We start from the raw sequence: 54,418 nt of genomic DNA on the forward strand, positions 1-54,418 counted from the left end.
GAGAACTGCACAAACATACTGAGTCAACTACACTGTTCGGGTGTCAGGCCCATAGGCCAATCATGGGATTGACATCCATGGCAGAGAAAGGGACCCAAATTCCTCCATTTCCAGTAGAGAATTGAGATCATATAAAACAGAATAACAGTCGCTGATAATATCTCCACAGTTCCTGCAACTCTTGTACTTCTCAATAACCATTTTGAATTATGCCCTCTGTGTCTGATGTTCTTGTCAAGATCTGTCTGCGTGTCAAGTAGCAAACATCCACGATGCTTTTTTTTCTTCAACAATATCAGTCCTCATGCCAAGCCTTTGTAGCTTCATATTTTACAATTCCTTTCCATCAACTTAATTTCCACATTTAAGTTGTACTATTTGAATCCTTACCCTTCTGCTCCTCAAATGCCCCTCTCTTACTCAGTTGTTTTTATGGTAGTCACTCAAGTTCAATTGTGCACGGAGCATGTCTTCATGCTCACAATGCTCTTTCAAATGCTGCAGATCTTTAGTGCTCCATCATAGTCTCAACAGATTCTTTTTCAGTCTGATTTCCTCCACGGTTCCACCTCCTTTTGAACATAATCATGTGTCACCATCTTCTCGTCTTCAATCCCTCCTCTAGGGTGTGTTTCAATTTTTTTTCTCTAGATTTTCCTTCCCAAAGCTCACTTGTTTTTAAACTTCTGTCATCTCCACTCTTTTCTCGTCCAACACTACCCACATTTTCCAAAATTCTCACTATCCTGCTTCAAATCGTCACACTCTTTCAGGAGCAACTCTTCTCGGCAATTTTATTTAATCCATAGATCCTGCTTCAAGTGAAATTTCAACGGATATGTGGCTTTCTCTGTTCTTCAGTTACTCTTAAATTTTCTTCATCTTCATGCTTCAAGTGAAATATTCTTCTCTAAGTACATCTCTAATGTCCATGCCATATAAGCCATTAACCCAATATAAAATAAACAGATTTCTCAAATTTCTCTGACTTTGTTTCTCAAATGATTAGAATAAGTGAAATAAATCAAATAAGTGAGACTTTGGTGCATCACAAAACCTGTCATTGATTTGTGCTCGATGTTTGCAACGAATTTGGTTTTATCTTCTTCAGCTAAAATCCCAATATCTATCAAATTGCCACTCATTTTCTCCAATTCCTGACTTAAAAAATCATTTCATAACAATTAATTATCGTAAAGAAACCAGAGCGAATAAAAGAAAAAAAGAGATGAAAAATTTACCATGTCAATGAAACATCTATGAGTAACATCGAGTTGGCATTTTCCCATGTAGGTTCAAGTTTCTAGCCATTATAGCCTCCCTCCTCAATCTAATAATTAAGTACCTGAAAAGTGAAAATATAATACCAAAATTAAGATTGACATAATTGTATGTTTAGCAATCGTGGTTTTAAGCATGATTCTCAAGGCATTTTAGGAGCCCATTTAGACCTTTGAGGAGTTCCATCCACACTAAGTACCAGATAAATTTCCAATGTATCCCTCTAATCCTTCTTTGCTTGGTAGCTATTCATTCTTATAAGATATGATAAGTGGCCCCCTAATCACTTTCATTATTTCATATGACCATTACCCATTAGCAAACCAAGGACACACATCTTAGAACATGTAAAAGAAACTCAAACTTAAAATATAATCTAATTTTAATTCAGATTCACAAAATCACATAAGCAGTACAAAACAATTAAATTGAGATAATAAAAACTTAAGAAAAACAAATATATCAGAATCGATAATGTAAATGAGGAATGATTACCATTGCTCAAAGATCACATCCTCTCGTAGAAGATGTCTCTAAAGTCAGCGAGTAAATTGAGTTTTAATTAGGTCGAAAGATGAGAAACCCCATTTTTAATGTTTATATAGTTGTTTTTTAGAACCACTATAAATGTATAGTAACTCCTCCTATGGGTGCTCTTGTTGGACCTTAGCTAATCTTGTTCCTCCTCATATTTATCTATCAATCAATGACCCTAAACTTTTAAGATCTTAAATACATATTATAGGCTCAAGGGTGGTGTTTTATCACAAAAGACAAAAATGGAATGCAATTAATACACAATCTATGCTATTTCAAAGAGAATCAGAAAGCAAACACCAACCTCTCAACTCTATGCTTCTGCTCTGCTTACTTTCAATTTGAAATGGGTTATTATCTGCTTACTTTCAATTTTGTTATGTTATATTGGCTTTTGGGTTTTTTTCTTTTCTTACACTTGTAACTTGTGTATGTAAAACTACAAACAAAACAAACTGGTTGTGTAACTTGTGTATGTAAAACTACAAACAAAACAAAGGAGCAATCAAAAGAGATGGAATTTAATTAATAAACATTATTAGGACGTTAATAACAAAATTCAATGCGTAAACTAAGAACATAAATATTAAGAATGACATTGTTTTCCTAACACTTGCTCTTCCAATCGGTTGTGAATATTTACTCGGAAATTCTGAGGTCGTCAATTTCCATATTTGGTGCGCCTATAAGCAAGTATTCGTTTATTCCCTTTAAATAAGCATTATCTTTTTTCAATGCTTTAATCTGCATATGAAGTTCTTCTACTTGAATATTTGCTTTGTAGAGCTCTTCACGTCTAGTCATGAGTTCGTTGTAGTTCACATCTAGTATTTCAAACTTGTATATCTGTTGTAGATAGCGTATGGCATTTCCTGCAGCAACATTTTCTGAGTCGACTTTCTTGGTTTGATATGTTCCAAATGATGTTTGTATGATAGGATAATTTAGATCTTTATGGTATTCTCTTAGTATAGGCACATTGATTGCGACATCCGCTGCGTACTGATAGTTCTCAAATATTGAACTGTAAACTGGTTCTTCATAAATCTTTTCTTTTTTGAGAATTTCTCTAATTGCATTCTTCAGTGAAACATTGTGTTTTGTTTCGTACTCCACGATCTTCTTGTTGTATGTTTGATTCTCCATGACCTGCAGTTTTTAATTATAGTAGTTTAATAAAAAAAAAACATATATTAAATGAGTGTAACAAAAGAAAATGAAAGTAAGTTTACCAAAGAATTTAATCTTTGAAGGGAGAAATAGTGTACCTGGCAATTGGTGTGGAATAAATAGGGTTGAGAACGTATGTGGTTGGTATATATATATTTCATAGGGTGAAGAGTCCATTTTGTTTTGTAATTTGACTGTAATTAGAAGTCTTTTTAATTACATATATCCATATTTTTATGGGCTTTTGGAAAGTATGGTTATATTTGATACGTGCAAATCATTTTCGAGAGAATAGGTGTAAATTGGAGGATCTTCTATATTGAGTTTGAGAATAAAGTCTTCAAGAATATCCTTGAATGAGATTGATATTTTCTTCTCATAGACCATTTTTGAGAATAAAAATTGTCTTTGAAGCTAATTGTTTTTCAATGAAAAGTATTAGTATAGGGTTAAGACTTTTTTTTCCAGTTATTTGAGTGTAATTAGAAGTCTTCGTATTTTACATTACTTTTTCCAGGCTTATTATTTTGGGTCCATATACTATTTTAAGCCCCTATGTGTTGTTTAAACCCATACATTGATATTGAATCTATTTCAAAAAAGTATTTTGCTTTGCATAATGATTAATTGAATTCAAATATACGAAGTATAATTATTGGTCCTTTTGTGTTGACATTCTATCATTCTAGGATCCATTGCTAGGTTCCAATTGTTTTCAACAATATTTAAAAGTCATAGCTTCTGACGGATTAATAGGCCCAAGCAAATCAAGACAGTAATGTACAATTCTATTGACCCATGTGCATCTTCTTTCTCCCTCATGCATGTTTTTGCAGCAGAGCACCTGATCTTGATTAAAGAACGTAACCTTTCCACATTTCCAACAATAAACTTCAGGAAGCTTGTCGACTAATTGATTATATTCTTTGCTTGCTCTTGCCATTTCAAACTCAGCTCGAAAGTTCAACTCAATCACTGCCCTCACCTCTCCTTTCTTCGTGTTTTTGTCCACCACAACTATATAGGTGTGTTCCCCTACAGATACCATACCATATACTCTTAGCAAATGACTCCAACAACTCTCATTTTAATTACCACACAAATCCAAATATATATGCTATTTTACCTGATGGAATATCTGGCAAGCTTCTCCATTTGGACTTGCAAATGACACTATTGTAACCGGCTTTACAAAGACCGTCAGAAATGTCACTATTCAAACATTTGCGGCATCACTGTGCCATCGTTCTCTAGCAAATGCAGATTGTTCCAGCTAATTTTGTTGTCTTGAGTGCTTCTTTGGTGGCTTTCCTGATCCTAGACTCCAAAGAATTAGTCCTACTTAAGGTCTCCTGTAAGAATTATCACCAAGTAGAATAGGAGTCAGTCATGTCGCCTTATTAAATTTCTGGTCCTAGACCATGGGCAATGTGCCCATTATATATATAGTAATGAAGCGTGAACGAATGTTCTTTATAGAAGACATGAAACTTACATGGTATGGTGTCAATTTTAATTTCTTGGAACACCTACCACATATCATATACAAACTACCATTTTAGGACATGGCAAGCGTTCTCAAGAGCAAAGCAATGATACCATCCAAGGTACATTGTTTCCAAGAACAATGACCCCGTCCAATGGTAAGCTTCCAAAGAAAATACTTTATACCTTCAATGTTAATGGACATTGCAAATTTGCAACATAGGATTAGAATAATCAACATATTTGTCCCACAGTGGCTTATACCTTTCCATCCCAATCTTCAACCACAGCTTTGAGTTCCCATTGAAATGCAAAACAGCTCCCTTTTCTATCATTTGGGGGTCGACATTAGTGTATCCCAGCCCCAAAACGTGCCACTTAGGATCCAATGGTTCAATCAGCCCAGAAAGTCAAGAGTCCCGGTGGCAGTGTACCAAGCTTCCACAAAGTCCTATCAACATTCCTTTCTTGCCAATAGTGATAGATGCCAGTAACATTCCTTTCCTCCATTGAACCAAATCAAATATATTCATTCCAAAAGCCCAACCACATGCATCAGGATCAAAATGCGAGCGTATGAGGGGGTGTGAGTAGCTCAAGTATTTGTGGTATCTATGAAATGTCTCCATACATGTCTCAACAGCTCCATTTTCATTGCCATTCAGATCAATTGAAAATAGAGGCGCGAGATCCTTCTGATCCACAACATCATCATCAAGAAATGCCACCTTCTTCAGGGCGGGGAAAACTTCTGGAATATAAAACCTCAAGCGGTTAAGCATAGACAGGTACTTTGGGTTGCGGAACTTAATTGGAGTTCGACCTCCATCACTACTTCCAGAGAAGTAGTTTTCTTAGTGTCAGAATCTTGGAGTTGCTTCAGGACATGAACATATGAAGCATTTAGCCAACTAAAATTTTCAAACATCTAAACCTCAACCGACACTCCTCGGAAACTGTTCATGGCGAACCAGGCCCTCATTGGAGCATAGTTGACTTCATCAGTCACCAGGTGGAACACAATCCTATCCGGATGATTGGAATTTAACGCAATTGAGTTGACAACTACTAAGTAGCAAGAATGTTGTCAGAGAAAACACAGAAATGGTAGCGAGTGTTATCTCTCGGTTTTCTACAACACGATTGTCTTCGGTGAGTTTCCTCTGAATATTTGAGTTGTTAAACCATTCCACCGTCAGCCTGACACCAAGGCAGTATAGGCTTTTCGGGACTTCTTCAGCTGCTATTGCCACATGTCAGGATCTTAAAATTCGATCCTATGGCTACTGATTGCTCTAAAATCAACTCTTCATCTTCTTCCTCGAGCAAACTACCCCTATTAGAGTCAAAAGGTTTGCAAAAATCTTAATACTGTGACTAAAAGGAAATTAATTAACATGCGGGTTTTAGAACATGAGTACCAAAGGTTCATTAAGCTATGGCATTATGATTGATCTATTAGTTTTTGTCTTCAATGCATTACGTGTTCCTTAGCAAACAAAAGAGTATTCAGTAAAGCATGTATCATCATAACAACAGTTCTCAATTACATGACCTCTAAATTGTTGAAACTTTAATTTCTGAAAATGGGGTTGCTTATTTGTTAAAGAAAACATCCATTTCTTTAGATGAACTTTGGTAACTCGCAGATTCCGTGGGAGATTAGACCAAGATGAGAAAGATGCAAGAGGCAATTTACTTGACAATAGCTTGGAGGGAAGCCAACTTTGCTGCTGACCAAGCAGCAAAGCATACAATAATTTTAGATACTCAGGCACCAATTTTGTACATAGGGAGACCTTAATGGCTTTCAAGTTGGGAATCTCCTCACGTCACTTATTTTAGATTTTCATGAGATTGACTGTGAATTTTATGATTAAGACAGTCTCTTGTAATTCTACAGTCTTCTTAATACAAATTACTACATTGGAAAAAGAAAAAAAAAATCAAATAAATAATAAAATAAAAAATAAAAAATGCCAAGTTGATTTCGAGCCACAGTACACCAATAAGTTGGTCTTTTGGACAATTCAACCAGAAAAGGCAAAGCCAAATAACCTAAAATTACTAAACCACAGATAAAATTTGATTTTAGATAAGCTTAATCTATGATTATGGACAATGCATAAAATCATGATTTGTTAATAATCTGTAATGTCATTTACCTTTCCAGAAGCACTTCGTAAATATATTCATATCCAATGAAGAAGGAAGCATACCTGATTCTGCTAAAGCAACCTCCAATGCCACGGCAACAATTATACAAAGCCCCAAGCTATTAGCAATATCTAACACTTTCTTCCGTGCTCCAATTGGATCAACTTCAATTCATAGAATATGATGGACAAAGCATAACAAAAGAGGAACATAAGTCTCAAGTGAGGCATTACTTTCATAAGAAAAATTAAAAAACATATCTCAAGAAAAGATAGAAGCCATTTGGGGAATTCATCAAAGTTAGTTACCTTCCCACATTTTCAACAAACAGACAACAGCTCCAATATCGAAGAGCTAATCCAAAGACAGGAAGCAAGTGCCATAAGCACCTCAAATATGAATATTCAACTAAATAAATCCACCAAGACCCCTCACAAATTTATGCACAACCAAGTTACGGGGAACAAATAACTTAAATAGAAATGAGTTTACAAATACATGGATGCTTAATCAACCCCTAGCCTCATCTGAAATCACTACTTCACATTGATGTCTTCGACTCAAAGCAAAAGAGATAATAGAAGACAGGCTTCAAACTTAGGTTAAGAGCTGGTATGTAAAAGTTTTTTTATCCCGTCATCATAATCTCTCAAGTTCTATAGAGTGGATGAAAGTGGTAGACGTCATAATGATACTAAATCAAAAAGTGCTGGTTTATTAATCATTAAATAAAAATCCAAATTGAGACTGGTGATTTTAAACCAAAAGGTGCTGAAAATCCAATTGAAGAACACTTAAAGTGTAATTGGAGGACAAAATATCAACAATAGAGTAAAAGTTAAAATATTCGACAGATTAGAGTGGATTCTAGCATTTGTATTCAAAGAAGAAGAAATAGGTTTCAAAACTCTCGAAATAAATAAATTGCTTAAAAAAAACTTACAAATCGATGGAAGGCAAACTGCGTAAATAAATTTCTCAATTGCAGTTGTTGCTGATAGTAATTTTAACTAAATCATAAAAAAAAAAATTATAACTTAAGCAAATACACCAATATGACCAAAGGGGTATTATCATTATGCAAACAAAAAAAAATGATTTGAAAGACATACCTGGTTGAAAGGGGAAGAAGAAGAAGAAGAGTTTTGTGCAAATCAAAAACTCATAAAAGACATACTGTTGAAAAAATAAAGCATTGCAGTTTGGTAGTGAGAGAGAGTTTGGGACTTTAGGGAGGATAGGCTTTCTTTTCTTTCTTGAGTTTTTTGTTTGTTCATTTTTTATGCGTACAAAAGGGCGTGAGTTTGTTTTTTGTTTACCTTATTGAATATCTGGTGAGCTTCTCCATTTGGACTTACAAATGGCACTATTGTAACCGGCTTTACAAAGACCGTCAGAAATGTCGCTCATCAAACATTTGTGGCATCCCTGTGCCATCGGTCTCTGGCAAATGCAGATTGTTCCAGCTAATTTTGTTGTCTTGAGTGCTTCTTTGGTGGCTTTCCTGATCCTAGACTCCAGAGAATTAGTCTTACTTAAGGTCTCCTATAAGAATTATCATCAAGTAGAAGAGGAGTCAGTCATGTCGCCTTATTAAATTCTTGGTCCTAGACCATGGGTGATGTGCCCATTATATATATAGTAATGAACCGTGAACGAATGTTCTGTATAGAAGACATGAAACTTACATGGAGAACTTCTTGTTGTCTCCCAGAAAACTTTTCTTTCTTCCACACTACTCGAATCTAGACTCTTTTCATCGTCGACTTGGTCATAGTCATAATCCTCTATGCTATTTGTGCTACAACTTTCCATTTACACCTCTCCATCCTCATAAAATTCAAACATCATATCCATAAGTCTTGCAGCATCACCTGTAAATTCAACGCCTTCAAAGGAACATATCCCAACACTTCATTAATCCACACTTCCTACAATATCCTAACAACTCAAAACCAAAGTGGAATTAAATTACAATCAAGTCAGAACACTAAATTAGTAGCTCTTGATCAGAATCAAGGCTTACAGAGATGATATCACACTTAGGGAAGTGAAGATATTTCATTGTAAGCGGGTACTGGAGGTTCCCATTGCGTCTTGTTCCATTAATCCTGGAACTTCTCCATGTATGTATCACTGTGTCCTGATTCAAACCCACATCATATGGCTTGATTTGACCTATCATACATACTTTTGTCCACTCAACACAAAGGCGCCGGCCCTGTTTTCCAAATTCCGCCCTGTCAAGTCCTCGAATTGCATCCTCGGCATCTCGCTCATCATCCATATAGACAGAAGCAAATCCTATAACATAAACAAAAGGAAATAAAATCTGGTAGATACCACAGAACTACCAAAACGGAATAATAAAAAATCCAGGATCTCTATGTAAGGATCCCATTATCAGAATATATTGGCTGCAAACTGTACCAATAAATGAGTCACAACTTACCCACATGTAACTCTTTTAAAAAAAAACAATTTAAGCCTCGCTATGTACCAATCATTACTTGTTGTAGAACTGTAGGTTTTATAGTTTTTTTTTAAAGAAAAACAAAAATTTCTTTTTTCACTCCTACTTTTTCGTAATTAGCTTTAGAGCTCTATAAACGCTCTAACAAAAGAAAGTCCTGCACTCACAGTATGGAGTAAATCAACAAAAACAAATGAAATTGTTTCGTAAACATCTTGAAGCGCCCAAGGCTTTTAGTGTAATAAAGACTTTTTTACCATTCAAGTTTTTGATACCGTAGATGGAATTGAGATCCCATTCAAAGAGAAAGATACCTTCGATCACCAAGAACAGCTTAGAAATTCTTTCATACTGCAGATAGTCTATTTGAATCCATTTAATTAATTATGTACTATCTTATTACCATTACTTCGGAAAAAAATTATGCACCACGTTATCATACACCATAATGGCCACTCTATTTTCTTAGCTTTTTCCGGCCCTAGAAGGTATAGGAAGTTATTTTTATGATAGATGGCATTTGCCATAGCTCCGCCATTAGCAATAAGCCCTTATAACGAACTCATGATTTAAGTTGGAGTCTCTTCAAATTGGAAACTGCTCCATAAATAACTTCATGGTATATAAGAAATAATATTAAACCTATCATACATTTTACATATAACATATTCTTAAGCCAAACATTAGCTAATAAGTGTTAAAAGGTTAAGCATATTCTTATGTTTTAAAAAGTTTTTGACATGATTTTGAATTAGCTCAACATTAGCAATGCATTTTAGTTTAATAAGCCGATATGAGATGTTAAGTAATTCAATTAAGCGCACGCCATGACATAGCATATAGTTCAAATTTCATGTATTAATTATCATACAATCAAGACACTAAACAACAAATGAGATGTGTACCTTATTGAGTGGTGTTTTGATGAAGCAACTCTCACAATTAGACTCGTGCCCCTGTAATAGAGATTTGAAATAGATCCATACAAATTTAGACTTATGCAATATAAACACTTGGAAAGCAAATTCGAACACCATTTGAATTAAGTCATGAGATTTTTTTTTGTGTGTAAGCGACACCGAGACATGTAGCTCGTTCTCTCATTGCCAATGTGTCACAAACTCTTGTTTCCAAAGATAAAGAAATGCGTCAAGGAAGTGACAGAATTCTGGTATATATGTAATTTTTTTAATGTGGTTCTCTATGAATCAAGCATTGAGAAGAGTTGGTGATGGTGGATCAAATTATGCAGCATTAGCAACATGAGTTCATTGTTGTAATGAGAAAAACATGGCCCATTAGCAAATCAAGACTTGCTATCACTACCTGATGATCAATCGCCCGCATCACAAATTTTTCCAGTGCGTTGTTCACGATTATGATTATCCATCCACCAGAATATTAACATAATATTAACAGGAGTAGAGTATATCATATCAGAATAGATTATTGATGTACTACCACCTGATGCTATGGGAATACTTAATCGAATCCTTAAGTAAGTCTTTAAGAAATAAAAATCATCAAAAGATGAATAGGAAGAAATCCATGGCATTAAAAAAATTAATGTATCTATCAATGAGGTTGGCAGAGTCATAATAATCTAAGATTTCTTGAAACTCAAACCCCGATATCCCCATCCAAAACCCATCTTAGAACTCTAAAACCCCCAACCCCTGTTCTTGTAGGTTTATCAAGAAACAACAAAAAGATATCATAATTAAGTTTCCCAAAAAAATAAGGAAAAAAAAGAAAAAACCATTTGCCAACCTAGTTATTTTTAACTAATAGGATCGGTCAGGAAGTGCATATCTATTAATTGCTTACCTATTAATCATAGATCGAATACCTCCAAATTGATTAACATATTGAAATGTTAGTGAGTAGCGCAACTAACCAAAGAACTTGCCTTGCGGATGTATCTGAAACCACATCAAGCGACATTGTTATGCCCGTTAAATTTCACTGCCAACAGATCATCTAGAGGTGGCTCACATGCAATTTCAGTGATGACCTTATAGTTAAGAGTCAAACCCTTTAACAAAAAAAATATAGTCGAGCGATTGTAAGTTATACTTAGGTCGAGTTTTCAAACACCATAACTGAGTAATAACTATAGTTCTATATAAAAAAAAAATGTGCACAATAACTATATTTCATAAACAACGATAACCCCATAGTCGAGTGATTGTAATAAATGTTTTTTTTTTTTATAAGAAAGTGTAAATAATCTTCATTATTCGAATTGAAGTTACCTTATATGATGCATGTTTATTGTATCTTAGTTGAACATAAATGAAACTATACACTATTCATAGTTGAAAAGATGATGCTCATATACACCTGAGCATATACCATTATGCTAACACTAAAAGAATTCCAAAAAAAGAATGATGTACACAAACAAAATAAAAATAAACTCTTAACATTTATCCATGACCTACATAGGCATCGGTTTTGACTACAACATTTATCAAGGAATTCAAGGTAAGACTACAACTTAGACAGAGAAGTAGTATAAAAGGAGTGATCCAAAACCCCTCTAATTGGAATCCCAACTCATTTAATGCTTGCTTGAAGGTTGCACAAAAAAGAACTTAATCACACTATTGCCAAATTGCTTAACCATAAGCCTTGTGGAAGCTACTATTAGTGAGTGAAACCAAAGATAAATTATTGTGCATACAAAAATATACCTTTTGCATTTTTTGCTTATTGTGCATCACGGGTTCACAAATCAAAATTTCAACAACGTGCATTCCACTTCATTATGATCAAATGGGAATGTAGGTACGTGCCTTGCATAAGCAAAACAACTACAATCAAAAGTATATAAAGTAACATGGTTTAGAAATACTTGAAGTTAGGAAATTATTAAGTGTTTAACAAAGCCCAATCTGGAGCATAAGTTTCTTCAACAACAACAATTTAGAGTATTAATATGACGTTCTTTATAATAAAAGGAGTGAACAACAATTTAGAGTGTCACTCACCTAAGTGCAACAGCCATGACGAAAGTTAAGGCTGTAACTGAGTTCTGTATGGCTGAAGCAAAAGTTGGTGAAGTGTTGTCCAATACCAGCAAGTAGAATCCTTGATTTGCAGTTATTCTATAATCAAACAACTCAATTCATGAAATTGTAATACCACCGATAAAGAACATTAGAAACCTTTATCAATAGACAACACTTACTATATTATTACAATTGTACCCGTCTTTGATCGCTTCTTAATGACTTACACACTCTAGTTTAACACCAACAATTGATGCACCACCATAGCATAAGCCCGTCGACATTGCCCCACTACAACTCGCCTCACTTCAAATTGTTGAAGATGAATATCATGACTCACTTGAAACATCTAATAGATGCATCTTCTATTAGTACTAAATAACATGAATCAAATCACAATTTTTTTGTGAAAATAACTAATAGTTCAAGTAAAATTTGCAAAAAAGACTATTACCTGCTGGTAGGTTTAAAAGCATTATAGGAGGAAAACACCAAAATTTGTAACTTGAAAATGTAAAGTATTAAAAAAAATGTAAACCGACTTTGGTCGTAACTTGTAAGAGAGAATGGATACCTAAGACTTTTAATAGAAAACTCCATTAAATAATATTCATCCTTTGCAAATCCAGTTTGTAACGCCTCTTTCGGTCGGTACTTGGATCAACCACCTAATGTTCAATTGAATTAAACAATTAATATACTCGTTCATAACATATAACAAACTGCAAGGAGGACAAAAATAAGATATGTTAATAAAATTATCGATGTCATGACACTCTTGATTAGCATCATATTATTAAGTTGAAGTCATAATGCACATTCTCTATACACAGGTCAATCAAGCTTTTTAGTCATTATTGTCATATAAAATCCAAAAAAAAGGCATCAAAACTCAATGATCCAAACCAAGTGACCTACATGAAATTGTATCCGTTCTTTTCACTTTCTACTACACATGTTAACTTTAAGAAAGACAATTGTCAGTAAAAAGAAAAAGCAAGGCTATTAAAAGAAAAAGGGTGAAAAATGACTAATAAATTAAAATAAGAAGAATGCAATAGGCAAATTGATTTTTCTAAGGTACATATGTATCGGACTTGAACAAAGGATCTTCTCCGATAGTTTATGGGACTCATAATAGATATATCTAAACCCCATGTCTTGGATCGGATATGTTATAGTCTTCCCTAGCCACTCATACAAATTTCATAGACAAATTGATAGTCCAATACCTACTAAGTTTTATGCTCAGAAGAGTACAAATGTCAGCAAGAAGCAAGAAAGAAAGCACGAATAGATAGTGTTTCAATGAATGTGATAAACAAACTATTGCTTATCGCGATACAATAATACAAATATGCTTTATTTATCGCAGTATCGGGTAGCATGTTGACGTGTACATTCTTATTTGTACACGTGATCTTATATTCTCTCATTCTGCATAAAGGAAACAAAACAAATTGGCCACTTATATTTTTTGTAGAATGAAGGAGATAAATTTGGCATCAACTCATACTAAGAACCCATGAAAAGAGATCTGGTAATCAGTATATGACGCATTTCTTAAACTAAAATTTCATGCAAAATAATATACATAAACAGATAACAATACAATCTCAGGCAAGAGAGTATGAGTTACCCTTCTCGGAGGGGCATGTCTGTTAGGAATGTCGAGGACAACACCAGTTTCATGTAAGTTATGGTGGTTCAACATGAGAAAATGGTTAGTATAAAAGGCTCCCGCAGATACATGGTTGTTGTTGTAGTTAGTGAGGGAAGGAGGAACAAATTCTTCAGCCATGGGGTTCAATTTGGAGAGGAGCTCTTCCAGTTCCTTCATATCCCATTTAAAATCCTACAATAGATGTATAATTGGAATTAGTAATCAAGAAAAGATAGAATATTTTGGCACATCAATGTCCAAAGATTGCATATATAACATGGAAATTGGGCAGCCACAAAGGAGAAGGTTCAAGATGGCATCTAAGTGTTACAAAAGGTGTGATACTAATTATGCTCTTAAACATATTTTGTGGGACTGTTAATGCTAGATGCCAATGGGAATGACTGGAGGACAATTTGGCTTCAATGCTAAATGGTGATCAAAGTGAGAATTAATGTTTAGTGCTTCTATAATGGAATGGAATGCAAGTACTTTATACACAATTCCTTTTTCTTTCATTAGAACAAATTTTGAAAAAAAAAATAATAAAAAAAAAATAAATAAATAATAATAATAATAATACCTTCTGGAAAAGGACCACTTGCGGAAGATGCGTCTCCCGCTATGGTTGGCACATGCTTCAAATGAGCAAAAAAAAAAGGAAATAAAATTACCAAAAAAATCAAGTGTTTGTCAACAAACACAAATCAACTTCTAATTCTAACACAAAATATTGGTGATTATAAAAAATTTGTCCAACAAAAGAGAACAACAATAAATGCTCCGAAATATAAAAAAAAAATGATTAGTATAGGTAATGTCAACACGGTTATGATAAATCAGTAGTCTGTACAGTCACGTTGATTCATTAGAGAATCCCAGTAAACTTTGAAAAATAAAAATTGGGGAATAAAATATTAAATGCAAACTTTAATCACAAATGAAAACCGAAGTAGATATAACATCTCCTCACACAAATGAACAGACACAAAAAGAGAATAAAGAATAAATATTACTAAACAAAAGGCATGAGTTCCGAAAGTACATCAACACAATTTCTATGACCTTAACGCGTTGTAGGAGTTGAACACTGCTGAGGCTTAATTTTTGAATGCAATACCATCACGGTTTGAAACCCGCACTTTGAAAACCTGAAATTTGACATATTAACATCTACAAACATTACATGATTATAATAGTTAAATGATTAGAATTTTCTATCATGAACACTGGCATAGAGCGGCACTGGATATATATACTCAATATTGTAGTAATAGTTGTTGGAAATGAAGAAAATAGTGATGAGTAAAACAACACCAAGCACTCATATATTGTATAGTAAACACCAAATTGTGTGCTAGCAAATTAAATGCGGTTTATTTCTGTTCGTTGCCATCAAATGCAAAACATTATAAACAACTACACCCGGGAATTATGTCGAATAAGCCCTAATGATCGAGTCAATATTGTAACTAAAAATATTGAGCATATGAAAGAAACTAATACTGAAATTGGAATAATGTCAAAGAGTTGACACGTTAATATTTGTGGAAGTGTGATTCAATTATTTGATTTTTTTTTTTTTTTAAATAAAACAGAAATCCTCAGTTCTCCATGTAATTTTTTGCTAGAGAAGACAACACTATAGGCTAAAAACACAACTTAACACTACACCTTTAATTTTATCATACATCATCTCATATTGTTTTGTGACTTGGTAACCATTGGATGTCTCTTTAGCCAAATTATCAGGCAGGGTTTATTATCGTTTGAACATGGTAGCTTCAATCCAAGTGACCTCTATTTCTTTTAACGATCAACTGGAAGTAGGTATGCCTGGCTCGTCCACCTAATGCCTTCTGAAGATTTGTTGTCCCGTTATCACAAAAATCATCACAACCTCTAATTTCATGCTTTGAGATTGCACATCTCAAACAACGTGTATTTTGATGCAAACCTTACCAAAATTGAATAAAACGTTACAAAGCACATTGCCATTGATATTAGGTACATACCATTAGTAAAAGGCATATATAGAAAATCATACCTTTCTTCTTCTTCCAAAAAGTAACTCGCTTTTATCATGGCTATGAAAACTCTTCGTCAACAACTCCACGCCGAAGTTTGAATGAGATTGAATTTGAAGTTTTAATAAGAAAATAGATTTCTTCTTCTGGTTCGTGAAGAATGGAGGCGAAAATTTCTTTGGTAAAGTCGGTGTTTTGATCTTTTGACATGGGAGATGAGAGAGAGAGATAGGTAGGGAGGCGGCAATGATTTTTTTTTGGGTATTTGGGTTTTGGGGTTTTTTGGTTTTGACGAACAATTGAAAAGAGGCGTGGAATTCATTTTTTTTATGCCGAACTTGCGCAAAAGCTGAGGTGTCCACATAAGAGAAAAAAGGGGGCTGAGGCCTCAACTGTTGAGTATTAATGGTCTTTGATACTTTCTTCTTGTGCCTCTATGGTTCTTTTTCTCCACTTCATCTTTTTAACCTAACCAGCTAACCACTATATATGAATCTCATAGCATAATTTAACAATTCAAAAACCTATTTCTATGATCAAACTCTTGACCGGAGAGTAACCTAACCTTCCGCCAAAAGTATGTACTGATCTCAAAGTTTTGGGGTGGACCCAGCTCCCCAATTTTAGTATTTTTTGAAGGTGAAACGCTATGAATGTTAGAAATCGTATTTGCTATGTTACGTAAGTATTCATTGAGGTATATCCTCTAATTCTCTCTATTTGTAAACTTGCTATGTTACGTAAGTATTCGAGTACCTGTATCCCCAAAAGAAAAGAAGCAGTAATGTTGCTTAGAACGGTGCTTCAATGTCAGTTGCGTTCTTTCCTGTGAAAATTATTGGTCGATTATTTAGTCACGCATTGTCTAAGTGAAGGCAGCTGCTGGACAACTCCCTAATAGTCTACAAACTGTTTTAGTTTTAAGTTTTAACTTGTAAAATCTTCCACATATTCCTAATAGATATGCTAAAAGCTAACATTCCCAAGAATAAAATTAGCATCGATACTACTGGGACTGGATGCCTTTTGGGTCTGCAGATGAAGCTTTGCGGAATGCTAGCACTCTCGATTACTAGAACGGTGAACAAGCTCTTGCTGACTATTCATAGGCGTTTTTTGACTGAGAACAGTCCCACCATAGTGGATGGTGGCTCGTGCGCAGGAAGTAAGTTTTTCACTACTTGTTTAATACTGTGTTCACAAATATTATGAGCTTCTATGGTTTTTCTAACTTACCATTTCTTCTGAAATTTTAGTGCTTGCTTCTTGGTTCCGTCTGATTTGAAATACCCCCACATTGCTTTGGAGGCTTGGGCATCTTCTGCTCCTGTTTTATACTACCATGTAGGAAACAAGTGTTAACTGTTATGAAACCATAAAGAGAAGCTGGGACTTGATTGATGATATTGGATCCAGCAGCAGTGGTTTGAAGGAACTTAGCCAGAAGTTCAAATCTTGCAGGTAATCTTATAATTACACAGGTATTATACATCAAATAATGTTCTTATTCTTTTGTATCTATTCTACTTCGTATGCTAATTGCTTTCAATCTGCTGATTTTAGTTCTTTTCTTCCTAGCCTTTTGAACTCATCCAAAGAGTTGAAAGATTATCTTCAAAGAAAATATCAAGATGCTGCACAGTATGATTCACCGGAGGACACCCCAGTGGAAAAGATATGCAGTGCTATAGATGCAATGTCCGCGGATTCTGATGTTCTTAGCAGAATATTTGAGGTGTTATGTTTTAGATTTTTTAAGTTAAATATAAATATGTGTTTTCTAAGACAATCACTATATATACACTGATTTCTCAGCTTATTATTCTTCGTCATTGCAGCATAAAGTTTGGTTTACACTAACAAGTAACAACTCTCTATGTAGGAATTGAAGAGATTGAAGGAAATGAACCACCTAAATGTTACCCAATATCAATACTTACAACTTATGCGAGCATATATCAATGGACATATCAATGGACGTGGCAGGTATCTCAAGTATACTATCATCTCAACCATAACATTTTCAGATGGATTTGCTTACTTATTGTTTGTTGTGATACTTCAGATATGCACGGAGCTGATAGAACCAAGTACACTGAGCACTAATGACACGATGTTCCAGATTCCCAGTGCATGTTACAGTCAGAAAGAGTATTGTGTATTCAAGCTCTTTGGTTCTTTTTTGCCATTTCAAACTCTCTGCTTGGCCGTGTTATTGGTTAATCCTGTATAAGTATATATAATGCCTATGTAAAACTTCTAATTTTTCAGAAATTCATATTAATAACCAAATTTGATAAACCCCAAAGGCTAAACGAAACTCACTGTTAGATAAGAACCAATAAATCAATAGCAAGAGTATATATCGGTTCTGGCTATTCGAAGCTACAGTAACACTTTTCGGTTCTGGCTATTGAAAGCTATTGCAGTTTTTTTTTTTTTTTTTTTTGAAATATTTAGAGGGTTAGGCAGACCCATACCGGTTACATTGATGGACCTTAGCCCCAACCGTCTCCACCTTGTCCATGAAAACTTGTTTTCGCTCTTCGGTCCCCATCGTAGCAACACTTTGTCTCTAGCCAGAAGGCTCACCTAGTCCAAAGGCCCATCACATAATTACACAATAAAAAAATCACAACCAACACTTGGTACGAATTAAATTTACAACCTCTCCCATGAAGAGAGGGGTACACAACCAATTGAACTAAAAACTATTATAGTTTAGCTTAGCTTAGTTTAGCTGTTTAGTTAGGGCACTAAATTTCCACTAACATCTTCAAGAAGTAAGAAGTAAGAACTCATGAACTTTGCAGGATATGAAGTTGGTTTTAAAGCGATTTGCAAGCAACATCATACACACAAATGGGATGAGAGACCCATTCAGTATTGGAGGGTAAATTGATTTATGCTAGAATTTGTTTTTCAAACTTGTTTACGGCTGGATGTCGGGGGCGTTGAATTAACCAAAATCCAACCTTTTCCGGCCAATGCCAATGAAGAAGATTGGCCGGTAAGAAAGCAATTCGACGGGCTCCCAATTGAACAATTGAAGGTCTTACTAATAGTTTGTGTTTATGCTGCAGCGTTTTGCAAAATATTTCTGAGACCATAGTAGCTCTCAACACAGCTAATGGTGGGTAGCTACTGATCACATTTGATTTTATATGATTAAAAAGTGCAAATGTCACGGTTATATTGCTTACGTGTTTAACAAAAACATATCCTAGGTTCTCATTGTCTGGATTTCGGGGAAACGTTAGCTTCTGACCCACAGTGGCTGTTACAACAGAAAGCTGCTATAGTTGTGATAATTGAAGGATGGCTCCAGAAGTTGCGTTCTGGTATAGGTATGTGTATCGTATTTTATACTCACGACTCAGATGAAAAATTAAATTATACCGTTGATGTTTAAAAGGAGCACGCTAAAACTCAATTGTATCTGGAACAGGTCTGCTTACAAATTAAAAGATTTGCAGTGGACTGAATTCATTTTGGAAGTGGTCAAAGCTTGTAGCAGCCATTCCATCAAAAAAAAAAAAAAGGCTTGTCGCAGACAGGTGGATGCTCCTGATTGGCATTGGACTTCTTTTATGTGTAGTATTGTCTAAAACTAGTTTGTTTGGGTCTGTACTATTAGGTTCACCCCTGAAGGTGGTAATACTCTGGCATGCAAACTGGCCAAGTGTGCTTGGAGAAGAGGGTCTGAGTGTTTGACTACTTAAAAAATTAAGCTCTGTCATCTTTTATCCTCCAAGACTACAAAATCTATCACCTAAAGCAGATATATTAACATATGGTGGTGTTAATACCTGATCACCATAGCAGATATACCAGTCTACTTTTGCAAGATATTGGCAAGCAGTTGATACTCCTAATGCATCCATCTTTTGAGATGGCCATCAGTCATGTGTGGTTCCACAAATCCTATGAACTAAAGCACCATCATGAGAAAAACGTTCTTAAGTAAGAGGGTGAGATTCAGGAGAGTTAATGGCACCTACAGTTCTCAAGCCAGCATGACAATTTAACAATCCAGACTTGTAAGTTAAAAGACACGCACTGAAACTAATAAATAAAACTAACATACTAAAACATTAGTATCCATGAAAAAATATTTAGCGACAGGCGACAGCCTCCATGAAAACTAAAACATTCTGTATAAATGCATCAAGAGATGTACATGCAAAACATATATATACCTTTGAACCATCCTTAGACCACCGTGCACCATAACCTTCAGCAACCCGTATCTCAAGTATACAACCATCTGGTTGAATATAATGAATGTTGATCCAAGAAGAATGAGTTACTAGATGACTAATCACTCCCAGTGCAAGTCTGTTTTTATTGGAATCTGAAGATAACATGAGCAAACAGTTATGAACATTGTAATTAGGACCAAGATGCAGACAAATCAGGTGTATTCTATTCCCTAAAAATTCTTAACCATTTCATACACTGTTAAGGAAGCTTTTCAACGGACGAGCACTGCCATTGTTTAAGGTGGTCAGTAGGAATATACCGAATAGATAGTTGTTGATTATGCAGATCATATAAACCAAATTCAGACTAAACGATGTTCTTATAAAAAAAGCAAACAAACAAATAACCTAGATTATCTATATCTGTCTTGACACAAAGAAATCATAATTTTATGAAGGAGAAGAATAGGTTACCCGAAGCACTTGATTAAAGATTTATTGAGTAAAGTTTGAACTGCATACCCAGAAAAACACTTACCATTCCCGTCAAAACTACCCCACCATCCATTGCTCGCCCTGTTTACATGTTTAGCCAGGGCCCTTGCTCCCTCCGACAAGGCACTACTTCCTCTGACCTCAAGTGAAACAAGCATGCAACATAAAATCAAGAAACTTAAATATTCTAGAGCATTGATCATACAGAATTCTCGCCTAACATATGGATATATGTCATGAATATATTCCTATATTAGAAAAAGGGGGGAAAACATAAACTAAAACTAAAAATAAAATATAACAAAACGAAACAAACAAACAAACAAACAAACAAACAAACAAACAAACAAAGGAGCATGTCGAGATAAGTGATGTGCATAGCAATCAAGTATGAAAAAACAGATAGCAAAAAACTCCAAACTAACAGAATATCCTTAGGAGACCAACAAAAACAAAGCAGAAGAAATGTGTGCCACATATGACCAGAGAGGAAGGACAGGTACATCCCTCATTATGAGTAATTATATCATTCTAAATTTCTTGACGACTTTATTCTGAATCTTCGTTATCCAGAAATAGCAATTAACACATAGATGTCAGTGCATAAGCTAAGTTAGCACCCTCAAGCCTAAGGTTTTCAGGAAAGATTCATGACATCAAATAAGCATTCCATGATTTACAATAGTAAGAGCTAGGAAACAGAACTGTATTTTTTCTGTGCACATCAAAATGATAACATACTAGAAGTTATGTCATACAGTTGCTTTATGAGGTATCAAAAATGACGACAGAAGAGCTGATATTGGCGGAGGAAGTGCATCTCCAACTGTTCCCACAGTATGCACCAAACCCAAAAGGTTGGCAATTCCCTCATAGCTCAATCCCTGTGGAAACAAAGCAAGACTTCAGACATGCTGGTGAAACCACAAAAGGAAAGATAAACAATGTTATCAACGTGCAAAATATAAGCAAGTATATCTTTGACCAAACGTGCAAAATATAAGCAAGTTGCTGGGAACAGCATTAATCTGAATGCCTGTTTCTCTTTTTGTGTTATGTTTTTTACTCCCCACGCAACACGAATTTCAAGTTGGGCCACAACCAGCAGGATAATTTGGCTCAAAGAGCAAAATTACACTCCTCATCCATCAGCAGATTTACTAAAAGTTTAGTTCAGAAGTCTGAAAGAAAATATGATAGGTGTGTATCCTTTTTAGCTTAGGTCTTTTGTTGGACAACTGTCCTCCAAAGGATCATCAAAGATGATCAACAAAGGCAAAGAGGTATGATAATTTCCAACGATGTGTCTTGTACAAGAGGGAAGAAGAAGAGATCCATCTAATTTTAGGGGGATGGACTTTGGTGGATACGTGTGATAATACATGTGACTCCTTTCTCTATACTTGAATAGCCACAACTCCATCAAGAGGTGCACAAGCGCATTTTATAAGTTCTAATCATGCTCCTTTACTCCAGGAAATGGCTTTGTGAGTATGTCTCTAGGAATCCCTTGGCTCATCTTGAAGGAATGAGTTCCTTAATTTAAGGAATTGATAGTTTTGTCTTAATGTTAAGGAAGTAGTGATCAGCAGCCAAGAGTTTGTACCGCACTTCGAGACTTTAGATTTGGGGGTTATGCCATGGCATTATAGCCACATAGGCCTGCCGTGTAAGTGCTACTGGTGCACTATCATTAACAGCTTGCTCAAAGGACCTCAGATAACTTCACAGTGAGGGACAATGGCACGTGATAAATGGGTTAAAGGGTGCAATCTAGATGTCCCTAGTTCCATTTAGCTGCCTGTACACCCCATATTCAAGTTCTAAAATACTCTATGAAATTGCTTAACTTATCATGATAATGCTTTTTTTGTCAAATACCAACAAATCAAAGTGTAACAAACAAACAACCAAATCTTAGCAAGGTAGCTTTTGCTGCCAAATTCGTAACACATTGTGAATAACAATTGACATATAAGAGGAAAAAAAAAGGGTTATAAGAAATTGAAAAAGTGACAGTTTAAGCGCTCTTTGCCCATATGAAATTTGTTAAGTTATATAAGCTCCACAAAGAATTATATAAAAGAAAATGTGACTAACTTACAGAAACAATGTTGGCTACAGTAATGTATGGTTGAGAAACTAGTTTCGTAACACAAATGGCAACGACGCCATTTAACTTTTCCTTCTCTTCAGCATAGAAGTTGTGGTAGATCTGTGCACCTGAAAAAAGGTACACGCTCATGGGTATCTGAGATGCTTGAATAAGAAGTTACTAAAAATATCTAAAGTTTAAGATAGAAAAGATTGTCCTGTAGTTTCTTTTTCAATAACAGCAAGCAACACATCTGAATACAAGTGGCTACAGATCAAAAATTTGCTAACAAACAGAGCAGTATATATTATGTAAACATACGATACGAAGAGCAAGGTTTAGGGGTGCGACCTTGTTCAATTGTTTTTATGCCAGGAAGAACCCTCTCAAGGCTCTTTGCTTCCAACATTGCAGAAAACGAAGTATACCTTTCAACATCCTGCAAATCACAAAGCACTAATATAAGCAATTATTTGATTGAACAAAACTTGGTTACTCTCCAGGGGTTCCCTCATGGAATATTACCTGAACTTCAAGCAACAAACACTTGTTAAAGAGAAGCAAATCACCAGATTGAATTCTGAAGAAAAGAAAAGAAAAAAATGAAATGAATATCACAAACAGACTGAGCACATAACCACCTACACATAGCACTGGATTCGCATGATGCTAATTTGAATTCCACATTTTATAAGTTAAAGAATTTCGGGAGTCATTTATTATTAGGACGGTCTACCTATAAAAGTGATAACCATCACTAATAATGAACTCTACGTGGATCCACAAGGAGTTTCAAAAAGAACATGAAAAGGGGTATGAGCGAATACAAATTAGACTCACATCCGTCCACCAGAGCATCGTACCTAATAAAAAATTCAGACTGCTATTGTTTTCACAACAAAGACATTTTGGCCATGTCTATAATAAATTCAGAGATAAAAGAACAAGTTATATATATACACTGCAAAGTTTATATACCTCTCATAATCACCAACAGCACACCTTCCTTCAATTGTCTTCACGCCAGCTATTAACAGTTTCATATTCCCAGATGAAACATTAGTATAAGTATGCCACTTAATAAAAATTCATTTTCAAACGAAAACAAAAGAAACGATAGCCATTATATGGGAATGGAATGGATAAGGTTGTAGGGCACAACAGACAGAAGAACACCTTTTAACTGAGAGAAAAATGGCTCCTGGACATGAAGTTGAAACTTCACAGCTTTTAACATCTGTCAATTTCAATTTAAATTTTAGTAAAATACAAGCTTAATATTCCAAGAAGAAAATTTCTGACAATATATCATGTAACTTACATTCACCAATTCATTTCCCTTATCTAGAATAAGCTTATTCCAACCATCTTTTCTTTCTTCTAACAAACCATCTTCTTCAAACGGCACCACGGCATGAGATGTTCTTACAAACGTTCCAGAACTAATGCAATGATGTAAAGCAGATGCCAGACGCGTGTATAACGGATATGGCGGGACTCCTACTAAACCATCTGGAACAATTCATAATACAAGTCTTGTTTAAATGAATTACTAGCTAACTGAAATTTGAGAGTATGAATATGGACATACCTGAAACGTTGAAATTAGTTGAGTGAGCTGGATCGGGTATTAAGAGGTTGGAGCAGTAGGATTTTGATAACCCGAGATCAATTTCGAGGGTATCGTTGAGTGAAGAGGAAAGGATCAAGTGCAATAGGTGTTCCATGCAGTCTGAGAGTTTGACTGGAGATACACCTGGCGACGATGGTTGTGAAGCTTCTTCCATTTTTTTGTTTTTTTAAAATTTGTGTTGGAGCAAATGATCACCCACTCTACTTACTTTGATCGTTTTTAAGTCAGGCGCAGCTGATTATATGAGCTTATTAATATCCTTTTTCGAGTAAAATCCATGCACTCCTGTGAACTTGTGAAGCAGCAATAAAGATAAAATTTTACCAGCGGTCATAAGACGTACACATGAAATTGTGTTTAGAACCACCAATAAGTACATCATGATGCCTAGGAATTGGAAAGACAGATTGCGTATTTGCTAAAAAATACATCAATCCATAGAACGTCAAGCAGAAGAAATAAATTCTAGTTCAAATCAGAACGTCACTAAGAATTAAAAGTTAGAACAGAAACAAATAGCCTAAAAATCTACTGAGCACCTAAACATACAACCAAGGCACATGCCTGTGAAACAACAATTAAGAGACTGATGGAAAGCTCAGCAAAGAACTAAGGTTTATTCTTTGGTTGACTTGTTGATGAGTGACTTGTGGATGTGAGGAATCACACCACCACCTGCAATTGTTCCCTTGATCAACGTGTCAAGCTCCTCATCCCCTCTGATAGCTAGCTGCAGATGCCTTGGGGTGATACGCTTCACTTTGAGATCTTTGCTTGCATTGCCTGCCAACTCCAGTACTTCTGCTGTAAGGTACTCTAGTATAGCTGCGGAGTAAACTGCAGCAGTGGCCCCAACTCGCCCATTTGCAGCAATCCTTGATTTCAAATGACGGTGGATACGACCTACTGGAAACTACAAACCAAACAAGAGAACAAAAAGACTGTTAATAGAAAGTAATAAACACTCGGTACAAAATAGAAAATACAGAATAATAGAGAAAACTGTCTAATCAGTTTACAATGGTGAGTCAGCATAACTAAAAAAATCAACAGTCAAGTTGAGCGAGCTGCTTGCACATCTAATGCAACTCCCTTGAGCATATGTGACACAGACGGTCCAACACCTAAAAGGATGTCATGATACAACATGACTTCTCACACTGAAGTTAAACAATGATTGTCTCCGACAAGGAAGCATGGACACTTTGCGATCATGTCAAACACCATTACACATCCTTAAACATGACAACAGAATATTGATTCAAATCATAATGCATCGGACTGTGAGTTTGAAAATTCCAACATGTCAAATGCCAAACAGGACAGGATAGATACTGCAATCATTTTACACATACACAAAAAAGGGCCTTATGGATATTGATTGCATTTGACAAATTAAGTGTGACTCAGGTTAACAACATCTAATCGTTCCATCAGCAGCATCACAAAATATGAGCCTAGGGCAGAGGAAAGGTTACCAAAATATCCTCAGAAAGTTCACTCTAATAAGAACGCTTCAGGTAGCATGCAATTTTTAAATTTTTTTGCTTGCTGAGCATCTAAAGTTCTCTTAGATACAATAACAGACAACACCAGCCCCAATTCCCTCAACAAACCAGCTGGCACAATGTTGACCTAAGTAAACTTGTTTACTCTTACTTATAATGGAAAGCTCCAGACAGGTAAAACTACTCCATACATACTCACCCTCTTTATCGTACACAGCTACGACAAAGGTGATCTGATCTCACCATTGTTAGCAAACTATACAAAACCGGAAAAAAAATTGTGCTAGAATATTATATAGTTCACTCGGGCAATAATACATTATAGAGACAACCACTGCCGCACTTCTAACACTAGAATCCCACGTCTTCAACCGCATTAAGCTCATAAACTTCTCTTTACATGTTTATGCAACTCCATTTGATAAGTTGCCTAGATGTATGCCTTCAAATAAGTGTTAAAGTTGCATCAACATACCTTTAAAGCAGTACACTACTTGGCAAACTACCAACTTCCTCGATTCCTTCACAAAAGGAGTACAGTGCATCAATCCTAAAACTTTTCACATTGTTTCTTGATCATGAACCCTATTTTCATCTACTACTATTTCATCAAACACCCTATGTGCAGAATCTAAACATCCAGCCAAAACACTTGAAAAAAACCAATGTCACCTAAAATTCCCCTATACCACCTTCACTAAAAACCAATACTTGAAGGTTAACACAACAAATTGACAACAATCTCAACACCTAGCTTCTCTCCAACGAAATTCACCCATAAAAAACCAATCTTTATAGCATATACCACAATAAACTCACTAACAACTCAATCCCCAACTCCCAATTCCCAATTCCTTCAAAAAAAACATCTTTCTCCCTAAATTTCTCACTCTATACACAAAAAAACAAAATCGAAGAAAATAAGATGTACCTGAAGTCCAGCTCGTGAAGAACGAGAAACAGGCTTCTTCTTATCCTTATCCTTATTTGCAGCAGTTGTTTTTCCCGCTAATAATCCTTTTCCTCCTTTACCCGCCATGCTTACCTACAAGAAGAAGAAGAAGAAGAAAAACAAAAATCAACGGTCAAGATTTAGATCTTGATCTGGAAACAAAATCAACGGTCCAGATCTTACCTGATTTGGTGTGAATAGAGAAAGAGTTGAGAGTGGGTTGCTTAGGAATAAGGAGTCTCCTTTTATTGGCGTGATTAAAATAGTTATTAGTTATCAGAATTTAAAGGCGGTAGATCTATGGCTTTGGTGGGAAGCCTTTTGTCTTTCAAAAAAAATCATTTTTACTTTAATACCCTTGGGTTTTGAGTTTATTCTTTCGGGTTAGTTAGTGTGGAGATTGGTATTTGTGGTTTTGATCAAGGGTAGAGGGGAGTTGTGTGGTGAAAGTTTTTAAGGAATTTGAATTTGGAATTATGTTGGGCCGGATTTTGATTTGTGAATGTCGTATTGGATAACTATCAAGTTAGGTACAATATATATATATGAGTGATGAAAGGTCCAAATTTTTTGATTGTGAAAGATCCAAGAGAGGGGGGCAAATTTCAAGTTATGTTGGCTTGTTGGGTCATGCACATCGTACACTTGCAACAGTTTATCATTTTAGCCGGACAAGTTTTGGATGAAAGAAAAAACATGAAGTGAACCTGTGAATGTGATCAGTTTGAGTCCTGACTCCTGACTCTTGAGTACGATATTATAGTGGGCCAATGGCCCTGGGTTGCAGACTAGATGTTCCATTACTTTATGTCTTGATCAAGGTGGAGCTATGCCCTTATAAGTTTGTTGCTCCAAAGTCCAAAGAGTGGAAATGAAGTCCTAGGCCTAGTTCATCGAAAGAGGGCCCAAATACCTACTTGCAAGTTGCAACCCATAGGTTGAGAAAATTGATACGCGTCTTTTGTAACCGGTTTTAGTATTCATGTCTTTCTTCTCTCTTCGACCACTCTCTAACCACATTCACCAAATTAGGATATAGAAATCGAAATATAATAGAATAACTTAAGAGTTAAATTTGCTTATAATAGAGGAGTAGTTCGGGTCAAAATTATGGCTGTCAATGGGTCAGGCTAGGCCCGAAGCCTGATTGGATCCGAACCGATAATATAGAGACTTAGACTTCAAATTATGGCTGATAGCATTAATGGGCCAATTCTGGATATACCTATGTCCGGTCCGTTAGTAGCCCGACCAACATTTTGATACTTGTAGTTGTGTTTTTATTTGTTTTTAAGCTTGATCAGTATTAGTTTAAGTTTAACACAGTTAGAATGAAAAGAAATTGTGCTCTAGTGGATAAGGTTGTGGTTGCCATAGATGAGACCGAGGTTCCATTCCCATGAACAATCAATTGTTATGTTTCGGACTTGGGCTAGGCCCAATCAGTCTTGATGAGTCTAGAAGGACTTAGGTCGAGTCGGGCTTGGACTTAACAAAAATTTTATTGAACCAGACTTGGACACACCTAGGTCCAGCTCGAATCCGACCCATTAATAGCCCTAATCAAAATAGAGGAAGTTAAGGGGAACAAACATGTTGGCATGTAAAAGGGATATTCTTGTTCTAAAAATTAAGTTAGGGTCTTCCATTTTATTGTTTTGATTGTGTTTGATTAAATTTATTAGGACTTAGGGTATAGTTTTTAGGGATTAGGGTTTATGACTGGTTTAGTTAGGACTTGTGAGTTTTAAATGTGGAGAATAAAATTGGGAGGAGAATGGCTATAAAAGATTGCCAACAAGTTAACTTGATGTATTTGGAAGGTGCCCAACACAAAACATGTTTTTTAGGTCAAATGGTCAATGACAAAGTTGTAATGAATCTTTTTTTGCAAATTGGAAGGTGCACGTAGCGTAGCGAAAACCTATGTTAAAGTTGAGACCATCTCAGGTGGTTTGGCAGTCATGGCACCATTCTTGAGAAAGTGATATGCCACGTGTACACACCTAAATTATCTTAAGTTTCCTAATACAATAATACAAGTACAATTTGAACTCTACATTAATAGAATTCTTCTTTCAAAAAAATCTAATTTGAGTAATCAGTGAAGTCTAATTTTAGTAAAAAAATTTAAATAAGAAAATTTACTGCCAAATTATCGAAAAGAGCGTGTCAATTTATGTGGGTGTACTTATCAATCTATTTTGACTCCAAATTGACAAATTCAACCTCACAGGACAACCCTAAAAATGACAGTGTACATGAAAGTATGAAATTAAAATCCCTTAGATTTGGGTACATCTTATTTTTGGGTAAAGTCTCCAATCGGCCATGATAATGTCATTTTGTTCCCAATTGAGCCATTGTCATCAACTCAGTACATAAAATTGCTGGCATTACCCCCACGAGTTGCTGATAAAATGTGTTGTGTTGCTATTTGTGGCCGAATTAAGAACAAATTGACATCAACATAGTCAATTGGAGAATTTACCCCTTATTCTTTTTGGGTCTGAAACTCGTAATGCGTTCTCTCTTAAATATTAATGTAGTTAACATAATCTTTTGCTTACTTCTTATACATAAGTATGGATATCAAAAAAATATCTTTACCAAAAAACTATATGGATTTCACATCTGGGATATCCTATGGTGACTCCAAACTTGAGAAATTGGTTAATCCAGAAGATCACAGCACTTGGAAATGTTGGAATTATGGGAGCATCAATAGTTAGAGATACTCAGATACATGAAACTGTTTTTAATCGTTGGACTTGGCTCCATCTTATATCTATACATTGGATCACGTTCGCGGTGCGTGCACTACACTCGGGATTTATTTTTGGATGTGATAACTGAGTACCCATTGAACAACCATTTTCTTCTTGTTGGGTCTGAATGCAGTCTCGCTTAAAATTATCGCACGTAGGGCTGGAAATGGTGAGGGTTTTGACCCGAATCCGACCTAATCTAAACCCATTTCAACGGCTTTGGACCTTAATAATGAGTCCGAATAAGAAAATGGTTCAGATATGGATTATCCATTTTTTATTCGGATTCAAATATGGTTCTATTCTAAACGGTTTGGATCCTCCTAGATCCGAATCCAAAATGTAAAGTTTTGTTTAATATATTTTCCAAATAAATATCTTCTCTAGTCTCTACGGTCTGGAGTCTAGACTCTTGTGAATCGTTCAAATTCGGGTCGGGTCCGATTATACCATTTAAAGAAATGGTTCGAATATAGTATGACATTTTGAATCCATTCGGATCATGAATCCGATCTGGTTATGTGTTGAAAAAATAGATTTGGACATGGATATAGTCTGTTCTAACCAGAACCCGCTCCATTTCCAACACTAATCGCATGTCATTAACCAGGAAGAATCTCTTGCTCACAACCAAAATTATTTTTAAATATACTACCTTTACCAAAAAAAAATATATTATTTTTAAATCATGATTATAAGCAACATATAGATTGCATATATGTAATATCCAATTATCTATCATAACTGGCCAATGGAATCATCAATTTTGACCCAACCAAACCTGGTCCACCACATGAATTATACAAATGCCAATAGTTTAATATCATCATATCAGTCAATATAATCAAGTACTATATTTAAATTACAACCTAAACCTCGTCGATATTAAATACCATAAAATGGTATCTTCATTTTGATAATTCTACATATACAAATATCAGTGTGTCCTATATGCCTTAGATTACTAAGATAAAACCCTAATAAGAATCCTATACAATAATAATTTGAAAAGGATGCCTAATGTAGGGACAAACCCATCTTAATTAGCTTTCCTTTTCCACTATCTTTATGTCCTCATCAAATCATTATTCCATTTAATAATTTCACTAACATAAAGTCTCAGGCCCATTTATTTGCATCAAAATGATGGGTACTATTATCAGTGAATACATTTGGATGATCATTGAGATGCGTTCGGTGTCGTACCAAGGAACATCAATTTGTTTGAATTATTGGATGACCTAACTATAATACTATCAAAGGGAGGACTTATAAGAAAGTTGAGACCTCAACTTTGTTCCAAACAAAAGGGTACAGAACGCGTCCAGCTTCCATATTCTAACAAAAAGATTAGAAAGACTTTCCCTTATCGAAGTGTCTGGAAATGCGAAGCTAGGAAAGAAAAAGTTATAGTTCATGTGGGCCAAGATTAATCAAATCCCAAAAACGAATATGAGGTCCATGAATTTCTGTAAGGCACTAAGGCCGTGTTGCAATTTCTAGCAGTCAGCAGATCAACACGGGTCCACTATCTGATAAAAAAACACTCGGGTCCACAGTCTACTGACTCTTCAAGTTGTGGGGTCTCTAACAAACAGAAACAGTCCGGTTAAACATTGATTTTATACATTCAGGATTTCAGGGTGCGTTTGGAAACCTTGTTCTCACCTTAACTATACTAAGCATTCCGGCACGGCGTGATCTGCCTGTTACATTTTTATTTGGTGCTCACTTTAAAAAAAAAAAAAAAAATCGTAACTTACAGTATAGGAGTATATTCATAATTTAGACAAAATATAAATATTGCTATATAGTTTATACTTTAGGGTTTTTTAGGTCTTAGTCCTAACAATAGTTGGTTTATTAGGATTTGGTCCAGAAAAATATGAATATCAGGGTTTAGTCCTACTTTTGATTGCAAGTCAACTCAGTTGACTGTGGTAAATCTGCTTGTATTTTTAAAATAGCAATACTATCCTTTCGTGTGCAACATCACGTGAATTTATTTTTAATAATTTAAATGAACATGTGTTGGTTTTTGAGTTATGTAAAATGTGGGACCATCAAATTTGAAATATCGCATTTTGCGCATCTCGAGAATGTCGGGAGAAATAAGGAGGGAAAATTCCCACTACATATTCATTGCGTTGTTCTCTCTCTCTCGCTCCAAAACCCTAGCACTGGACTTCTCTCTCACACTCATCCTCTTTCATTCGTGAAAACACTAACTTTAACGATGGCCTAACTCCTCGTCTTCTCTCATTACGAAATTCAATATAATTATAAAGTTTGAGTTGGTAATCGTCGTCGTTTATGAAGTTTCATGAAGTGTTGTTGTAGATCATTGTAGAATTGAGGTTATAAATTGATCGTTGTTGATTTGAGATCAACTTTAGTTGTTGTTAGCCGAAAAAGGAAGGTTGTTACTTAAAGATTAGGTTTTTATACGTTTATAGTAAAAATATCGTTTTTCATGAGTATGAATATTTTTCATGATAGTAGTTGATCGTTCTATTGAAAATATGGTGGCTTTTTCATGAGTTTAAATATCCTTTTGGAATCTCTTTGGTAAAATTTCAAACTGAAAGTAATTTTTCATGAGTTTGTTCGGTTGCAACTTTATCATTACATGGTTTGGTGTATTAAAATCATGGACTAAAAATCTAAAGTGAAACATGGACTAAAAACTAATTTTTTATTTTCTAGTAGGACTAATTTTTTTTTGTTTGAAGTATTAGTGATGGATTTGCTTATATTGTTTCAATGTAATTGTTTTTTGTTTTATTTTGTTGTCTGATATTCTATTTGTTTGAAGACATATGGTAGCTAATTGAAATTGGAATATAAATTTGATATGCTATTTGTATAAAGTTGTGCATGCGAATTTGTGTGCATTCACCTGAAATTGGTTTGAATTTTGTTTGAATGTAATTGTACTGTGAATCAAATTTGTTTCTCATTATCTGATTTACTCTATATGTTGTTTGTATGTAGGTAGCCTTGTTAGTTGAGTACTATGGCCAGTCCTTTACTAGGTGTAAAAAAATTTGTCATTCATTATGGTGGTAAGTGGGGGAGAACTATCCCTGGGAAGATTAAGACTAGTAAATACAAGGAGGGTAAGCAAGAGTCTGGGAAGTATGATGGAGATGAGATTTGTTGGCTAGATTTGGAAAAGGATGTGCAAAAACTGATTGGTGAAGGAGTTGAGTTTCAGATTGCAAGTTTGATTGAAGGGAACTTATGTAGGATAACAGAAGACAAGCATTGGATGGATATGTGGGGTAAATTTAAACAAAAAAAAAACCTTTATTTGTTTTCTCACCTCCACCAACTGCAACAGCTAACATTACTGCTGATAACTCTCCACCACCACTTAAATCCACACCTAGAACACCAAAGAAACCTATACAAGTATGTGAAAGTGTTAGAATATCACCTAGATTATGTAATAGTAATCCAGTTCCCATATAGTTTCCACTTAAGAACAACCTAACCCAGTTCAATCTCAAAATCCTAAACCATTTGCCACTCAAAAACAAAAATCAGATTCCACTCAAGAACAACCTAACCCAGTTCAATCTCAAAAATCTAAACCACTAGCCACTCAAAAACAAAAACCAGATTCCACTCAAGAACAACCTAACCCAGTTCAATCTCAAAAATCTAAACCATTTGCCACTCAAAAACAAAAACCAGTTTCCACTAAAAAACCAATCACACCTTTAAGAAAGTTCAACAAGCTTAACATACTGAAAACTAAACCACTTTTAAGTCCTAATGGAAAGCCAATGATCTTCGACATTTCTGATGATTAAGAAACTGCTGAGCCAGAAGCAAGGGATGAGTTGACTGAGAATGTGGTTGAGGAGCACATTGGTGTTCAACCATCTAAGAATGATGTGCACTTGTCTCAACTAGATTCTATTGAGCCTGATGTGCACTTGTGTCAACTAGATCCTATTGAGCCTGATTTTTGTACTCAAAATATTAATGACTTTCTAGATGAATTGAATGAGTTTAATAATGATCATGGTGATGCTGTAAGGGTTGATATAGATGAGGAATTTAATCATGGTGGAAGTAATACTGAAAGTATGAGTATGGTCAAACATTTGAACCAGTTTTTGGTACTTGGATGGATGCAGGGTATGATAGTAGTTCACAAGAGAGTGATGATGAAGACTATTGTCATATAGATAGTGAGTACTCTGATAATGAGTTAGGCAATGATATTGATACAATGGTGGTTGATGATGAAGTCAAGAATTAAGAAGAAGAATTGCAAGGCACGGTGTTGGGGAACTTTATGTAGGGAACAACTAATGTTTTTGAGGATGAGGAGATAGCTAAGGTTGTTGACCCAATTGAAGCTTCTAAAAGGTTTGGCACATGTGAGTTAAAGCCTAAAATAACATGGGCTACTATAGAGGAATTAGAGAGTTCTTCTAGACAATGGCAATTTAGAACAAGTTTAGTAATGACAGAGAGAGATACATTTTGGTAAATGTATGTAAAGATCCTAGCTGTGAGTGGACAATAACTGCTACCCTTACTAGAAAAGACATGCACACTTTTATTCTGAGAAAGTATAATGATGCACATACATGTGAAGCTGATGAGAAGAACAAGTATACTCAGGCTAGAGCTCCATGGGTGGCTCAAGCACTTGAAAATAAGATAAGAGATCATCCAAAATACAAACTAAGGGATATACAGAGAGAGATGTTTTATGACTATGGAGTTGACATATCCTATTGGACTGCTTGGAATGCTAGGACATCGATGCTTGAAGTGATCAATGGAAATTATGAGGAAGGTTCACTTTGGTCATATCTTCCTACCATTCGCACCATTTCTCTTTAGCACGGTTTAGAGAGTAACAAGTTAGTTCTCCTCCATTTTCTATCTTTGTCGTTGTTTAGATAGCATTCGTTGGTAGATAGATCGTTGTTGGCCTTGTAAAGCTTGTGTTTTTAGAAAGAATGTTTGATTCTGAGGATACCCGTTCTGATGACCTAGAGAGATCGCTAGGGTCAGAAGGGGTAGAGGTTTTTGGATCCGTTGTTGCTATTTCAAGTAATGACGACGCGGAGGACGGTTCTTCCTCTAGTAGTTGGCCCTGTAGGTCTGTAAATAGAAGTGCACTAAGGAGTTTTGGAGATTTTAGGGAGAGGTTTAGCATAAACATACCCGAATTGGAAATACACAATCTAGGGGATGTAGATAATGTGTTTAGTAGAAGTTGTGTCCCTATAAATAGAGGGGTTGTTGTTTGCGTAGGGTAACTGAGAGTGTGAATGCTCTTGCCGTTCTCGAAGTTGACTTGTGATGTCTTAAACTTCTGTAGGAAGGCTCCATGTCAGTTCGTTGGAAACAGTTGGAGACTTTTTAAGGTTTTTGATATGTTAAATAAGTTAGGTGAGTACGGCATTAGGTTGAATGATATGTTAGAACACTTCACTGTGAAGGGATCTAGGTCGAACAACTTTAGTCTGCAAACTATGACTGGTAAGTAGTCTGTTTTGGATAGAGTGAGTAACGAGTCTTTGGAGCAAAGACCGTTGTTGCTGAGGGGGAAGTATTGTGTGCCTGGAAGTAGTTTGAGGCGTAGGAATTATAATTTTGATGGTGCATTTGTATTGTTATCTATGTTTGGGATGATTTGTTTCTCTTTTTCTTGCTGATCTTGATATGTGTTTGTTTGTTGAATCTGCAGACGTGGTGATTACGAACAGGAGTAGTCGGGGAGAAATTGATAGGTTTGCGAGGCTTAGGCGATCTGAGAAGAGGGAGATTCTTGAGGACGTTACGTGCTATTTCATTGAGTGTGGTGGTGAAGGGATAAGGTCAAAGAGGAGGCAACAAAAGAAAAGAGCGCGAGCTGTGGTTGTTGCTAGTTCAGAAACATAAGTTGTTATGGACAGAGAGAGGATAATGACTTAATTACCCGGGAGGCTCGTCGAAGGAACCGCTCTGGGCCTGTGAAGGCTGGAGGTGACGCGAGTACGTCGGGGAGTGGAGCTGGTGTGATGAAGCAAATTGTGCCTCGTACTGGTGGGAACTCCGAGGTCACTCCTGTGGAGCTGGGAAGGCAGCAAAGGGAAAACTCCCCACTTGAGATGGAGGAGCTGGCCTTCTCAGGGAGTGACTCTCTACTGAAGGGGAAGGTTGGTCCCTCGAATGGTAGACCTGTGAAGAGTGCCAGGGTGGATGGTGGTAACAGGCGCTTTGTTCCTGTTGTAGAGCATACTGGGGGGCGACCTAGTTCAGGTCCTAGGTCGAGGACTGAGCTTGATATGAACGGTCTGGACCTGGAGACTTTCAAGGCTGGGTTGTCTCAGATTGCTACCCCGGGCTCGCGTGCTCCTGCTATGAAGGTAAGAATCCCTAGTAAGTCCACTGGGAAGTTTGTTATGAACCAGGATTATCTGGATCGGAACCTGGTGTATGTTGATGAGCATGGTAAGAAACGAACTGTTAAGCGAGGTGATTGTAGTCACAAGTTGGCCAAGTTGGCGAGTTGCTTATTGGAAAGCATCGCACTTGATGGGGACCGGAGTGATCATGACGCCAAGGACTTGGCTGAGAACTTGAGGCTGATGGACCTGGCGCAATGTTTGGTAAGTATGTTTACACTTTTGGTTTCTTTACTTAATTGATTTCTGAATCTTGACTGGTACTATTGTTGCATGTCTCCTAGCTTATTAGTGGTTATCAAAAGCTAAAGGAGGTTGCCCAGATTGCTGACTCTGAGAAAGGTGTGGTTGAGCATCTGAAGGAAGAGTTAGCTAATGTCCAGGATGTTCAGGTAGCAGAGAGGAAAGAATTTGATGATATGAAGTCGCAATATCAGGATGTGTGCTTAGCCAAGATCGTGCTTGGGAGTGAAGTGATGGGATTGAAGATTGAACTGGAGACTGTGACTGCCTATGCCAAAAATTATAAGGAGATTGCTCAGAAAGCGAAGGACGCTTATGAGTTTTTAGACAAAGACTACATTGAACTGGAGAGGGTGTATTATGCTTTGAGGGAGGAGCATGAACGCGGGGCTTTGGGTACACCAGAGCAAGACGTACCAAAAGATGCATGTGATGCTCCTGTCTTGGCGACTACCTCTCTAGAGCTGGCTGAGAAGCATCCTGACGAAAATGCTACGAGTTCTTCTATGGCGATTGTGGACGGTGGAGCTATTGTGGGGGATGAATTGGAGCCCCTGCGTACTGAAAACTTGTCCAATGTTGTTTGATAATTTCTTATTTGTTTAGAGTGTGTTTACATGTTTCACTTGGTAGTATGTGTTTCTCTCTGAGAGTTGTTTTGATACAATAGAGCTAGTTTCCCGGGCTTGCCTGGGCAGTTCACCTTATTTATTGTTGGTATGTGGCATTGGCCAGATACATTAAGAGATGATAATCTGGGGCGACCTAGGCAGTTCGCCTTAATTAGTAGCTTTCATTTTGTTATTTCACTGAACTGGTTTCCTGGATTGTTCTGGGCAGTTCGGGATGATGACGTTATAGAACTGATTTCCTGAGTATGTTTAGGCAGTTCGTATTTTGCTCCTATGAAATGCATGTTTGTTTGAATGCTTGTTGCATGTTGATTTAACATCTCAATAAGAATTTTGACCTAGGGATGTATGTTCCGTTGTCTACAAAGACTTAGAATGCCATGAAGCATTGGAGCTCGAGTGAGCGTATTGCTTAGGAGAGCGTTCTGAATGTTCTAGGGAACGTTCTGTGCTAAGTTGATCCTAGAGTTGTAGGTCTTCAACTAGTGAGAAGTGTTGGAGCTACGAAGCCCTAGAGCTCAAGTGGGCATTTTATCTTAAGTGAGCGTGTTGCTCTTAGAGAGTGTTCTATACTTAGTTGGCCCTAGAAGTATAGGTCTCCAACTATTGAGGATTGTTAGCTATGTAGCCCTTAGCTCGAGTGAGCATTTGATTGTAGATAACGTTTTAGCTCTAAAGAGCATTTTAGTTTTTCACTAACGTTCTACACTGAGTTGACCCTAGAATTGTAGGTTTCCAACTAGTGAGAAGTGTCAAGGCTAAGTAGCATATGAGCTATGTAGCCCTGAGCTTGAGTGAGCGTTTTATTGTGTTGAACGTTTAAGCTCTGGAAAGCGTTTAAGTTCAAATAATCGTTTGGTTCTTAGAGAGCGTTTTGCACTGAGTTGGCCCCTAGAAATGTAGATATCCAACTAGTGAGAAGTAGGTGAGCTATGTAGCTCTGAGCTCGAGTGAGCATTTTCGCATGGAGAATGTTTGTGCTCATGAGAGCATTTTAGTTCAAGTTAGCGTTTTGCTCTTAAAGAGCGAGATGTGCGTCTATTTAATAACATTGAGATATTGCAGTGCATTGATGCTAAATAAAAACTATGTGTACAGTGTTAAGAGTAAGAACTCAATGGAAACGGAATTTTTTATTAATAAAACTTTTTTAACAAGAAAGTATTACAAGGACGTGGTAATGCCTTTCCGTCTTGGGTTTTGATCCAATATGCTCCATTGCCAACGACTCGTTCTACTATGTAAGGGCCTTCCCATGTTGGTGCCAGTTTCGAGTCATCCTTAGTCTTTTTCAAGACTAGGTCGCCAGGTTCAAAACTTCAAGGGTTAACTTGCTTGTTATATGTCTTTCTCAGAGTTTGATGGTAGGATGCCACTCGAATGGCTGCTAGGTCGTGTCGTTCTTCAAGTAAGTCGACCTCACGAACAAGAATGGTTTCATTCTGACTAGATTCGATGATCTCAGATTGAGTCGTTGTAATTGTCAACTCAGTAGGGATGACGGCCTCAGTACCATAGCATAGTGAGAACGGTGACTCGCCTGTACTAGAACGAGTTATCGTTCTATGAGCCCATAGAATATTTTCTAGCTGCATTGGCTACTGACTTTTGTTCTTTTCGATCTTCTTTTTCAAGTTCTCCAGAATTGCTTTCTTACTAGCTTCTGCTTGACCATTGCTCTGAACGTACTGGGAAGTGGAGAATGCGTGAATGATCTTCCACTTGGCCAAGAATTATTTGACTATTTTTTCCTTGAATTGAGAGCCATTATCCATCACCAATATGTGGGGAGGCCAAATCTGGTAATGATGTTGGTCCAAATGAAGTTTCTGACATTATATTTTTTTACATGAGCCAAGAGAATCGCTTCCACCCATTTGGTGAAGTAGTATAGCTGTTGCAGCTAGGACGGAAAGCTTGTGCTTTTCTGTGGAATGAATGGACCCATAATGTCCAAGCCCCACATGTGAAATAGCCAAGGGCTCGCAATGATGATCAGCTCGCGAGCTGGCTAGATGATATTGTGGCCAAATGTTTGGCACTTAATGCATTTGAGTACATACTTCTTGGCATCGATTTGCATTCTTGGCCAAAAGTATCCTTGTGAGATCGCTTTGTGAGCTAGAGAGCGACCTCTTGCGTGGTTTCCGCATTCTCCCTCGTGGATTTTTGCAAAAATCATTTGACCCTGTTATGGGCTTATGCACCTCAAATGGGGTCCTCCAGCAGATTTTCTAAAAAAAAATTAGTTTACAAGGCAGTAGCGACCTGACAGATATTGAACTTGTCTAGCCCTGGTTAATTTGATTGTGCTTTGCCGAGCTAGATATAATCTATGATGGGTTGTATCCATGTTTGACTCATCTGAGTGTCAGAGAGTGGGCATAGGTCGGTAACTTCTAAGACGTGCTCATTTTGTTAAACAGGTCGACCGACTACTTTGATGAGTAGTTTCCTAGGATCACAGTTCGGTGTTTGGGACATGAGGTACGCCAAGCTATCAGCGTGGTGATTCTCTTCCCATAGGAAATGTTGTATGGTGACTTTCTTGAAAGAATGCAGTAATTAATCTACAACTTGAAGGTACTTAAAAAGGTTACCTTCATTGATGGTATACTCATGGGCGACCTAGAGAACAACTAGTTGTGAATCGCTAAAGACCTTGAGCTCCTGAGCTTCGAGCTCTAACGCCATACGGAGTCCCATGATCAGGGCTTCGTACTCCGCTTCATCGTTGGAGGTCGCAAAATCGATGTGAACTGACTTTTCCACCATAGAGCCATCTTGTGACACTATGACTACTCTAACTCTACTGCCCCCTGGATTGCTAGCTCCATCCACGAATAGTGACCATACCGACGGGTCATGTTGTTTAGAAGTCGGGGTGTTGTCCTCTGGTTCCTAGTTCAGGTCGTCAACTGGGAAATCTGCTAAGAAATTAGCAACGACCTGACCCTTCTGAAAGGTTCTTGGGGTGAACTCAATATAGTGTTCGCCGAGTTCTTCTACCAATACTGCCATACGAGTTGTCTTGTTATCTTTAAGAAGGATCTTCTTAAGTGGTAGGTCGATGAGCACTTTGATTGGATGTGCTTGGAAGTAGGGCCTGAACTTTCTTGTTGAATAAAGTAGTGTCAGACTACCTTTTCAATGTGGTAGTAGTTCTTCTCAGCTGGCAGCAATATATTGCTTGTGAAGTAGATCGATTTCTTTGCGTTCTGCTCCTCTTTGAAGAGAACCAAACTGATAGCGAAGTCAGACACTGCTAAGTACAGCCCCAGCATTTCACCATCAATCGGTTTTGCCAGCACAGAAGATGTTGTCAAATAGTCCTTAAGAGTAGAGAACGCTTGGTGGTTGTCACCAAGTACGGTACGAGTTTAAAACGGTGTACTTGAAAAAAACTTAGTTCGTGTTTTAAACGGAACGTCTCGGGAAAAAAACATAATAAATAATAATAAATAAATAAATAAATAACATTAAAAAAAACATAAAAAAGCGTGGGGCTTAAAAAACGGGTTTAAAACGTATAATACATAAAAGAAACGGTAAAAACCGATGATAAAGAATAAAATAGATAAGGAGTTTGATTATTTATAAGAGTGAAAAAAAGAATAGGCACATAAAATAAAAATAATAATAATACAAATTAAAGAAAATTCAAATACATGAAAATATATCAAATTATCATTACTCATCCAAATACTAGAAGTTTTAGATTCAGTACCAAAACACAACTCTAAATAAGATACTACTAATTACCAACCATAATGGCATAATCAAGTACTACAAATAAATTAATAACTTTAAAATTTCCAATTATTAATAGTCCAAAATAAAATAGAACTGTCTCAATAAGTCAATCTAACGCCCACTCTTCAAAAAGGTAAACTCCAAAACCCCTTTTTCTTCTTGCGTTTTCTTTTAGATTATTATTTAAAAAAAAATTAAACGGGAGATTTTCAAAATCTCAGGTTTTAAACGTTTTTTAAGTTTAAAACGCGTTTAAAACGTTTAAAACACATTTTTTTGAAAAACCCGGGTTTTAAACTGGAACAAGACGCCTTGCCAATATCTCGGGTTTTAAACGCGTTTTTTTCAAAAAAAACGCCAAATTTGGTGGCAATGTGACATTGCTCGTTCCATAAGAATTGTTCGCCCTTCTTGAGAATTTGTAAGAACGGTCGACATTTGTCTGATGCTCTCGATATGAATCGGTTTAGAGCTGCCACCATTCCTAACAGTTTCTGTATCAACTTCTTTGTTTTTGGGTCGGGCATGTCCAAGAACACTCAAATCTGATCAGGGTTTGCTTCTATCCCACGTTGTGAGACCTGATACCCAAGAAATTTCTCGAAGGACGATCCAAAGAGGCATTTCTCCGAGTTAAGCTTCATCTGAGTTCGTCGAAGTCTGGAGAACGCTTATGTGAGATGATCTAAGTGATCTCCAGCTTTCTTGCTTTTGACGACCATGTCATCTATGTAAACTTTTATGGTGTCACCTAACATGTCTTGGAACATATCGGTGACAAGTCGCTGGTAGGTCGCTCCAGTGTTCTTGAGGCTGAACGGGAAGACGTTGTAACAGTAAATTCCTTGCTCTGTCACGAATGAGGTTTTCTCTTGGTCTTATTCTGCTAGTGGGATTTGGTTGTAGCCACTGTAGACATCCATGAATGACAGTAGCTCGTGGCCACAGGTCTGGTCCATAAGTCGGTCAATTCTTGGTAAGGGGAAGCTATCCTTAGGAGTTTCTAGATTTATTAGGTTGGTAAAGTCCACGCAGAGGCGAACTATGCCAATCTTTTTTAGGACTGCTACTATATTAGCGACCCATTCGGGATAATCGACTTTCCTAATAAAGCTAACTTTTTTGAGATTTTCGACTTCTTCATTGATTGCTTTTTGGAATCTAAGGGATAACTTTCGAGGTCGTTGGCGAACTGGTTTAGTATTTGGGTTTACATTTAATTTGGCATACAATATTGGGATCAATTCCAGGCACATCGATGTACGACCAAGCAAAAATATCTTTATTTAATGATAAAAAACTTACAAGTTATGCCTTGAGAGTAGGATCAAGGTTAGCTCCTACATAAACAAACTTGGGGTCATCCTCAGTTCCTAGGTTGACCTTTTCCTTCAACTCGATCTGAGCATCCGCCTCAATGGGTTGAGCGACCTTTGGGGTCTTGGTCTTTTGCAGTGTCTCTTTGACCTAAAGGGGTTGGACAACCCCACTGGACTTCTAGAAATACGTTTTTGACCTAGCCCCCAGTGCTCTCCTTTGTGAGTTCGCTGCGGGGGGTCTTGGTTAAGGTCTTGACCTCAGAGATGAAGTCTTCTGCCAGCTTGGTTTTGGCGATGTCTCTCTTGTTTTTGAGTGAATCCCCAGCAGACTTGTTGATTGAGAAGATCTGATTGCAATTGTGGGTATCGAGCTGGTTGCTTCTGAGCTTCATCATGCCTCTGAGCTTGGGAAGCATAAAACCTGATGGAATGTTGATGGCACTGCTTGCATCTTGTGGATCTAACCACGTCCTAAAATAGTAGTATAGACGAGTTGACATCTAGAATGATGAAGCGCATATTGATGCTGACCTTGTCTTCGTGCCACCCAACTAAGACAGGTAGAATGATGTCTCCTATTGGGTTGGCTCATGATCCGTTAAAGCCATAGAGGGGGGTTATTAGATCGATCATGACTGACCTGGGCATGTTAATCTCCTTAAAGGTGAGGCAGAATAGGATGTCGCAAGAACTGCCTGGGTCGATCAGGACGCGCTTGATAGTCCAGTCACTGATTTTGACGTGGACCACCAAGGCATCATTGTGTGGGAGACACACCTTGTTGAGGTCGGCCTCAGTGAAAGTGATGTCTCCTGAGTTGCGGGCAGTTGCGTGTGGGGTAGGAGCTGCTTGTGAAGAGAACTGGTAGACTTCTTGGAGGGCACATACCCGTCTCCTTTTCTCCCTTGTGGTCATGACAGAGTCGTCCTGGAAAGTGATCATATTGATCGTTCTGTTGTTATCTCTGTTAGATGAATGTTGGCAACGATCATGACGAGATCGATCCATAGAGCGTTCTTGAGCGCGGGAGTGATCTCGGTTGTGGTTGCATGGAGGAGTTCGGCTTCGCTCTCTGCAAGTAAGCCATTAGCTTGTGGGGCAGGTTGTCATCGGCTATATCAGTATAGTGCTTGATATGGCCTGTCTCAATGAGGTCTTGGAGATAATGCTTAAGTCGCGGCATTCGTTGGTCTCATGGCACTTTGCTTTGTGGAAAGCGCAATATGGCTTTCCTGGTGTGTCTTCTGGCCATTTTACCTCAGGTCGGTAATAGGCCACTATTTTTATTTTCTTCAGTATGTAGCTTGGAGATCTTGTCAGCACGGCGAACTCACGCTTCATGTGCGTCCTGGAACCAGACTTCTGTCTTTGTGGTCTAGGTCGCACGGGGCAGCGTCTGAGATTGCTGCAACTTCCTCTTGTTCACCTTCGTGATCTAAAGCTTCCTATAACTTTATATATTTGTACACGCGAGTGTACAAGTCTTCCAGTTTTTCAAGACGCTCCTTTATGAGCGACCTGTATATTTAGGTGTTTTTCCGAATTGCCTTGGTGAATGCCAAGGTTGCAAAGGACTCTTGGAGGTCACTTTCTATAGACAACAAGTCTCTCTTGAATCGCCCTAAGAGGGAGCGGATTGACTCGTCTTTCTTCTGAGACAACATGAAGAGTGAGTCGACATCGGTTTTCTTACGTTTGTTATGAACGTAATGATTAGCGAACTGATCGATTAGCTTCTCGAAGCTATCGATGGAGTTTGGTGCCAGTGAGTAGAGCCAGTCGAGGGCTCCTTCTTTTAGACTTGCAAGAAACAAGCGACATTACAAGTAGTCGAACTCTTGCACACTGTAGAGTGCGAGACTCTGGATGTATCGAGCTACGTGTTGCCGGGACACGTGCTGCCATCATACATTACAAAGCATGGCTGAATGAAATTGTGCGGGGAGGGTTTACTGAGTACCTTCGGTGTGAATGGGGATGCTCGATAAGTTTTCAGCATCTTCTGGATGATCTGAGTGGCGTCCTTCTTCACAGTACTCTGGTCGATTTGCTGGGACAGCTCGTTGATTTGCTGGTTCCGCGGTGGCTCCATTGGGGTTCTGGGCTGCCACCTAACTTTTGAGTGCGGTGTTTTCCTGTCGTAAGAGGGTGATGCTGTCATTAATGGTTCCCATCTGGGCGGCCATGTTCTTTATTTGTTCTTGTAGGATGTCCATACTTCGTGGGCTTGAGATTTGCTTGAAGGTTTTTCTAGTTAAATAGTTGTGAACTCAAGAAATTGAGCCACACATGGCGCCAATGTAAATGCTGTATTTGGTTAACCTTACTAATGCAGGCAATTCGAAGGAGATGGGCTGATTGATTGGGTTTGACCGAGTTCGTTTGGACAAACTGCCTACGTATCAAGTTCAGACTTGAATCAGGTCAGATGTAGTTCCTCTTCTCTTTATATAAGCAAGATGCTCGCGCTTCCTCTTCTCCCGTGTCAGGTCAAGTTCAGGACTTAGCGCTCTTTAATGAGTCATGATAGAGAGGCGTGGTGAGTGGTAGAGTGTGCACCTGGAGCTCTGGTCTTAATGATGACAGTTGTGGCGTCCGTTACTAGCTATTGTTGTGTGAACAAGCATGGACCTTCTGGAGATCGCCTGACAGTCAAACTGGCAGGTCGGTCTCCTTGAAGAGATCGACCGCTTGGTTTGATGTGCTGAGAAGCGATCTAAACTGTTCGTGTGTAATGAAGCGACCTAAAAAATGTACTTGGTACTGATCGGTTGGTAGTTTTCACTTGTGTTGTACACGTGTATAATATCTATAGAATTTGGGTATTAGTCCTTCACATAGGGTTAGGGTTCCAAAATAGGTAACCACATAGATTACAAGAAAATAGTAATTTCTAATACAAGAAATAAGGGACTGACTCTCTTACTCAAGTATGTAATAATGGTGTGTGCGCCCCTTTGATGGCGCAGCAGCAACAGATACGTAGGCTCATTACAGTTCTACTTTTGTTTCCTTACGTTTAAAGATCAACTTTTGTTTTGAATCCATTTTCAATTTCCAATTTCCAATTTCCAATTTCATAAGCTTCACTTACTGTTATATAAGCTTCAATTCACTTGTTGTTATTTATTATTAAGGTAACTACAGGGGCTCCTTTAACCACCCAAAGGACTTGGAGTGTCATATGAATTGACCAAATATGGGCCCGTACTTGGATCGACACCACATCTACCACACACGCACAAAATTGGTCCCGCCACATCGCCCATTTATCAACCTCAACTGTAATGACTTGATGGAAAAAGACACGTCACATATTTATCATCTTCTTCACTTTTTTCAAACCCCCTGATGCAAAGAAGAAGACACAAAAAAGTCCCCCCTCAGAGAAAAGTATTCTAATATGGGGAATTTCACTTGGCATAGTTTTCTCATCACACGCACAATGGGACAAATATATTTCAAAGAAAAAAATCATTTAAAAAATATTTTAATTTCGCATAAGCATCTCTATTGTCACTACACCTAATCCAATTATAGTTTTGATGTTTCAGATTGAGCAAGTGGAACAACCACAATTTTAGAAATAGTTATTATAGTGGAGTACAACATATGAAGAATAAGTAGATAAGAAAAAAATAGCTTTTGGTCTAGCTTTAAGATACGTGAGTGAGAGAGTGTCCACATATTGATAAATTAAGATATTGGCATAGGCTATTAGGGTGGATTAGCTACTTAAGAATTACTCTATTCAATTGACATTTGATCTTGCAGTAGTAATAGACTAAGAAGTAATAAATATTAGTGAGCTCAATGTGTCATACGAAGTAGTGATTGAGAGTTGTTGAGAACTTGAGATATGAATGACTCCATCGAATCTTAATCATACATTTAAAATGGTGTGTTTCAGTATATTGTTGTCGTGCTAGGGATATGCCCCTGCATACGGCACGCGAGACCTCCACGTGCCTGTGGCACTATCTCGACAACTCATCGCACCTTCGTCACAAGGCATACACGATATCTTAAAGCAAAATATTCATTAGCAAGAAGACCAAATAAAACAACTCAATTTATAAGTCAAATTTCCAAGGCCATCCCAATTACCCATTATCTATAAGCCCAAATCAATTGGAGGCCTAACAGTTTATGGGCTAACCCAACAATTTATAAGCCCAACCGCAATTGTTGACTTTTGGTTGATTTTTGAACATATCTCATAGTATTGATTACACTTAACAAAATTACACAAACTCTCCAAACACTTGGATCTGCCATGTCACAACTTACTAAAAGACAACAACCACTGAATGGAGGCCCTGTGGGCCCTACACCATTGCTTTTTATTATATAGATAAGCGATAAACTTGCGGCAAGAAACGAGGTTTCTTTATAAAATGAATTTAAGATAGAATATTAGTATTGTAAAGGAGCGTTTTAGTTTTCCTTTACATACAAGGAATGAAGGAGAATGGGATTGGATTTGAGAAAGACCGAGTTCGTTAATAAGCGAACTGCCTACGTATCTTTTCTTGATTCTGGGGGGAGAGAAAAATCAAGTCTGGCGTAGTTCATGTAGGCAGTATTTATAGATGGTGAAAGTGAATCTTAACCCAATATGTGTAAAGATCAACACAACAAATGTAGGGTGGAGATTGAGAGGGCGTGTGAGAACTGTGTTGGTAGGCATGCTGTAATGATGGGGATTAGTAGCAGAGGTTGGTAGCTTGCGGGAGTGGTTAGTAGTTTGCGGCAGTGGTAATGCTTACATCTGGAAAAGGGATGGTGTCATCTGGTGAAGCATTCTGCTTGAGGTCGTCTATTCGACCTGCGTTATTCTAGAGCGAGCTGAAAGAGACCACCTACATAAGGCAAGCTGCTTATGAAGCAAGCTCGGAGGACGAGGACATGAGGTCGGTAGGATATTTCTGTTTATACTGGACACGTGTATAATATACATTGGTTGTGTATATTAGTCCCTCACACAGCCCCCTCTCATTAGGTCGTTCCAATTCTGTAGGGGCGACCTGATGAGAGAGTAATTCCACACGTGGGAAGCACGTAGAGTAGTAACTGAAGATAAAAGTGATGCTGGTTTGACAAGTATAGAATTGATCTTAGAAGTGTAGGTTCTCAATTAGTAAGAAATTTGTAGCTCGAGGGAGCTTTGAAGCTCGCGTGAGCCGGATGCTTTAGTGAGCGTTCTGCACTGAGTTGATCTTAGAAGCATAGGTCTTTAATTAGTGCGAAGTGGTGGGCCATGGAGCCTATGAGCTCGAGAGAGCGTGTTGCTTGCGGAGAGCATGTTAGCTTATGAAAGCGTATCGCTCACTGAGTTGATCTTAGAAGTATAGGTCTTCAACTAGTGAGAATTGGAGAGGCTATGGAGCCTGTAAGCTTAAGAGAGCGTTCTGCTCACTGAGAGCGTGTTGGCTTATGAAAGTATATTGCTCACTGAGAGCGTTCTCACTGAGTTTATCCTAGAAGTATAGGTCTTCAACTAGTGAGAATTGGAGAGGTTATAGAGTCTGTAAGCTCAAGAGAGCGTTCTGCTCACGGAGAGCTTGTTAGCTTATGAAAGCGTATCGCTCACTGAGAGCGTTCTCACTGAGTTGATCCCAGAAGTATAGGTCCTCAACTACTGAGAATTAGAGAGGTTATGGAGCATGTAAGCTCAAGAGAGCGTTCTGCTCACGGAGAGCGTGTTAGCTTATGAAAGCGTATCGCTCACTGAGAGCGTTCTCACTGAGTTAATCCTAAAAGTATAAGTCCTCAACTAGTGAGAATTGGAGAGGCTATGGAGCCTGTAAGCTCAAGAGAGCGGGCTGCTCGCGGAGAGCGTGTTGGCTTATGAAAGTGTATTGCTCACTGAGAGCGTTCTCACTGAATTGATCCCAGAAGTATAGGTCCTCAACTAGTGAGAATTGGATAGGCTATGGAGCCTATAAGCTCAAGAGAGCGTTCTGCTCATGGAGAGCATATTGGCTTATGAAAGCGTATTGCTCACTGAGAGTGTTCTCACTGAGTTGATCCCAGAAGTATAGGTCCTCAACTAGTGAGAATTGGAGAGGCTATGGAGCACCGTGAAGCTCAAGAGAGCCGCTCCGCGGAGGCGTGTTAGCTTATGAAAGCGTATCGCTCACTGAGAGCGTTCTCACTGAGTTGATCCTAGAAGTATAGGTCCTTAACTAGTGAGAATTGGAGAGGCTATGGAGCATGTAAGCTCAAGAGAGCAGGCTGCTCGCGGAGAGCGTGTTGGCTTATGAAAGTATATTGCTCACTGAGAGCATTCTCACTGAGTTGATCCCATAAGTATAGGTCCTCAACTAGTGAGAATTGGAGATGCTATGGAGCTTGTAAGCTCAAGAGAGCGTTCTGCTCATGGAGAGCGTGTTGGCTTATGAAAGCGTATTGCTTACTGAGAGCGTTCTCACTGAGTTGATCCCAGAAATATAGGTCCTCAACTAGTGAGAATTGAAGAGGCTATGGAGTATGTAAGCTCAAGAGAGCGTTCTGCTCACGGAGAGCGTGTTAGCTTATGAAAGTGTATCGCTCACTAAGAGCGTTCTCACTGAGTTGATCCTAGAAGTATAGGTCCTCAACTAGTGAGAATTGGAGAGGCTCTAGAGCCTGTAAGCTCAAGAGAGCGTGCTACTCGCGAAGAGCAGGTTAGCTTATGAAAGCGTACTGCTCACTGAGAACGTTGAAACTCAAGACAGTGCTGGAAGTACGCGTATACTGGTAGTGTTTTCATTGCGAGTTCGGTGCTTTATCGACAAGATTAGACAGAGTAGGTTGTAATACATAAGTAAACTAAACTTGAATTTATAGTAAATAAAAAATGGAATATACAACAATACATTTGTATTGATAAAATTTCTTTAACAAATAAGTGTTCCAAGGGCGTGACAATGATTTCCTCTCTTGGGTTTTGATCCAGTACGCTCCATTGCTTATAACTCGTTCTACTATGTATGGTCCTTCTCATGTTGGTGCTAGTTTGGCGTCATCTTGAGTCTTTTTCAGAACTAGATTACCAGGTTGAAAAGATCAAGAATGTACTCGCTTGTTGTAGGATTTCTTCAGAGTTTGTTGGTAAGATGTCACTCTGATAGCGGCTAGGTCGTGTTGTTCTTCCAGCAAATCGACCTCTTGAGCTAGGGTGAAGTCATTGTGTCCAGACTCGACGAGTTCTGATCGAGTCGTAGTGACTGTCAGTTCGGTGGGGATAATGACTTATGTGCCATAGCACAAGGAGAATGGAGATTCGTCTGTGTTGGAGCGAGCTGTAGTGCGATGAGCCCACAAAATGTTCTCTAACTGATTTGGTCATTGGCTTTTGTTCTTTTCAATCTTTTTCTTCAGATTTTCTAAGATTGCTTTGTTGCTAGCCTCTGCTTGGCTATTGCTTTGTGCGTACTGAGGAGTGGAGAATGCATGAACGATCTTCCACTTGGCCAGAAACTCCTTAACTGTTTTTCCCTTGAATTGGGAACCATTGTCCATCACCAATGTGTGTGGCAAGCCAAATCTGGTAATGATATGAGTCTAGATGAAGTTTCTGACGTGTGATTCCTTGACATGAGCTAAAGGAATTGCTTCAACCCACTTAGTGAAGTAATCAGTTGCAGCTAAGACGAAGTGAAAACCGGTACTCTTTTGTGGGATGAACGATCCCATGATGTCCATGCCCCACATGTGAAATGGCCAAGGGCTCGCAATGTTGATTAACTCACGAGCTGGTTGTATGATGTTATGGCCAAAGGTCTAGCATTTGACGCACTTAAGGACATATGTTTTGGCGTCGATCTGCATTTGAGGCCAAAAGTATCCTTGGGAGATCGCTTTGTGAGCCAAAGAGCAACCGCCGGCATGGTTTCTGCACTCTCCCTCATGAATTTCAGCAAAAATTAATTGACCTTGTTCTGGGCTTATACACCTCAAGTGAGGTCCGCCAGCAAATTTTCATAATAACTTGTTATTGGCCAAACAATAATGGCGAGCCTGATATGGAATTTCTCTGGCTCTGGCACGCTCTTCAGGGAGTGTATCGTGCTGAATGTATTCTATGATGGGCTGCATCCATGTTTAACTCATCTAATCCTCAGAGAGTGGGCACAGGTCACTGACCTCTAAAACGTGCTCAGCTTGGTAAGCAGGTCGATCAACTACTTCAATGAGTAACTGCCTAAGGGCGCAGTTCGGTGTTTGGGTAGCCAGGTAAGTTAAACTGTCCACATGACGATTTTCGTCGCGCAAGAAATGATGTATTGTGGTTTTCTTGAAAGCAGGAAGTAATTGATAAACAACTTGAAGGTATTTAGAAAGGTTACCTTCATGGGTAGTGTACTCTTTAGCAACCTGGTGAATAACCAATTGCGAGTCAGTAAAGACTTGGAGCTCTTGTATAACCGAAACATGGCGCCATTCAAGCCCCATGATTACGCATACACATACTCGCTTTGTTGTTAAAGGTTGCGAAGTCGATGTGAACTGATTTCTCCATCATTGCTCCATCTGGGGAAACTAGGACAACTCCGATTCCACTTCCTCCGGGGTTGCTAGATCCATCCACAAAGAGAGACCAGACATTCTTGTCATTCTTCTTTGTGGATGGAATATCTATTTCTGGTTCCCAATTTAGGTCGTCAACAGGAAAATATGCTAGGAAATCTGTAACGACCTATCCTTTCTGTGAGGTACGTGGGACGAACTCGATGTGGTGCTACCCGAGCTCTTCGGCCCACACTGCCATGCGAGTTGTCTTATTCTCCTTATGAAGGATTTTCTTCAACGGGAGATCGGTGAGTACTTTGATTAGATGCGCTTGAAAGTAAGGCCTGAACTTTCTTGCAGAATATAACAATGTGAGTACTGCTCTTTCAATGTAAGAGTAATTCTTTTCAGCTGGAGTTAGTGTCTTACTTGTAAAGTAGATCGATTTCTCTGAGTTGTTTTCCTCTTTGAAAAGAACCGAACTAATGGCAAAGTCTGATATTGCAAGATACAGTCCCAGCGTTTCGCCATCTGTTGGTTTTGCCAGGATGGGAGGTGTAGTCAAATACTCTTTGAGGGTGGAGAACGCTTGGTGGCACTGATCGTTCTATGAGAACTGCACACCTTTTTTAAGAAGTTGCAAGAACGGTCGACATTTGTCTGACGCCCTGGATATGAATCGGTTTAGTGTCGCAACCATTCCTGATAGCTTATGTATTTGCTTCTTTGTCTGTAGATCGGGCATGTCCAAGAACGCTCTGATTTGGTTTGGGTTAGCTTCGATCCCTCTTTGTGATACTTGGTACCCTAGAAACTTCCCTGAGGACGCTCCAAAAAGGCACCTTTCTAGATTCAACTTCATTCGAGTCCGGCGTAACCTAGAGAACGCTTTCTCAAAATGAGTGAGGTGGTCACTTGCTTTCTTGCTCTTGACGACCATGTCGTCGATATAGACTTCCATGATATCCCCTAACATGTCTTGGAACATGTCAGTGACCAGCCGTTGATAAGTTGCTCCAGCGTTCTTGAGGTCGAACGGGAGGACGTTGTAGCAGTAAATTCCTTGTTCAGTGATGAATGACGTTTTCTCTTGGTCTTCTTCAGCGAGTGGGATTTGATTGTATCCACTGTATGCATCCATAAATGACAGGAGCTCGTGGCCACAGGTCTAGTCTACAAGTCGATCAATTCTAGGCAAAGGGAAGCTATCTTTAGGTGTTTTTTGGTTGATATTGGTGAAGTCAATGCAGAGGCGAACTGTGCTATTCTTTTTTGGAACTGCTACTATGTTAGCGATCCAGTCTGGGTAATCGACCTTTCTAATGAAACCGACTTGTTTGAGTTTGTCGACCTCATCATTGATTGCTTTTTGAAATCTCAGAGATAATCTTCGAGGTCGCTAACGAACTGGCCTAGCATTAGGATTTACATTTAGTCTATGACATGCAACATTAGGATCTATACCCGGTACATCGATATACGACTAAGCGAAAACATTTTTATTCATTGCTAAAAGGTTTACAAGCTGAGCCCTGAGTGTAGGGTCTAAGTTAGCCCCTACATATACGAACTTAGGTTCCTAAGTTCACTCTCTCTCTGTCTGCAGGTTAGGATGCTGCCTTTGACGATGATGCATCTTCCAGGGGATTGATTTCTGGCGACGCTTTGCCGTTCTGAGGGATGGTGGATTTGGCAGCTGGGGTTGGAGCGACCTCTATGGCAACTACAACAGGGGCTGAAGTGGCCTCTGTGGTCATGACAACAGAGGCTGGAGTGACCTCTGGAATCTGTATCTGTTGTATAACGTATGACGGAGCGACCTCTTGGGTCGTGACAGGTAGAGCAACTACTACTGGAGCGACCTCTGGGGTCCTGACTGATAGAACGACCTCTGAGGTCCTGACTGGTGGAGCTACGACTACTGGAGCGACCTCTAGGGTCTTGACTGGTGGAACAACAAATGCTGGAGCGACTTCTGGGGTCTGTACAGACAAATAGATCCTCTTGCTGGAGCCCCCAGCGCTTTATTTTGGTGTTTTGGCTTTGACCTCCGCGACCAAGTCTTTGGCCATTCTGTAGCTGGTGGGCTCATTCCTTGTGCCGATGGGTGAGTCAACAGTCTTGTTCGCTGAGAGGATTTAGTTACAATGATAAGCCTCGAGCTGATTACTTCGAAGATCCATCATGCCCCTAGGGCCTGGAAAGAGGAGAACTTGATGCAGTGTTGACGGTATAGCTTGCATTTGATGAATCCAACATCGTCCTAGGATGGCGTTGTAGGACGACTTGATGTCCAGGACTCTGAAACACGTATTAAAGATGACTTTGTCCTCTCTAGATCCCACAGAAACTGGGAGTATGATATCACCAATTGGGTCAACTCTGGAGCCATTGAACTCGTAGAGAGGAGCGATTGGATCTATGAAGACTGACTTGGGTAAATTCATCTCTTGTATGGTATGGTAAAACAAAATGTCACATGAACTGTCAGGATTAATCAGAACACGCTTGACTGTCCAGTCACTGATTTTGACGTGGACTACTAATGCGTCATAGTGTGGGAGGCAAACCTTGTTGAGGTCGGCCTCCATAAAAATGATATAACTCGAATCTGCGATTTAACTGGGGGGAGCAAAAGGCCCGAGAAGAGAAATGGTAAACTTCTTCTTAGGGGCGCTACTTACCTTCTTTTCTCTCTAGACAATATTACTGAATCATCTAGAAACATGATCATATGAATGGTTTTGTCATTGTCGCGATCTGACGAGTATTGACGTCGCTCATGGCGGGAATGGTTTCTGGGACGTCCTCTGCTATGGGAGCGAGCTTGAGCATTGTGGCGATCATGGCGAGGTGGAGTTCTACTACGCACCCTGCAAGCCATAAGTTTATGGTGCAAGTCGCCATCGGCGATGTTGGTGTCCTGCTTGATATGTCCTGCTTCGATGAGGTCTTGAAGGTAATGCTTTAGCCCCTAACACGCATCGGTCTCGTGATATTTGGCTCGGTGAAAAGCACAATAAGGCTTGCCTGGTCAATCTTCTGGCTGTCGTATAATGGGTCAGTAATAGGCAGCTTTCTTGATCTTTTCCAGTATGTAACTAGGAGATCGTGTGAGAACAGCGAACTCCTGATCATTGTTCATTCTATTCCCCGACTTCCGTTCTTGCTATTGGGGTCGCTTTTTTTAAGCTGGGGGGTCATCGGATATTGCTACGACTTCTTCTTATTCTAGTAGGCCTTGGCGCATTAGGCCTTCCTGTAACTTAATGTACTTGTCGACTCAAGCGTAAAGCTCGGATAAAGTCTTGGGGCGTTTTTTCATCAGCGATCTGGCGAGTGTCGTGTTGCGCACACGGCAGTTGGAGAATGCCAGGGTGGCGAATGACTCTTTCAGACTAGTTTCCATGCATAGTAGTTCGGCTTTGAATCGACCTAGAAATTTACTAATTGTTTTGTCTTTTCCCAGTGAGAGCTGGAACAGCGAATCAATATCAGCTTTTTTACGCCTGTTATGGACGTACTGACTAGCAAACGAATCGGTGAGCTGCTCGAAGGTCTTTATCGAGTCTGGCTCGAGTGAAAAAAACCAATCGAGCACGCCATCTTTGAGACTGGCGGGAAACAAACGACAGTGAAGGTGATCGAACTCTGATGCACTATATAGTGTCAGGCTTTGAATATAGCGAGTCACGTGTTGACCAGGACACGTGCTACCATCATACATTGGAAAACATGGTTGAATGAAATCTAGAGGAGAAGCTTTGCTAAGTACCTCAGCAGCGAATGGAGACGCCCGACATGTCTTCAGCATCTTTTGAACGATTTGGGAAGCGCCTTTCTTGACTGCACTTTGGTCGATTCTTTGTGACAATTTGTTAATCTATTGATTAACCTCATTGATGTCGTCCTCTGCTAAGGTAGCAGGTGGATTCTGCGTGTCCACTTGCGCGCGAAGAGTGACATTCTCCTGCCTGAGCAGGGTGATTTACTCATTCATCGTTCCTAGCTGACTTGCCAAACTCTGGATTTGAGCTTCAAGGCTTGCCATGCTTCGTGGGCTTGAGTGTTTTTCTTTTTGGTTTAAGGATTTGTT

At 38.2% G+C, this 54,418-nt stretch overlaps 2 protein-coding genes, 1 long non-coding RNA gene and 1 pseudogene across 6 annotated transcripts; 1 reads left to right on the forward strand and 3 right to left on the reverse strand.

Annotated features, from left to right (window-relative positions):
* Positions 1–3,593: 3,593 nt before the first annotated feature.
* LOC147518424 (putative galacturonosyltransferase 10) lies at positions 3,594–8,917 on the reverse strand (annotated as a pseudogene). The gene is made up of 7 exons (XR_015213114.1): positions 8,657–8,917; positions 8,505–8,561; positions 7,989–8,175; positions 6,693–6,794; positions 4,484–5,728; positions 4,115–4,340; positions 3,594–4,023 (listed from the first exon to the last, which is right to left on the reverse strand). The product of XR_015213114.1 is annotated as a putative galacturonosyltransferase 10 (transcript).
* An 8,236-nt stretch (positions 8,918–17,153) lies between these two features.
* On the forward strand, positions 17,154–17,548 carry LOC147518425 (uncharacterized). The gene is made up of 2 exons (XR_015211800.1): positions 17,154–17,268; positions 17,386–17,548. It is a non-coding gene; the product is annotated as an uncharacterized LOC147518425 (long non-coding RNA).
* A 56-nt stretch (positions 17,549–17,604) lies between these two features.
* On the reverse strand, positions 17,605–24,526 carry LOC147518426 (RNA-binding ASCH domain protein). Of its 3 annotated transcripts, XM_086590274.1 has the most exons (13): positions 24,191–24,526; positions 23,921–24,111; positions 23,776–23,836; positions 23,578–23,626; positions 23,125–23,179; positions 22,951–23,038; positions 22,609–22,727; positions 21,263–21,388; positions 20,548–20,644; positions 20,007–20,161; positions 19,617–19,738; positions 18,288–18,399; positions 17,605–18,032 (listed from the first exon to the last, which is right to left on the reverse strand). In XM_086590274.1, exons 1-11 carry the CDS (start codon positions 24,384–24,386, stop codon positions 19,679–19,681), a joined length of 1,197 nt encoding a protein of 398 aa, XP_086446400.1. In that variant the 5' UTR covers positions 24,387–24,526; the 3' UTR covers positions 17,605–18,032; positions 18,288–18,399; positions 19,617–19,678. The 3 variants fall into 3 exon arrangements, with proteins under 3 accessions (XP_086446400.1, XP_086446399.1, XP_086446398.1); XM_086590273.1 differs by lacking the exon at positions 19,617–19,738; XM_086590272.1 differs by lacking the exons at positions 17,605–18,032; positions 19,617–19,738 and having other exon boundaries at positions 18,119–18,399.
* A 46-nt stretch (positions 24,527–24,572) lies between these two features.
* On the reverse strand, positions 24,573–27,317 carry LOC147518427 (histone H2A variant 1). The gene is made up of 3 exons (XM_086590275.1): positions 26,876–27,317; positions 26,672–26,785; positions 24,573–25,145 (listed from the first exon to the last, which is right to left on the reverse strand). The coding sequence occupies exons 2-3, from the start codon at positions 26,777–26,779 to the stop codon at positions 24,849–24,851; spliced, it is 405 nt and encodes a 134-aa protein (XP_086446401.1). The 5' UTR covers positions 26,780–26,785; positions 26,876–27,317; the 3' UTR covers positions 24,573–24,848.
* Between the last annotated feature and the right edge of the window lie 27,101 nt (positions 27,318–54,418).

The sequence above is a fragment of the Coptis chinensis genome, chromosome 2 (genome assembly GCF_015680905.1).
Source record: "Coptis chinensis isolate HL-2020 chromosome 2, ASM1568090v1, whole genome shotgun sequence".
Classification (NCBI taxonomy): domain Eukaryota; kingdom Viridiplantae; phylum Streptophyta; class Magnoliopsida; order Ranunculales; family Ranunculaceae; genus Coptis; species Coptis chinensis.

Bases quoted from the DNA above. Each gene is read 5' to 3' on its own strand.
- LOC147518426 (XM_086590272.1), bottom strand. From the start codon at position 24,386: ATGGAAGAAGCTTCACAACCATCGTCGCCAGGTGTATCTCCAGTCAAA. The intron at 23,837-23,920 runs GTAAGTTACATG...TGAAATTGACAG, and splicing joins AGGGAAATGAATTGGTGAAT to ATGTTAAAAGCTGTGAAGTT. The intron at 20,162-20,547 runs GTAAGTGTTTTT...TGTTATCTTCAG, and splicing joins GGGTAGTTTTGACGGGAATG to ATTCCAATAAAAACAGACTT.
- LOC147518427 (XM_086590275.1), bottom strand. From the start codon at position 26,779: ATGGCGGGTAAAGGAGGAAAAGGATTATTAGCGGGAAAAACAACTGCT. The intron at 25,146-26,671 runs GTACATCTTATT...TTTGGTTTGTAG, and splicing joins CTTCACGAGCTGGACTTCAG to TTTCCAGTAGGTCGTATCCA.